This window comes from Myotis nattereri, assembly GCF_964212035.1.
Source record: "Myotis nattereri genome assembly, chromosome: 2".
NCBI lineage: Eukaryota > Metazoa > Chordata > Mammalia > Chiroptera > Vespertilionidae > Myotis > Myotis nattereri.
The window spans coordinates 80,767,841-80,839,929 of record NC_138076.1 but is presented as its reverse complement, the minus strand read 5'-3'; positions in this window follow the sequence as shown (position 1 = coordinate 80,839,929).

Sequence of the window (72,089 nt, the reverse complement as noted above, 5' to 3'; positions counted from 1 at the left end):
GGCACCAGCTTCCCTCTGGCACCCAGGACCCGGGTTTCCCTCTGGCCACTGGCAAGCACCCAGGACCTCTAAGCCCCTGCTTCGTCTGGAAGGTTGTCTGAAAGGACGTTGGTTTAATTAGCATATTACACTTTTATTATTATAGATAGTATTGGAAGTCCCAGCCACAGCCATCAGACAAGAAAAATAAATAAAAGGCACCCAAATTAGAAAGAACTAACACTGTAATTATTTGAAGATGACATTACGCTATATATAAAGAATCCTAAAGATTCTACGAAAAATGACTAGAACAAATAAATTCAATGAAGCAGCAGGATATAAAATAAATATCCAGAAATAAGTTACATTTTTATACACCAATTATGAACTATCAGAAAGAGAAACTAAGAAGCAATCACAATCACAATTGCTTCAAAAAATAAAATAAAATACCTAGGAATAAATATAACCAAGGATGTAAAACACTCATATTCAGAAAATAATAAGACACTGAATAAAGTAATTGAAGATACAAATAAGTGGAAGCCTATTAACATATTCATGAATAAGAAGAATTAGCATCATTAGAAATGCCCATGTTACCAAAATCAAGCTAGAAATTCCAGGTAATTCCTATCAAGATACCAAGACCATATTTCATAGAATTAGAACAAATATCCCAAAATTTCATATGGAAGCACAAAGGAATCTGAATAGCCACTGCAAACTTGAGAAAGAAGAATGAAGCTGGAGGCACTGTCCTACCTGATATCAAACTATACTACAAGACCATAGTAATAAAAGGGTTGGCGAGCATGAGACTGGCATAAAAATGGACATGCAGATCAATGGAATAGAGATACCAGAAATAAACCCATACATCTATATTTAATTAATATTTTACAAAGGAGGCAAGAACATAAAATGAGCTAATGATAGTCTATTCAATAAGTGGTGTTGGGAAAATTGGACACCATGTTAAAAAATGAAATTAGACTGCCTTCCGACACCATACACAAATATAAACTAAAAATTGATTAAATACTTAAACACTTGAAACCATAAAAATCCTAGAAGACAATATAGGCAGTTAAATCTCAGACACTACCCAAAGCAATATTTTTTCTATGTCTCTTCTGGCAAGGGAAACAAAATAAAAAACAAACTAATGGGACTATATCATACTAAAAAGTTTTTGCAGAGCAAAGAAAACTATCAACAAAATCAAAAGTCAACCCACTGAAAAGAAGAACATATTCACCAATGGTACATTTGATAAGGGGTTAATATACAAAATTTATAAAGAACCTACACAACTCAACACCAAGCAAACAAACAGTCCAATTAAAAAATAAACAATGGATCTAATAGACCCTTCTCCAAAGAGGACATACAGGTGGACAATAGATACATGAAAAGAGGCTTAATGTCATTAAGCTTAATCATCAAAGAAATGAAAATTAAAACCACAATGAGATATCACTTCACAGCCTATCAAAATGACTATCATCAATAAATCAACAAACAGCAAGTGTTGGCGAGGATGTGGAGAAAAGGGAATCCTCCTGTATTGTTGGTGGGAATGCAGATTGGTGAAGTCACTCTCAAAAACTGTATGGCGTTTTCTGAAAAAATTAAAGGAGAGACTACCTTATGACCCAGCAATTCTACTTTTGGGAATATATCTGAAGAAACTGAAAACATTAATTCAAAAGAATATATGCACCACTATGTTCGTTGCAGTGTTATTTACAATAGCCAATATTTGGAAGCAACCCAAGTACTCATTAGAGATTAGTGGATAAAAAAGCTGTGTTATGTTTATAGAATAAAATAATCATCCATTAAAAAGAAGGGTATCTTACCTTTTGGGACAGCATGGATGAACCTGGAGAGTATTTTATTGTAGTAAGTGAAGTATGCCAGTCAGAGAAAGACAAATATCATGTGATTTCATTTATGTGTGGAATCTAATGAACAAAATAAGCAAACGAAATAGAAACAGACTCATCTATCTATATAAAAACCTAATATGTAAATAGACTGAATGGTGGGACAACTGAACAACCGGTTGCTATGACGTGTGCCGGCCACCAGGGGGCACGTGCAGAACATGATGGACATTGGCAGCAGGCAGCAGAGTGTGGAACATGATGGGCATCAGCCGTGGTGGTATGGTGGAGCAGGTGAGCGGGGGCGTCAGACCAAGGCGGGGTGCCAGTCACTGTCATTGGGGTAAGCCTCTGAAGGTACTGAAAATTCTTTGCTCCTGCATGCCACAGTCTGCCCACCACTTGCACCTGCTGCCAGCCCCAATCACTTGGCACCATCAGCAGGTGTGAGTGGTGGCTGCTGGCCCCGATCGCCCCTCAGGGCTTCTCCACCTCTCCCTGCTCCTGAGGGGCAGTCTGGGAAGCAGTCGCTGTTCATACCCACTGCTGGCACCAGCTCTGCTCACACCCACTGCCAATACCAGCCCCAATTGCTCTGAGCCATCAGCGGATGCAAGCAGGGCCAGAGCCATCAGCATGTGGGAGGGGAGGTGGCGGGAGTGGGACTGCCAGCAGACAGGGGACTGGGGGCTGTGGCAGGAGGGGCCAGGCAGGGCGTAGTGGATGAGCCGAGACCTCCCCTCCCCCATGCCCACTGCAGCCTCACGGTACACAATTCCTTACAAAGTGCATGAATTCATGCACTGGGCCCCTAGTAGATACAGAAAACAAACTGACAGCTGTTAGACGGAAGGAGTGTTGGGGGCTGGGTGGAAAAGGTAAAGTGATTAAGTAAATAAAATACCAAAAACAGCTCAAGGACAGTCAACAGTATGGTGATTACCAGAGGGAAAGGGGGTGGGGAAGAGGTAGAAGAGGGGATAAATGGTAACAGAAGATGCCTTGATTTTGGGTAGTGAGCACACAATACAATATACAGACAATGTATACAGAATTGTACACCTGAAACCTGTATAATTGTCTCAACTAAGATCACTCTGTATAGTCAATAAATTTTTTTAAAGATACATTTTCATAGAATCAATAGATGATGTTATCTCAGTCATTCATGGCCCTGACCAGCTCTCCTAAAGAAGTGATGATTGAGAAAAGAGCTAATGATGTAGCCTCTAAAGGGAAGATGATATACCCTGTCACATGTACAAAGATTTCCACAGCTAGAGCACCAAGACAGTAGTATAATTTACATACGTTTATGTACAAATTAGAAAGAAATTACATTGTAGCATTATTTGCTAATATGGGGACACATGGACAGCCTAAATTGATCTCTGGGTGAGACTTAGGCCACATTCGGGACTGAGGGAAGGAAAATGTATGTTCTCTGCTGAGAGGCTGACAATGGTGGGTCCATTTTTCTTTTTGCTCTTGGTATATTGAAACAGAGCAAAAGTATATTGCCCAAGTCATATCATGTAGTATGATATTGTCAACTAAATTGGACAAAATGAAGAGATGGCTTCAATTATGATCCGTTTGTAGAGTGTATAGATGACTTTGAGAAATTAGCTGATATTAAGAAGCGTAAGAACTCAGAATAGGAGGACAAAGTTTTATAATGGTTTCGATTATGTTTAGCATTTTGTAATACCCAATCCAGTACTCTATGTCTTCATAAGCATAAGGACATGTTTATTGGTAAAAACCTCTATTGAGATTCCTGTTTATTAACAGACTTCAAAATGCCACTGGTTTGCATGACATAATAAAAACGGCTGAAACCAGACATAGAGAATGCTAAAACACAAACGTTGGCAGTAAATACTGGCACAGAAAATACTGTTTATTATTTGAAGAAACAAGTATTAAAACAAATTCACAATGTGAAGGTTGGCTATGCAGTTTAATGAAGGAGCAGATGTTTCTAACATGCCTGAGCTTGTGGCATTTGCAAGATTCTGTTTTAAAATGAAATTTAAAAGTTGAAATACTTGGCTAAAGGGAAGAAGTACTGGACTTTTGACTTTAATCAAAACATTTTATAAACAAACTACGTTTATACCTACATATTGTGATAGCTTGTCTGAAATTTATAGGAATAATTATAAGCAATGATACAGTTAGCATCATACTTAAAATATTTTCATGTCATGATAATTCACAGCAAAGTAGATAAGTTGAGGTCTGAAACATGCAAAATGCTATTGTATATCTCTGAGTTTATAAATATAATAATATTAGCTGGATTAATAAAGCACTTCCTCCAGGCCAGTCTTTGTTCTTAGTGATTTACACATATTCACTCATTTAGTCATCAAAACGCTGTGGAGGTGATACAATTATCATGACATTTTTCATATGAGTAAACTGAGGCTATGAAAAGTTAGTAAACCTCCCAGAGATGACACAACTAGAACATGGTTAATCCAGATATTTGCTCAATCCGACTCCAGACCCAATTACTGAACTCTACTGCCTTTCTGACTATGTACCTTTGTGAGTTTTTCTTTTTTTTACAGCATGGTGGCTATGACATAGAAATAACTGAAGTGTCCTTTGATACATGATTGCATAAAGAAAATCTGGCCCAAGTATACAATGGAATATTGTCATTTGCAGCTACATGGATAGATCCTGAGACTATCATGCTAAGTGAAATAAGTCAGACAGAATAAGTGACAAACCTTATAATTTCACTCATATGTGGGATATATGTGTCACCTCAATAAATCTAATAAAACATGTTTTTAACCCAAAATGAAAAGAATTTAGAAGCATCAGACTTTCAAATTACTGCATATCTAGATACATTTCTCACAAAAATATTATTGAAAATATTTTAGCAACAAAAGGAGCTTCTTAATCATTAATAAGTACAACTAAAATATAATATTTATATTTTACTCTTAGAATATTCTTTAAATGTTCTATTTTTCTGTATATTTTATCACATTCATAGCATATTTATAGCTGCATTTAATGTATATGTCATGCATGTGTGTGCACATATTTTCATTAGGCTATGAGTGCCAAAATATTACTGATGTGGGTAAAATAAAAATTGGGGGGAATTAGAAAGCTAAAGAAAGAATTGGTACTAAATAACAAAAGCAGTTAGAAAAAAGAATGAGAGCTAGTTAGAAGAGAATTGTGAAGGCTCAGTATTGGAAGCAACCATGGGCAGTTGGTGAAAATGTGGGGAAGAGAGTATGGGTGAAGCCTGGATAGCAAGAAAATTGATGGACATAATATTAGATGAGGCTGGGAAGGGTGTTGTGGAAAACAGATTGGAGATGGATCTGCTCTGAAGCTATGTCAAAAAGAGGTCAGTGGGCCCAGTTTCTGTGGCTCAGTGTTTGAGCATTGACCTATGAACCAGGAGGTTGCTGTTCAATTCCAGGTCATGGCATATGCCAGGGTTGAGGGCTTGATCCCCTGTGTGGTGCATGCAGGAGGCAACCGATCGATGATTCTCTCTCATCATTGATGTTTCTTTCTCTCCATCTCCTTCTTCTCTGAAATCAATAAAAAATATTTTTTTTTAAAAAAAAGGAGATCAGTGGGAAATAAGGACCTTGAACTAGGCATATAAATGAAGAAAATTATATGGGGATCTGTCATCTATATCTATCTATCTATCTATCTATCTATCTATCTATCTATCGATCTATCTATCTATCTATCTATCATCATCATCTATTTATCCATTCATTTATCCATCCATCTATCCATTCATTTTTTTAAAGAACAAATAATTATCATAGTGATGAAGGACAAGGCCATGGAAGGAAAAGGAAAAACCCAGCATTTTGAACAAGCAGGTTTTTAATTGTCTAGTAAATTAAAAACTAAAACTAAAAATGGATATATAAATAACATTTTAATATTATGATTTTTAATTTTTCTCATCATAATTTCTGATACTTAAGAGCATTTTGCAATACTTGGCATTGAGTTTTTCACTGTATGCAGTTTTTAATAACCTGTAAACAAACAAAATGAACTATAATATTTTATGAAATAAAGAATTGTTTTGTACCCTTATCCTCTAATTTATGGGTTTGGAAGAGCTGTAAACTGTTCTTTTGAATCACATAAAAGTCTATCTCATCCAGAGATAAATCTCAAGAGAAATGCAGCAGATAAAAATCTTACAACTTCTTCTGTTTGATTTTTTTTTTTTTTTAGAATACTTTTTCCTTTGCACTTTTGAGATTTGGGCCTTAATTACTACATCCATACTGTGACACAAAAGTGGATGAAAAAGCTCTCTCTTTGAAGGGGAGAGAAAGATATTAGGGCTGTGGGGTGGCTTGTCAAGGTCATCATGGATGCTAATGAGTGAATCTGAAGTTTCTGAGCCTTTTGACTAGTGGCAAGGCTGAAGAAACAGTCCTGTGGATGGTGGAGTTTTGTCTCTCAACATTTTGGAAGAACCTCAAAGTTATGCTTTCAAAATACCCATGTTACTCTGAATCCCTCAGGAGAAATTAACAGAAAGTCTTCAGTTAATAATTTTCTAAATAAGTAAATAAATGAGTAATCCAGGAAATTATAGTGAGAAGGAGTTTAATAAGTTTTGAAATATTGGAAGAAAGTAAAATTAGGTTCTGCAATAGCAGATATTTAGCTTGAAGCTTAAAATGACTTGGATTCTGTGAATTTTGTGAGCATTATATACTTTAACCAAGAATTTATTTTGTAAACTTCTTATATTCAATGTGAATTTTAAAAATGTTTGAGTATTCATTTGAAAATGAGTATTAGCACAGTCTAAGGAAACATAAGGTACAGAATCCATTAGTACAAATCTATCAGATTCCTTTGACTTGATGTATTAATACAAAAGACATTAGAATTAATATCTGCTTTTCCAGATTTGGCAGATTTGGGTGTTAAGAGCCCTTAAAGAGCCTCTGTCTCTATAATGGGACAATAAGACAATAGGGCATAAGGAGTGAAAAGATGGCAGAGTCATTATTATATCCTAAGAATCTTTGGAGTGTAATAGCATATAGCTAATTAGGACAAGAATTTTTCAGTTAGGTATTGGAAATTTTGAAGTGTCCACTGTCCTTTTTACTTTTTATTTTTTTTTTTTTTACTTTATATCTAGAGATTTTCATGTTAAACTTATATTAAGGGCATAGCAAAGTGAAAATGGAAAGTTATTATCTTCAAACAAAATTTTTGTTCATTCTGCAATTGTGAATTACCTACATTATAAGTTTCAAGATTTTCCCCCTTCCCACTTAGAACTCTCATTAGAGATTCATGAATGAAGTTCTTACTCATTGTGAATGTGCTTTTTTATGTTTGGGTGAGGTGATTTGATACACTTTACCAAGGTCGAGAAAAAAAAGCATCCATTTGGGCAAGAAAGGGTAAGCAGTAACTTCAGTCACTAAAATGTTATTGAAATCATTCTTTGTTCTTGGTGCTCAAACATATCAAACAAAAATGGAGCACTAACTGCGCTTAAATCACTATAGAGTTTCAGGGTGGATAGTACACATTAGAGATGACAAATAGATGAAAATGTGTTCAACCCACTACTCTCTCCTAAAGAAATGGCAGTCATTGTTAATAAGATCCAACTTTCTTTCCTGATGAGCTTCAGATTCCCTAACACAGACACCCCCAATAAATTGAGACTTGTTATGTGACTTAAAACACATCAGCCATTGCATATTTCCAGTAGGAAGACTATAGTCTAAAACTTGTGTAAGAAAGATAAAATGCTATGAATATACAGAAACATTAGTTGGTGGCACCTGCAACATAGCAAGCCCAGGGGGAGTGCACAGTGGTAGGACTGTGGAGCCCTTTGCCTATTAGATCTGCCAATCCAGTTATCCCTCTCATCAAACTGCTTTTACCTCTTCATTTCTTATCATATCTCTATTGGAGAAGAAAAAAGGTTCCTAAGGAAACCTGATTTAGAGTCATCTAGAAAGGCATTTTGAGGGAGGATATTCCAGTTGAGGATCACCAGTGGTATTTGGAGAACATGAGTTGCTTTAATATTCTAGAAATTTGTCCTAATTGGTTTGGCTCAGTGGATAGAACATCGGCCTGTGGACTGAAGGGTCCCAGGTTCATTCTGGTCAAGGGCACGGACACATCCCCAGTAGGGGGTGTTCAGGAGGCAGCTGAGCGATGTTTCACTCTCATCGATGTTTCTAACTTTCTATCCCTCTCCCTTCCTCTCTGTAAAAAATTAATAAAATATATTTAAAAATATTCTAGAAATTTTGATTTACTTATTGATTTAAATCATTGATATCATTTTTCCTCCAAAACTTCCCATGCATTGTTAAAACATCATTTAATTAGAAGAAAGGTCTGATAGTTAAAACAAATGAAATTAAAACCATCGCCAAAGTATATTAACAATCATTAAAATGGTTTATTTTAAAAAAATACATGAGAACAGAAGTAGTTTGGAAACATCAGCTTTTAAAATCACATAAAGGACAATAACATGGTGAATTTCCAAGATCATGAATAAAATATTCATGCTTTGAGGAAATTTCTACAGATTCAGAAAGAAAGTAGACTGTTAGAGACACGTAAATAATTGTGATAAGTGCCAGTGTGGATTCCCTGGGAAATCCCGACATGTGGGCCTCCACGGGCTTCCACCACTAGGACTCCATAATCGAAGCAGAGCAAGGACATTCCCCCTTCCTCACTGTTCTGTTATCACTCAGATTTTAAGTTCCCCTTCTACTGTTCCTCCATTTCTTTAGAAATCCTTGAATATGACTGTAGTCTAGTATTTTTCTACTAAGGATATAAAATATACTTTATGACAGACTCCAAAACTACCTAAGAATGAACCAGAATCGGGAAACATTTTTAGATGATGTATTAGTTATCTATTGCTGCGTAAAATTTATCCCAAAATGTAGTGCCTTAAAATGACATTTATTATGTCACAGTTCCTATGGGTCAAGCCAAGGTGCATCTTTTCTGGGTGCTTATGGTTCAGGGTTCCTCACAGGTGGTGTCTGGGCTGCAGTCATCTCAAGGCTCCATTGGGGGGAAGATCTGCTTCCAGGTTCACTTCATGGCTGTTGAGAGGCTTTAGTCACCATTGGCTGTTGCCCAGTTCTTTGCCATGTGAACCTCTTCATGAAGCAGTGACAATGGGCTTCCCTCAGAACAAGCCAGCAAGACAGTGAGGGAGGGTAAAAAGACAGAAGCCATGGACTTTTTGAAATATAATCTCTGAAGTGTCTCCTATCAAATGAAAGTTACTAGGTCCAGTCCACACTCAAAGGAAAAGGATTACATGGGACATGAAAGAATCAGAGGGGGCCATCTTAGAAGTTGTCTACCACAGATAATCCTATATAATAAAAGCCTAATATGCAAATTGTCCCCTTGGGTGGTTGTTCCACAGGAAGTTTGACCGCTCGCTATGACATGCTCTGACCACCAGGGGTCAGGGTGGACCATGGCGGATGTCGGCAATGCGGCACTGGCAGCAGGCAGCAGTGGACGCGCTGCCAGCCCTAATAGGACCCAACCGGAGTGGGAGCTTGGCGGGATGGTGGAACGAGTGAACAGGTGGCACCAGGCCAAGGCGGGTGCGAGCAGGGGCCCAATTGCCCTGCTGATCACCCTGCAGACAGTGACCAGCAGTGGTGGTGGGGGGCAGGGCTGCTGCCTGGCTCCAGGTGTTGAGGAAGCTGGCAGAGGGCCCAGCCCCAATCAATCACCCCGTAAGCAGGATGGTGGAGCAGGTGAGGGGGCAGCGCCAGGAAAAAGTGGAGTGCCAGATGTGGCTGCAGGGCTGCGGGATGCTAGCTGGGGCTGCAAGGCTGGGACCGCAAGCTGGGACCCGATCCCTACAGGTCACCCCAGGGGCCCCACCCATGCAAGAATTCGTGCACCAGGCCTCTAGTATGTAATACATTTTTTTTAAAAAAAATATATATATATATTATTGATTTTTTTTGCAGAGAAGAAGGGAGAGAGATAGAGAGTTAGAAACATCAATCAGTTGCCTCCTGCACACCTCCTACTGAGGATGTGCCTGCAACCAATGTACATGCCCTTGACTGTAATCGAACCTGGGACCGTTCAGTTCGCAGGCCGATGCTCTACCCACTGAGCCAAACTGGTTAGGGCATATAATACATTTTAAAGCATCATTTTTTTTTGCCTTTTATTGTAGTAGATTATTTTTCAACATTATCAAAAAATTAGTGATTTTTTAATTATTTTGTTTATCAAAGCTAATTGAAGGCTTTGGGAAGTAGATTACCTAAGTCAAGAATGAATTTTGGATATTTATTTATTTATTTATTTATTTATTTATTTATTATTTTTTACTCTTTATTTATTTTTATTGTTTAAAGTATTACAAATAGTAGTAAATATGTCTCTCTTTTTTTCCCCCAATTGACCTTCTCCCAGCCTTCCCTACCCCCGTCACATGCCCTCACCCCCCTCCCAGTGTCTTGCGTCCTCAAAAAATTAAAAATGGAACTGCCATTTGACCCAGTAATACCACTTTTAGGACTATATCCCAAGAAAACAGAAACACTAATCAGAAAGGATCTATGCACCCGTATGTTCATAGCAGCACAATTTACAATAGCTAAGATTTGGAAACAGCCTAAACGCCCATCAGCAGATGAGTGGATTAGAAAACTGTGGTACATCTACACAATGGAATACTACGCTGCTGTAAAAAAGAAGGAATTCTTACCATTTGCAACAGCATGGATGAAACTAGAGAGCGTTTTGCTAAGTGAAATAAGCCAGTCAGTGAATGAAAAATACCACATGATCTCACTCATTTATGGACAATAAAGAACATTATAAACTGATGAACAAAATCAGATACAGAGGCAGAGAAGCATAGAACAGACTGTCAAACGACAAACGACAGTGGGAAGGCCAGGGAGGATTGGGAGGGAGAAAGGTAAGAGATCAACCGAAGGACTTGTATGCATGCATATAAGAATTTTGGATATTTAGAAGACATTTTTGTCAAGTACAATCAAGAGAAAAAAATTCCATAATTTTTCTTAAAATGGTGTTAAATGGGTTTTACTAGTAGAAAAATTCAAGTTTATTAATTCTCAAATTTTTATTAAAAATAAAATATAAATAATCACTTAGGATTTTGATATTTTAAAACATATTATCTAAAGAAATATGAAATTGTTTGTCACTTTAAATATGTAATTTTATTTTATATCCTCTTTTAATCAGTTTTTCCTTTTCTCTTCCTGTTTATTAAGTCCCTGGAAAAGAGATTTTCTGCATTTTCTACTCTTAAATAATTTCTTAATTTAGAATAAAATTGCTCAAGGAAAAATATTCTTTGTATTTCTACATAAGAAACTAACTAACTATAGTCATTCTGAAAGAACAGACAATGATGAATAAATGTTTGACAGTCAAATGCCTATATTTTGAAGATGGATTATTCTTCCACAGAGCAATCAGCATAATGCAATAGGATAAGAGTGTTTACACTGCATTACAAACAAGGCCTACTTTGTCAGTCATTATTTAGTATGACATCCAAAGTGTATCTAAAATTTTGTTCAACAACTTTCCTAGACTTTTGGTAGTGGGAATCTGCAGCCTTCCAGTGTTTAAGATTTTTTTATGTTATATATGCTGTCTTTATTATATTCAAACATATTTCATTCGATAAGTGTAAGTAACTTCCTCTTGAGATGTATGCTATAATTATTTTATAATTATCCTTTGTTTCAGTAAGGTCACATTAATGGCCAGGCATATTTTGGTTATATTATTTTCATTTAGCATAAATACCTGTTTTTTGTTTGTTTTTGTGGGTTGTTTTTTTTAACATGGACTAAGAAACTATTGGTATATTCCTAACTATAAGTCAACTTATATTTTCTATATCATTTTCTTAGTAGTTCTCAAATTAGTAGAAGCTATATGCAGAAATGAATTCCTTCAGACCCCTATAATTATTGGTTAGGGTTGACTCTAAGTTTTGAATTCTGTTTTTAAATTATTCAGCATTTAATTCATTCCTAATTTGTTTTATTCTATATTCTACTTATTGCTTTGAAAATATTTTTATTAGGAGAATATAAGGGGTTGAGTCTATTTAAACCTAGACATATATTTCATGTGTAATTTGGATTTAACTTTGTAAAAGCAAATTATAATTATCATTCCTATCTACCTAGTGTTCTGTCTTTGGACACTTGGTTCATGTGATCCCCATGCATCTAGAAACTGGATTACTAAATTGGTTAATTGATTTTGACATAAAACAATATTAACCCAAAAACTTTGCAAAAAATGAAAGTTATTCTTCAAGATTTTTATTAATATTTAATTTAAGGCAGAGCATTAGTCCCAGAGAAATGAAGCTAGGGAAGGAGGAATCTCCTATTCAACTAATTTTTAAAAAGCACAAGATCTTTAATGTTTTGATGAAACAGAATTTTTAAAAACCAAAAATATGGTAGGTTTTTATACAAATAAAATGTCATGAAAACTTGAATTTAGTAGTTTCTAATGTCTAAATTTGCCATGACATTATACCTATACTAGAAGCCCAGTGCACAAATTCATGCACCAGTGGGGTCCCTCAGCATGGCCTGTGGGACCGGGCCAAAACCAGCTCTCTGACATCCCCCAAGGGGTCCTGAATTGTGAGATGGCACAGGCCAGAATGAGGGACCTCACCAATGCACAATTGAAACCAAGGAGGGATGCTGGAGGTTGGCCAGTCAGGGAGAGACTGTGGGAGGGCTCCAGAGCGCATCTGAACCCCAGTGACAAGCTAAACCACTGGTCAGAGCGTCTGCCCCCTGGTGGTCAGTGCACATCATAGCGACTGGTCCACCTGTCAACTATGTGCCACCTGGTGGTCAGTGTACATCATTGCGAGCAGTTGAGCGGCCTCAGCATATCATTTGCATATTATGCTTTGATTGGTTGAATGGCTGAGCAGACGATCGGACACTTAGCATATTAGGCTTTTATTATACAGGATTAAGGTCTTATTTACCTAAAACATAACCAAATAACCTGAGGGACAGGGGCATACCTATCCACACTACACAGTGTAAGTTAGTGTTTCTCAGGATTGTTAGAGTTGGGGAGGGAAATGTGAGAATCATTACTAGCTGGATACCAAGCAATGAGAGGCCACACTCAGGGAGAATTCTGAGTCCTGATGGGGCAGCAGCCCTGTCAGCCTCTCAGTATCCCCCTCCACCCTTCTGAAACCCAAGACCAGAAGAAAGACACAGCTGTCTCAGATATGCTTTTGTGTGCTTTTATGTAACTTCATGAATTTCCAAATATGTTGGGTTCAAACCAAACAGAAAATATTTCTAATTTACAATTTCTGTTCTGTGAGATGAAATAAAATGGTATATCAAGATTTGTAGGCAGTTCTCATTGTGAACATAATGCTTTGGGAACACTATAAATAATACCATTAAAGAATCATTCCACAACCCTCACTAGAGTTTCAGACAGATACATGGCATTACATTTAATACAGATGTAGAATATATATTTTATTTCATGTTATCACTTAAATATGCCTGATTTGTTTAGTAACCATTTCTATGTTAACCTTTCAAGATGGAACACTCCTGTTTAGGTTTCTTCCTAGCTATTTCTCCAGACTCTCATTAAAAGAAATGCTTGTGTTTCCTTAAAAGTAAATGTAGCTCATCTTGTTTGTTTGTGACCTTCTCAGCGACTGACACCTACCACTGAGCTAAGCCTAGCTTTTCTCTCTCAAACCATTCCTGGATCAAGAACATTTATTAATGTTTGTATTTAACAAGACTTTTGGTTGGAATATAGAGTCATGTGTGAAAAAGGAAGAAAGGGTTAAAATTCAATAATATTAATGAAGTTTGTTAAAAATAAGGGACTGCCTTCAGGCATATATAATTTGTCTACTATTTTAGGTGCTGTAAAATATACCAGAAAAGTAGATTTCAAGTTCAGTCTTCAGGGTCTTTGAAACCTTCAGTTTTTAAAATTAGTGTCATATTGTAATTATAAACATTATGTCATCCAGTATAAAATATTCATTAGCTTCTCTCTCGATTTTATGTTTAAAAATTCTATCAATCATCTGTGGGTCACAGATCCTCATGATTATTTGATTAATCCATTTGTTCAACTAATTTTTTAAATGTGTATGTCAGAGACCTTGAAAAAAGAAAGCTGGGTTTCTTCTCCCAATAAAAGCTAACTTGCACACAATAGTACATATACACAATCTTTGTCTAAAATTTTTGGGATTTATGTTCAGACTATATAGGCATTTTTCAAATTAACAAAACCTGTTCAATTTCTGCATTCTCTTTAGCATGTAAATATTTTCTGAAGTGACTCTTTCCTAGTTAAAATAAACAAACACAAATATATATCTTAACTTTAATATATTAGATTATTCCATAGTTAAAATATGCATTCCTCTTGGAATATTCATTATCTTCTAGCTAGTCTATTTCTTTTTTTTCTTTCTACAGCAAGCATGTCAAACTTGTGGCCTGCAGGCCGCATGCGGTCCACAACGAATATATATATATTTTAAATATGTATTTTATTGATTTTTTACAGAGAGAAAGGGAGGGGGATAGAGAGTTAGAAACATCGATGAGAGAGAGACATCGATTAGCTGCCTCCTGCAAACCCCCTACTGGGGATGTGTCCACAACCAAGGTACATGTCCTTGACTGGAATCAAACCTGGGACCCTTCAGTCCACAGGCCAACGCTCTATCCATTGAGCCAAACCGCTTAGGGCAACACAATGAATATTTTTGCGGCCCAACCAATATAATGGTATGTAAGAAATATTTTAATAAAAATTCCATAATTTAATTTTTACAATATCCTGTTATACGTAATTATTAATAATGAACTTCAGTGTTCACTAATGACTGATTACTATAATTGTGTTGCATTCATTTCCCTTACATGCCTTATGCACTGGTGCGCCATTTCTCTCCTCTAATACTAGCAGTGAATATTTTAGTAGCCGATTGCCACGTCATTTGTCTTGGACTGACTCGTTTGGTGTGCACAAGAGGAAATATTTCACTTTCGGAGAACAAGAAAAATAGGTTTATTTTTGTTACACTTATTAATTTGTGCAGTTATTCAGTGTCTGGTAAGTTAATGTGCAAGAAAAAATATTAATTTTTATTAAAATGTTCTATTATTTTATGTTAACGATTACTCATTTATTTCAGCCCTTTGTATGCAGCATGTCTCTATCAAAATAAACCTACCTTTCTATGAAAATTTAAGTTTTTGTTTTTTTGCAGCCCACATAAACTTAAACCTTGTTATTTGGCCTGTGTTAGCCTTTGAGTTTTCAATGCTTGTTCTACAGCATAAACTTCTCCAGTTTCCCACATCTCATCAATTCTTCAGTCTACTGCCTTCTGTTCCATTGAATGTGCTCTTTGTCAGGTCACCAAAGAACTTCCTAGTTTTTGACACTAGTGGATTTTTTTGTTTCGTTTTGTTAAAATCATAGACTTTTAATAAATATTTTTCACAGGAGCATCTAAGAGTGATTTCACTTACATCACTATTAAGATTTATACATACTTTAAATTATTTAAGTAGTCATTAATTATAGGAAATGCATGCATACATTCACCATGTAAAAAATGGAAACATTACATATAAGGCCCAACCATATCTTGCAGGGAGAGCCATAGTTATCACTTTGATTTGGATTTTTCTAGATCATTTTCTAAGCTTTTATATAATACTAGAGGCCTGGTCATGGATTCGTGCACTGGTCTTCAGGGATCAGGCCAAAATCAGCAGTCTGACATCCCCCAAGGAGTCCCACAGTGCAAGAGAGCACCCTGAAAAGTTGCTCTCGCTTGGCAGCTCCTGTGTTGAGTGCCTTCCCCCTGGTGGTCAGTGCACGCCATAGCTACCAGCTGGTCGGCCAGTCACTTAGGCTTTTATATATTAGGACTAGAGCAGGATTGGGAAAACTTTTTGACTCGAGGGCCACAATGGGTTCCGGAGGGCCGGAACAAAAGCATGGATGGAGTGTTTGTGTGTACTAATATAAATTCAAAGTAAACATTATTACATAAAAGGGTACGGTCTTTATTTTTTTAGTTTTATTCATTTCAAACAGGCTGGATCCGGCCCGCGGGCCATAGTTTACCCACGGCTGGACTAGAGGCACTCGGGGGCAGGAGGTACCTCAGCCTGGCCTGTGTCCTCTCACAGTCTGGGACCCTTCGGGAGATGACCATCTGGTGGCTGAGGCCTGCTCCCCAGGGGATTGGTCCTAAGCTGGCAATCAGACATCCCTCTGGCAGCCCGGCAGCCCTCGGGTGAAGTCCACTTGCCAGCAGGGAGCAGACCTAAGTTGCAGTAGGACATCCTTTGAGCTGTTGAGGAGGCAGGAGAGGCTCCCACCACCACCGCTGTACTGGCAGCCATCAGCCTGGCTTGTGGCTGAGCAGAGCTCCTCCATGTGGGAGCTCACTGACCACAAGAGGGCAGCTCCTGCATTGAGCGTCTGCTCCCTGGTGGTCAGTGCGTGTCATAGTGACCAGTCATTCCCAATCTTTCTGCTGTTAAGGCCAGTTTGCATATTACCCTTTTACTATATAGGATAGAGGCCTGGAGCATGGGTGGGGGCTGGCTGGTTTGCCCTGAATGGTGTCCCGGATCAGGGTGGGGGTCCTGCTTGGGTGCCTGGCCAGCCTGGGTGAGGGGCTGATGGCTGTTTGCAGCTGGTCACAGCCCCTTCAGTGTGGGGATCCCCACTGGGGTGCCTGACCAGCCTGGATGAGGGGCTGATGGTTGTTTTCAGGCTGCCTGCACCCCCTTTAGGGCGGGGTCCCCACTGGGGTGCCTGGTCAGCCTGGATGAGGGGCTGATGGCTGTTTTCAGCCTGCCTGCACCCCTTTTAGGGTGGGAGTCCCCACTGGGGTGCCTGGCCAGCCTGGATCAGGGGCTGATGGCTGTTTTCAGCCTGCCTGCACCCCCTTTAGGGTGGGTGTCCCCACTGGGTTCCTGGCCAGCCTGGATGAGGGGATGATGGATGTTTTCAGGCTGCCTGAACCCCCTTTATGTTGGGGGTCTCCACTGGGGTGCCTGGCCAGCCTGGATCAGGGACTGATGGCTGTTTTCAGGCTGGCCACACCCCCTTTAGGGTGGGCATCCCAACTGGGGTGCCTGGCCAGTCTGGATGAGGGGCTGAGGGCTGTTTTCAGGCGGGCTAAGCCTGCAACTGAAGCTCCCAGTCTCTCATTATTTTTCTTTTCTTTTTTCTTTAGTCTGGGATTTATTTACCTTCTGTAATTGAAACTTTGTTGTGGCTCCAGCTCCAAGGCCGGCTGGCTGAAAGCAGGTATCTGAGGTTTGTTTAGCTTCTATAATTGCAACATTGTTGCTTAGAGTGCAGCTCAGAGCTGTGCTGTGGCAGGCGGGGAACCTTGGCTTCCTCTATCGCCGGGGCAACCAAGCCTCCTGTTCACTTCAGCTACCTGGCTGCCGGCCGCTATCTTTGTTGGCAGTTAATTTGCATATCACCCTGATTAGCCAATGGGAAGTGTAGCGGAGATATGGTTAATTACCATGTTTGTCTATTATTAGATAGGATAGGTACATTCATAAAGGTATATTCTATTGTTTGTATATATGTATTTTATATAATTGATATAATGCTATTCTTCCTCTATAAATTTCTGCCAACTCAGTGATTATGTTGGATATCATCTTATAGATATACCAATGGACAATTCATTTTTTTTTCTTACTATTTTAATAAACACTTCAGTGAATAGCTGAATTACCCCAAATGCAGATCTTGAAACAATAAGTGGATTGTAAATAGTTTACTTGAAGGAATTGATCTCAGAAAGCACCAGTAAGTGAGTGGGGAAATGAGACATGAAAGGGAAGGAATTCAATGCATGTTTCTTCTTTGAGTAAACTGTTGCTTGGGACAACTGGGACTCAATCCCACTGTGGCCTTCTGGGGGACTGTGTAGAACATGCCTCTGCATCACTGTGGGTGGCAGGAAGAGTCCTGTGTACTCAGGAGTGCAGGGTCACAGGGGACAGAGTAGATTCCAGGAACTTGTGGGCCGGAAGGGAGCAGACAGGGAATTTGGTGGGTGCCTCAGAGAAGTCCTGCTGGAAGGGTGAATGAAAAGGTATGAACCCATCAACTCCAGTGTATGTATCATTGGCTGTGGGCTACTCCCAGGGGCATTGACTCCTTGGCACTTTTGACCTGGCCTGGAAGTGTGTTGAATATGCCCCTGCATTCATGGCCATAGAAAGTTCTTACTCAGATGCTTACAGTAGGAAGCCACTGGTGTGTAGGAATGAGACTGCCAAAACACTGCACGCAGGACATCCAGAACTTATGCTGCTACATCCTTAGGTGCCTTCTTATGTGTTTGTGTCCATCCTATATAATAAAAGGTTAATATGCAAATAGACTGAATGGTGGAAAAACTGATCAGCTGGTCGCTATGACATGTGCTGACCACCAGGGGGCGCAAGTGGAAAATGGCCGGAATCTGCAGGATACAACAGAGCACAGAACAGGGTGGGCATCTGCTGCGGTGACATGGTGGAGCAGGTGAGCAGGAGCGCCAGACCAAGGTGGGGCACCGGTTGCTGTCATCAGGGCAAGCCTCTGGTGGTTACTGAAAATTCTTTGCATCTGCACACCACGGCCCTGCCTGGCACTTGCACCGGCTGCTGGCACAGACCCCAATCTCTCTGCACCATCAGTGGGTGTGAGCAGGGCCTGCCATCAGCACGTGGGAGCAGTGGCGGAAGCAGGGCTCCTGCCAGAAATAGGACTGGGGGCTGTGGCGGGAAGGGCCGGGCGGGGGCACAGAGGATGGGCCGAACCCGCCCCTGTGCCCACCTCAGCCTCGCAGCCCACAGTTCCTTTCAAGGTGCACAAATCCGTGCACTGGGCTCCTAGTATTTTAATAAGTATTTTGGGGGGGGGGGAAATGAAATAATTCTTTTAACATTTTTAACTTGACCCTGTGATTTGGCTTGTTTTGTTTTCCTGTGAAAACACTATTCCCAGGCAATCTTACTCACTTGCTTCATTGTTCAGTTTCACACAGAACTATTTCTATTCCTGTTTAGCTACATCGCCTTTATCTTAAAATACTCCCTGACTGCTGACAAAAAATCTGACTCTGTAACATTCTTCCAGGTGGGTTTCAAATAAATAAAGGAACCCACTCACTGCTTTAAAGATGTTGAAGTTGAATGCAACCTGTGTGTCCAAGAATATGTCTTTGTTAGTACTGATTAAGTAGAAGTAATTGTTGTTGTGCTCCAATGGTGGATTAATTATTTACCCACAGCCACCAGAACTTAATTTTGAAAAGGATGTTATGGTTTACTCTAGCCCAGTAGCTCAGAAAGTGTGGTCATCATGCCAGCAGCATTAGTATTACCTGGAAATTTGTTCAAGGTCCACATTCTTAGGCCTCCTTTCTCCACACCTACTGAGTCAGGACCTCTGAGTCAGCAGTCTGTTTTAACAAGCCCTCCAAAAGGTTTTTTTTTTCTACTTTGAAATGCACTTTTTCTTTTGTTTCTTAATACCTTCATCTTTTTCACCCAGCCCCCCAACCTCCCTACCTTCTAATAGTTGTCTCAGTAGCTATGAGCCTATTTCTATTCTTCTTGTTTGTTTATTTTGGTTATTTTTTTTAGAATCAATTATCGATAGATATGTAGTTATTGCTATTTTATTATTCATATTTCTTCTTCTTCCTCCTCTTCTTCTTATCCCTTTTACATTTCCTGTAATACTGGTTTGGTGACAATGAACTCCTTTAGATTTTTTTCTTGTCTGAAAAGTTCTTTGTCGAGTAAGACTCCCTCCACTTTCTGCGTGGAGTAGGGTTCGGTATCTGAAAGAGGAGCCACACAACAAATGAGAGAAAAAGACACGAGATAATTTTGCAATATTGGGGGACCAGGCGGCAAATCCCGAAGGACTTTCAAGGGCTACTAGCTTTTGGGGGGTCTCTGTCTAAACTCAGCTACTGAAGACAATGAATGGACTCTGGCATCTCCCCCTTATTTTTTCTTTTAAAAATAATCAATTCCCAATTTCAATGTCCAAAAGTTCTGAGTACATGTTTCAATGTCCAAAAGTTCATGTGTACATGCCAGCAATGAAATGTTGGTTCTGGATGGTGGAAAATGCAGGTCCGGTCCTTTCTGGTCTGGTCATGGGCACCCTGCAGTGACGCACAGCTGCTGACTGCTAGCATGGCAAGGCATCTTCACCATCTCCATCTTCTGTCTTTGTGGCTGGCTTTCTGGGATCCATTGTTACAGGAATCCACATGGTCTTATAGCTGTTCTCTGAAAGTATACAAACATATTCTCGACCAAAGGTTAAAGAAAAAAAAACCTTACTTGGGGTCTTTTCTCTAAAATGATCTTCCCTGGCTTACCCTGGCATAATGTGTGTTTTTTCTGGGTGTCTCACTAATGAAAAAATTTTAATTTAGTTATAAGATCTATTTTCTTACATGGCATTTTTCCACTATATTTTTTCCACTATCCCCCTTTTTTTTTTATTTAATTAGAAGGCTTCTTAGAAATTCTCCTTCCATGTTCTGCGTGGAGTAGGGTTCGGTATCTGAAGGAGGAGCCGCACAACAAATGAGAGAAAAAGACACGAGATAATTTTGCAATATTGGGGGACCAGGCGGCAAGTCCCGAAGGACTTCCTAGGGCTACTAGCTTTTGGGGGGTCTCTGTCTAAACTCAGCTAGTGAAGACAATGAATGGACTCTGGCAGTTCTTTATCTCTCATTTAATTCTAAATAATAGCTTTGCTAGATAGAGTAATGCAGTTGTAAGTACTTGCTTTTCATCACTTTGAATATTTTGTACCAATCCTTTCTGACCTGCAAAGTTTCTGTTGGTAAATCAGCTGACCGTCTTATGGGTGCTCCCAAAAGGAGGTAACTAACTGCTTTTCTCTTGCTGCTTTTTAGATTCTCTTTTTGTCTTTAACATTGGCATTTTAATTATGATGTGTCTATGTGTGGGCCTCTTTGGGCTCATCTTGTTGTGTTGTCTTTGCTTCCTTATATTCCAAATCTCTGATTTCATACTCTGCTTTATCTACTCCATTATTGATTCCCTGAATGTATTCTTCATTTCAGTTAGTGGATTCTTAATTTCGAACTGGCTCTTTTTTTATGTTTTCTATCTCCATTTTTATGTTTTCTATCTCTTTTTTGAAGTTATCACTAAATTTACTGAACAGCCTTATAACAAGTGTTTCCATTTTGTTTAGTTCTTTTTCTGGAGTTTTGTTCTGTTTTTTTCCTTTGAAATACATTTCTTTGTCTCCTATTTTAGCTGCCTCCCTGTGTTTCTTTTTATGTATTAGGTAGAGCTACTATGTCTCTTAGGTTTCATAGGGTGGCCTTATATAGTAGGTGTTCTGTAGAGTCTAGTGGCACAACCTCCCCATTCACCCAACCTGGTACTCCAGGTGCACCCCCAACTCCTTGTGGGCTGTGTATACCCTCCTGTTGTAGTTGATGCCTTGATTGCTGTTGGCACACCAATGGGAGGGATTGATCTGCTGTAAGGACTGGCTGCAACCACCAGCCTCTGAGGAGGATCAGCTGTACAGGGGCCCACACAAGAGAATAGGACTTATATCAGTGGGACTCTGGTGCCTGCTGAGTTACCCATTGAGTGTGTTGTTTGTTGAGGTGGATGGGTGATGCCTTGACATAGTCTGAAACGGTCCACCAGGGGCACTAGCTCTGGTGCCTCCCAAAGGTGCAGGCCAAAGTCAATGTACCCTGTGTTCTGTTAGGGCCACCCAGTTTGAACTACAAAGGTATCTGCAGATGGCTGCTACTTGTTCTGTACTTAAAGGTGCCCTGGCGAGGCCAAACTGCAAACCAAGTCTAGCCACTGCTAGTGCTGTGTCTGGGGCCACTTAGTGAGAGATACTTGGCAAGCTATGTCCAGATGCTACTTGTTTGAGAAATTTTAGAAAAGTCTGGAGCCTGAGCCAAGACAGGCCATTTGTATGGAAAAAACATTGGAAACAGTTTTGATTGGTCCAAAAGTTGGGTGGCATAGTGTCTCAGGGAATCAGAATAACCAGGGTGGGGTGAAAAGTATGATACAGGTTAATGGAAACTTAGATAGGCCACCTGTCTGCCAGCTCAGTGTGGTGGGAGGTGGGATCTCAGAAAGGAACAGTAGCCTCTGTCAACACTTTTGTCTGGTAGAAAGCTGACCCTCCAGCTATTGCCTTGATGTCAGACAATTCAGTTCCTCCCCATACATCCCTTGTTCCTTTCAACTTGCTGCCCTAGCATTAGAACTCAGAGGGAACAAGTTTGAGTAAATCCATACACAAGCCCCTTAAGAATGGCACTCCAGCAGCCCTCTGTGACACTAAGTCTAATCCATGCTGGATTTTACAGCCAGAACTTATGGGGAATTCTCTTTCTGGCCCTGGAACCCTGAACTGAGGGCCCTTGCTCTTCAGAGGGGACCTCTGCAGCCAAGAAACAGTCCCTCCCCCCAATTATTATCCACCACACATGGGTGTGGGACCAGCCTGTTCTACATATCCGCCCCTCCTACCAATATCAATGTGGCTTCTTTAAATCCTTAGTTGTAGGACTCCCATTCAGCTAGATTTCAGGCAGTTCTGAATGATAGTTTTTTTGTTCTGTAATTTAGTTGTAATTCCGATGAAGCTGTGGCAGAATTCAAGTATTGCATTTACCTATGATGCCATCTTCACCAAAAGTCCCTAATGGGTTTTTGTTTTTGTCTTTCATTTTATGTTTCTTTTTCTTTCTTCAACATTGGTCATTTCTGTGTGAAGAAAAAAAATAATACTTTCTAGGTTGTTTGGACTGCTCCTTCTTAATTTCCTTTAGGTCTTCTGACCATCTTGACACCATGTTTCATGGTGTCTCATCATCATTTTTTGCCTTTAGTATTTTCTGGTTGAATTCATATAGGCTGATGACTTATATATCTCTATTTCTAATTAAGAATGATTTAAGCCAAAACCAGTTTGGCTCAGTGGATAGAGCGTCGGCCTGCGGAATGAAAGGTCCCAGGTTCGATTCCGGTCAAGGGCATGTACCTGGGTTGCGGGCACATCCCCGGTAGGAGATGTGCTGGAGGCAGCTGATCGATGTTTCTCTCTCATCGATGTTTCTAACTCTCTATCTCTCTCCCTTCCTCTCGGTGAAAAATCAATAAAATATATTAAAAAAAAAAAGAATGATTTAAGTACTAAAAGTTTAAGTCCTGTATTACTACTCTAAATTTTCTCTTTTCAGTCTCACAGATATCTGAGAATCAAAATTTCAAAATTAAACTCATCTTCTCTGAAAAACATATTCTCCTTGTATTCTGTGTCTCAATCAGAAGCATTCTTGCAAACTCAGTTATGTTATACAAAATCCTGGGAGTCCTCTTATGCTCCTCATTCAACATATCTAATTGGTAACAAATCTTATGGACTGAACCTCTTTTATATCTTTCCAATTTCCACTCTTCTCTTACCCTCATTTCAGAAATATTCATGAAATAAAGCTGATTGGAAGAAAGATTTTCAAAATTATATATTTTTACATTGATACTGCAATCTTTTTTTTTTTTTTAAATATATTTTATTGGTTTTTACAGAGAGGAAGGGAGAGAGATAGAGAGTTAGAAACATCGATGAGAGAGAAACATCGATCAGCTGCCTCCTGCACACTCCCTACTGGGTATGTGCCAGCAACCAAGGTACATGCCCTTGACCGGAATCGAACCTGGGACCCTTGAGTCCACAGGCCGACGCTCTATCCGCTGAGCCAAACCGGTTAGGGCTGATACTGCAATCTTGAGACAGAATTTTCTTTTCTGTGAAATGTAAATTTTTTTCTCATAAGGCCTTCCAACTAATTGGATGCTGCTCACCTACATTATGGAGTACAATCTCCTTTACAGAAAGTCAACTGATTATATGATTAGATAGATAGATAGATAGATAGATGATAGATAGATAGATAGATAGAGATATAGATTACATCAGCGGCACCTTCATAGAAATACCTAGATTAGTGTTTAAGTAGCTGAGTACAATAGCTTACCTAAGTTGACATATAAACTAATCATCACAAGTGAGAATAGTTCACCAGCTTTCAGTACAGATTTGAGCCACCTGTAGTTATGTTATTATTTCTAATATATTCTTATTAGTTGTTCTGAAGGGTGACGGGAGAAGAGAGAGGACTGGGATTGAAGGTACAATCCCTACAAATGGACTGTGATGTTTTCTGTGTTTTTTTTGTTTGTTTTGTTTGTTTGTTTGTTTTTTCCATTACAATCACAAAGAAAAGCAACCTGATTAGTTAATCCACATGCAATTACTTGTGCCAGCATGGGTTACTCCCTACTCAAGAATGTTTGCAAAGTGAGAGACGTTCTGAGAGCAAAGAGGAATTCTGAAAACAGGAATGAATTTAACACTTTAATAATAGGTTTCTCTGTTTACATCATAGCATGTGACTATCTACTCTGCCTATACATGGGGCTAGACTGGTGGGGCACACTCATATCCCCTCTAGACCCTGCAAAGCTCATAGCAGGGGTCCGGTGGCCTAGGGAAGGAAAGTGAGCCAAAAGCATTGTCACTGATAATCACATGGTTATTAAAACCTAGAGGTAAATAGTTGGTCATCAGCATACCGTAAGTAAAGAAAAAAGTTGAAAACAGCGTCCAATGAAAGACATGTACACTTGTAGGATGTGGTGATGATTATATTCAGCCCACGATTTTTTTATCAATTTGTTTGACTTTTCTTTTCCCCCCTGGCAAATGAATTGTCTGGGTTTTCTTCTTTAAAACTGTTAAGGCTCGAGTAAGAAAACAAGGTAGGCATTTTAATTAACTTAAATGCCATGTTTGCTTGAAAAGCAGTAACTCTGAAATAACGTGGTCCCCTCTGCATTGGCAGCAGCACTTTCAAAGGTTCTACTGGAAGAATAAGAGAGGCTTAAGTTTAAACTAAAAGTAACACGACAGTTACAAGCTCTGTATTCATGCCGTGTTCAAAAACTTCCTCTCTTTCAATTTCCCTTCCTTTTAGAATAAGTAGGGAGGAAGAAAATAAATAATATCTGGCAGAAGCTTCCTCCTGTGGAACTCCATCTTTATGCAGTGAGCTAGTGAGCGGTCCCTTGTCAAGGGACATAAATGCAGACCTCCAGGGGAATTTTAAAGAAAAAGATCACAAGAAGGTGACACTTCTAGAAATAGTATCATGGTGTTCGCTCATTAGCCTTGGCTGGTGCTGAGCTATTTCTCTTGAAGAATTCCTCTTAAAATTCTGCACTTTTAAACTTGGTATCATAAAAGACAGTGGAAACTTCACTTGAAAACAATTTACATTCTCTTGCTATCTGACAGGCATTCAGAGTAAAGGACACAAAAAGCACAGAACCTAATTTACCTTACTTACCCAGTATTTAAATTGTACTTCCCTACTCATTTTCTATTAATCTATGTGCTAGGCCCCTTAGATGGTCCCATATATCCTGTCTCCTGGTATAAACATTGATGGGTATTCCCTACCTTTGTGTGTAGATTCGATCTTGTGAATACTTTCCAGTGAAAGACATGTGGCATGTCTTTCCTAAGATTAGGTTACCAAAGTGCTGTGGTTTCCATCTTCAGCACCTTCTCTCCTGTTACTGGCTTACTTTGAAGTGATTCAGCTGCTGAATCCTGTGCTGTCTTATGGAGAGGCTGATATAGCAAGGAAATGGTATCTCTAGCCAACAGTCTGCAAAGACTCAAGACCTGTTAACAGCCTTATGAGTGAGGTCAAGTGTGTATCCCACTCCCCATTAGCCTTAAGATGACTGCAGCTCAGTCAACATCTGGATTGTAGCCTCGTGCAGTATCCTGAGCTAGAGGACTGAGCTAATGAACTAAGCTCTGCCTAAACTCTTAACCAATGACAACTGTGAAATGAATAAATATTTATTAACTGCTAAAGGGGGGGAAATACTTTTAGTCAACAGCAAGATAAGTCGTACATGTTTTATAATACAAGAAATATGTTATTTTTCTAAGAGACTCCATATGTTTTCTTATACCTGGCTCCAAAAGGAAGAAAGAAAAGGCAGATATCCAGATAATTTTATCAATTTAAATAGTGTAGATTATTTAGCTTTGAAGCAGTTGCTCTTTTAATATTACTCAGTTTCACTGTCTTCATTGATTAACTTAATTTAATGAGAGCCAAATTCCCTGGTTCACTTTTGTATGTCTTATATACAGAGGCTTATAATCTAGGACACATTTTTTCCCTTTAGTTTACTTATTTATTTTTTTAAAAAGTTTATCAGCAACACCAGCAAAGACTATTTAACGGGGTGTTAAAGATATCTTAATGTCAACATTTTTTTGTATAAAACATTTGAATATTAAAACACACAATAAAGGTAAAGACTTTGAGTAGTTTTCAGGAGTCATGTGTGTACACATATTTATGTGTTGGTTAGCTTAAGCCCAAGATAGGACACATAATTGTAGAAAGGAGAATTGCACTATTCAAAATTATTACCAGTATGGTGGCATGAGTATTGAATCTGGTGATGAAATTGGTATTAATTACATAATACAGTTAATAATAATAGATACTATTTTTTGAACATTTATTGTTTCCTACTTGTTGTCATAGTTAATCTTTAAAATAAACTTTGATACCGGCTGTATCACTATCTTAATTTTATAGATGAGGAAATGGGGACTAGGAGAGGTGAAGTGACTCGTGCAAAGTCACAGAGCAAGTCACAGAGCAAGTGCTTAAATCTTTTCTTTCCTGATCTCTTAACATATACCAAAGCTAAAATACATATTGATCAAATTCATAATAGCTGAAATCTTTGGTAATTACTTAGGACATGTCTATAATCCTTTTTTACTTCCACATTTCATTTTCTAGGTGAAATGAATCCATTAAATGAGATTTCTATTGATCAGTCATATCTTTATATCTGAAATAGAGCTGATCTAACATAGATGATAAAAGAAACTGAGAATTATATTCTTTGAGGCCAGGGAGTATATGCCATGTAAAATTACATCCATCATTTAAGACAAAAGTTTAAAAATTAAATCATTCTTTTAAATAAAATTGTATACTTCTAAAAAAACAAAACAATAAAAAGCAAGTAATTTCAGCAAGATGGAGGAGTAGGAAGCCCCAGAGGTCATTCCTCTAGAGAGACACTGGCTACACAACAATAGGTGGTCCCAAAAGCCCTTTTTAGAGTTCCAAGAATTGGTTATGAAGTTCTAATACCCCAAGCAAGCTCAAAGCAAAGAGCAGCTGTATTGAAACTGGTAAGAAAAATGTTTCATTTCAACCACATCAGCACTTCCCTCAACCTGGCACAGCTCAGTGAAATTAGGAGGGAAAGCCCAACTTGCAGCTTCTCTCAAGAGAGGAAAGAGAAGATTGGAATGTTTGTCCAATGTTTCAGCTTTTCAGGCATCTGCACAATGGAATGGTTTCTGTCTCACCTGACTCAGAACACTGACAGAAAGACAATCTACTTTGGCTGGCTGTGGGCAGACGGCAAGAAGAGAGCTCAGTGTCTTGTTGCAGCAACAGAGTACTTCACACTATTTTAATATAGAAGCCAGCACAGCTAGATGTGATCAGGGGAAAGCACCCAGTTTGTGGTTTCTACTTTGGGAGGGAAAGAGAGGATTCGAATGTATGTCTAACATTCCAGATTTTTACAGGCCTTTTTGAAGGATTTATTTCTGTCTCACCTCAGAGTGTTGATAGAACTAGCAAACGTTGGATGCCTGGGAGTCACCAAGAACAAGAGAGCTCAGTGGTTCCTTGTAGCCCCAGAGAACATTCATAACAAAAGAGAGTCACTAAAGACCGAAAGAGATTATGAGGTTCTGAAAAAGAAAATTAGGAATATTACACCCACAAGCCCTGAAGGATAAATCCACATAAAAGGTATGAAAGGCTCCAGGAATCTCCTGCCAGCATAATTGATGAATTATGTACAATGCCATTCTGCACAGATGAGACAGGTGGCTTATTTTTCAAATGCATAAATTACAACACAACATCAAAGATGCAAGGAAACATGGCTCAATTGAAGGAATAAAATAAAGCCCAATAGATTATTCTGAAGAAATAAAGATCTAGAAATTAACTGATAAAGAATTCAAAATAATCGCTTTAAAAATCTCAATGCACTACAAAATAACACAGACAGATAACTAAATGAACTCAAGAATATCAATTTAAAAATGAGAATGTCAACAAACAGATATAAAGTATGAGAAAGAGCAAATGTTTTCTGGAGTTGAAGAGTATAAGAACTGAATTGAAAAAATTTACCAGAAAGGTTCAATCTTAGAATTGATCAAGTAGAGATAGAATCAGTGAACTCAAAGACAAGTTACCTTGAATGATTGAGTCAGAGAAAAATGAAGAAAAACGAATAAGGAAAAGTGAAGAAAATCCAAGGGACTCATCATCCTGTCAGTTCAAAGAAGGAGTGACATGTACAAGATGGCAGTGTAGAAGTTTTCAGCATGTATCCCCTGATAGAAGCATAAATTTGGACAACTATCTATCCACATATGACAACATGTTCACAATAGTCAAAGATTCTAGGTAAGAGATTACAGTATAAAAATAAGAAAAGATGCATTTAAGAGAGTAAGAAGGGTAGTTTCACATTATCCCTTTCACCCCTCCCACAAGCCCAGGCAGCCTAATATGGAGAGACATTCTACTATGAGGGAAGAGGAGTAAAGTGTGTCCCCTGTTTATTTCACCACTAACCCCAGCACTAGGTTAGCTCCATTGAACACCAGGGCCGGGCATCCATGGACACAGGCCCAACCCAGCAAGAGACTACCCCTCTGGGACCCCAAGCTTCAGGCTTGTCACAATCCAGTCATGTCCCTCCTAACTCATGTCCCAGGCCAATTGCTAGCATTATGGACCCAAGTTGAGAGTCTTCCCCAACACTAGTGTGGCCCACATCATCCCAAGCCAACATTTTTGGACCAAGGCTCTCAGCCTTCTGCAATGCCAGTCTGGTCACTGTGGCCCAGACTCCAGGCCCTAGATCTGCTATTTCATTCCTAAGCTCCAGGCCTATTCCAACTCAAATCTGGCTCCTGAGGCCTCAGGCTCTAGGCTCACCCTCGTGCTAGACTGGCCCCTGAAACACCATACTTCAGCAGAACCAGGGTTCAGGCCTGCTGTAGTGGATCAGGTCCTTCTCCATGGCCCAGGTGCTGGGCTCACCTAGTGTAAGCTGTAGGCAGTAGGCTGGCTACTGTGTACCCATGCCCCAGGCCTGCCCACCTGCTGACCCAGGCAACACCAGAGGACTCCAGGAGTAACCTACCCATAGACACCACCAGGAGGCCTGCCTGGAATCTCTGGATAGGCTGATTGGTGAAGGACTTTCTCTGCCAAAACCAATCTGTTTGGAATGCTACTTCGTCAAATAGGCAGGCATATAATGAAGGCTACATCAATCACAAATAAGCAAGAAACATGACATCACCAAAGAAATAAAATGAACCACAAATAACCATCCTTAAAGAAATGGAGATCTATGAACTGTCTGACAAATAATTCAAAATAATTGTCTAAAAGAAAATAAGATCCAAGAAAACACAGACAACTAAACAAAACCAGGAAAATAATACAGAAGCAATATGAGAAGTTCAACCATGAGAACCTGTAAAAAAATATTAGGCCACAAAATAAATCTTAACAAATTTAAGAAGATTGGGAATAGAGATTTTTTTTATCTGAATGATATGAAATTAGAAATATCGGAAAAATTTATTGATATATGAAGATTAAATAACACATTTCTGAACAACCAATGGGTAAAAAAAAACACAAAGAAATAAAAAAAAAATATTTTGAGACAAATCAAAATAGATAAAACAACATATAAAACTTTCCATTTGACCAGTAATCCCACTTCTAGGAATATATCCCAAGAAAACAGAAACACCGCTGAGAAAGGATATATGTACCCCTATGTTCATAGCAGCAACATTTACAACAGCTAAGACTTGGAAACAGCCTAAGTGCCCATCAGCAGATGAGTGGATTAGAAAACTGTGGTACATCTACACAATGGAAAACTATGCTGCTGTAAAAAAAAAAATGAAGGAGTTCTTACCATTTGCAACAGCATGAATGGAACTGGAGAGCACTATGCTAAGTGAAATAAGCCAGTCGGAGAAAGATAAATATCACATTATCTCACTCATTTGTGGAATATAATGAACAACATAAACTGATGAACAAAAATAGAGCCAGAGTCATAGAAGCATCAAACTGACTCCCCAACCTATGAGGGAAGACAGAGGGTGAAGGGGTAAGAGATCAATCAAAGGACTTGTATGCATGCATATGAGCATAACCAATGGACACAGACAGGTGGGGAGGAGGGGAAGGCATGTGCTAGGGTTTGGTGGTGGCCGGGGGGAGGTCAATGGGGGAAAAAAAATTTTTGTAATACATTAAGTAATAAAGAATTTAAATTAAAAAAAATAAAACTTATGGATGCAACAAAAGCACTTCTAAAAGGGAACTTTATAGTGATAAATACCTACATTAAGAAAAAAAAATCTAAAATTAACTGTCCTCCATTTCATTTATTTCTCTTCTGGTCTTTATTATTTCCTTTCTTTTTCTAATTTTGGGTTTAGTTTGTTCTTTATTTACTATTTCCTTTCTTATTTAAGTTAAATAGAAATATAATACAACACATACTAATGAAACTAAGAGTTGTATTTTGAAAGATAAACAAAATTGACAAATCTTTAGCTAGACTAAATAAAAAGAGGTTGGACATAAATGAATAAAATCATAAATGAAAGGTAAGATATACCTAACACAATAGAAATAAAAATAACATAAAAGATAATTAGAGATCTGAAATATAGGCAGCAATATTAAAATATTTCTTCTAATTAATTTCCTTTCAATGTGCATGAATCCATGCACTGGGTCACTAGTAATAATAATAAAAGAATATTGCGAAAACAACAACAACAACAAAACTGAAGAGAGTTTGTTACCACTATACCTGCATTAAAAGAATTGATAAAGGGACTCCTTCAAGTTGAAACAAAAGGACAGCATCATGAAAGGATACAAAAATATAAAACTTTCTGGTAAAAGTAAATATATAGTCAAATATAAATTTGTGTAATACTGTTATAGTTGTCTGTAAATCACCTTTAATTCAGATATAGAATATAAAAGATAAAAGCATAAAACATTAGTAACTATGAAATTATGTAGATAGATATGAAATGTAAGAGATTTAATTTGTTACATTGATTACAAAAAGGTGGAGATGTATAGGTGTAGTATGTTTGTATGTAATTAAATTTAATTATTTATCAGTTTAAAGTAGATATTTATAACTATAAGATGTTTTATGTAGTCCTCATGATAATCATAAAAAAATGCATATAGAAGATGCACAAAAGAAAATTAGAGTAAGTTAAAGCACAACACCATGAAAAAAAGAACAACAAAACAAAACAAAACAAAAACACAAAGGAAGGCCACAAGAGAGGAAGATAGGGACAAAATAACTACAACACATACATAAGTCAGTGAACAGATGGCAATAGTAATTCTTTATCAGTAATTACTTTAAATATAAATTGATTATTTAAATAAAATGTGTTAAACTCCTCAATCAAATGATAGAGTAGATGAATGGAATTTAAAAACAAAATATAGCTATGTGTTGTCTACTAAATTCACTTTAGGTATTGGCACATACATATCCTAAAAGTAAAGGATAATAACAGATATTCAGGCAATCGATAATCAAAAGAGAGCAGGGGTGGGCATACTTATATCTGATAAAATAGATTTTAAGTCAAAAACTGTCACAAGTGACAAAGAAATAATGATAAAGGGGTCAATTCTCCACTAAGATATAACAACTATATATACACGTGATAGCAGAGCATGCAAATATTGACAGATAGAAGGAACAGTCAGTATCACAATAATGGTAAGAAATGTTAATACTCTTCTTTCAATACTAGATCCACCAGATGGAAGGTCAATAGGTTACAGAGAACTAGAAGGACACTATAGCTAATTAAACCTTACCGACTTATATAAAACACTCCACTCATAGGTAAAACACACATTCTTCTCAAGTGCACACATACATCCCCAGTTAGATTATGTTAGGCCACAAAGCAAGTCTTAACAAACTTAAGAAGATTGAAATACTAAGTATCTTTTCTGAACACAGTGCAATGAAATAGAAATCTATAACAAAGGAAAATGAAGAAGTTCTCAAATATGTGGAAATTAAACAACACATTTGAATAGGTTGAAGAAGAAATCACAAGAGAAATAATACTCTTGAAAAAACTGAAAACAAAAATACCACATACCAAAATTATGTTGTAGCAAAAGCAGTATTAAGAAAGAAGTTTATAGCAGTAAATATCCACATTAAAAAGGAATTGAAAGACATAAAAACCTAACTTTTTACCTTAAGGATCCAGAAAAAGGAAAACTAAACCTAAACTTAGAAAAAGAAAGGAAATAATAACTACTAAAAAAGGAATTAAATGGAACAGAGAATTTTTAAAAATCAATGAAACTAACTATTTTTTTTAAAAAAAGCTAATAGAATTGACAAACCCTTAGCTAGACTATGGAAAAAAGGAAAAGATTTAAGTAAGTAAATCAGAAATATAATACAATGAATTACAATTGATGCCATAGAAGTAAAAAGGATCATAACAGACTACTCTGAATAATTTACACATCAATAAATTAGATTACTTGAAAAATGGATAAATTTTAGAAATATGCGATACACCAAGAGTTAATCAAAAAACAAATAAAGAACCTGAAAATAAGTATAACTAGTAAGAGGATTGAATCAGAAAAAAAAAAAAAGAAGGAAAAAACAAACAAACAAACAAAAATCTCCCAAAAAAGAAAACCCAGGACCAGATGGCTTCACAGGAAAATTCTACTAAATGTTTTAGGACAAATTAACATTGATCCTTCTCAAGCTCTTTAAAAATATTGAAGAGGGAGAATTCTTCCAAGACTATTCCATGAGACTAGAATTACCCCAATACCAAAAGGAGACAAAAATACCACAAGAAAACTACAGATAATGTCACTGATGAATATTGGTGGAAAAATCCTCAACTAATATTAGGGACTGAGCTAAGCAGCACATTTAGAGAGTCATACACCCTGACCAAGTGGGACTTATACCTGGAATGAAAGGATGGTTCAACATATTAAACTCAATCAAGGTGATATACTATGTTAATAGAATGCAGAATAAAAAGCAAATGATATGTATCTCAACTGGTATAGAAAGAGCATTTGACACAATTCAACAAGATTTCATAATAAAAACACTCAAGAAACTAGGAGTAAAAGAAAATTATCTGAGCAAAATAAAACCCATACATCAAAATCCCACAACTAACATTGTACTGAACTGTGAAAACTTGAAAGCATTCCTTTTGAGATCAGAAACAAGACAAGGATGCACTCTTGCTTCTTCTATTCAAATGGTGTTGGAAGTGTTAGCCAGAGCAATTAGGCATGGAAAAGAAATAAAAGACATCCAAATTGGAAATAATGAAGTAAAATTATCTCTGTTAGAAGACAACATGATATTATATATAGGAAACCCTGCAGATTCCACATAAAAACTTGCTAGAACTAATAAACAAATTCAACAAAATTGCAGGATAAAAATCAACACACAATATCAGTTATGTTTTATACACTAACAATGAACAATCTAAAACAAATTTAAGAAAACAATTCCATTTGCAAAAATCAACACACAATATCAGTTATGTTGTATACACTAATAATGAAAATCTAAAATGAAATTAAGAAACAATACCACTTGCAATAGCATCAGAAAGAAAAAAAAAATACTTAAAGGATAAACTTAACTAATAAGGAAAAAGACTTGTGTAATATAAACTATATAACATTTCTTCAATATGTTAAAAACACAAATGAATAGAAATATGTCTCATATTTATGGATTAGAAAACCTAATATTGTTAAAATGTCCATACTACTCAAAGTGATCTACAGAGTCAATGAAATCCTTATCAAAATCTCAATTTTCTTTTAAATAGAAAAAATCCTCAATAGCTAAAACAACTTGAAGAAGAAAATAAAAACTGGAGGTATTGCATGTCCTGATTTCAAGACATATTACAAAGCTACAGTAATCAAAACAGTATGGTGTGAAGACAGACACATATACTAATCCTATATAATAAAAGCCCAGCTACCGAACAACAGAATGACCAGAATGACCGGTCACTATGGCATGCACTGACGACCAGGGGGCAGACAATCAACATAGGAGCTGTCTCCTGGTGGTCAGTGCACTACCACAGTGGGAGCACCACTTGGCTGACCGGGATAAGCGGCTGCTCCAGCTGTGAACCCCGGGCTGACAGGCAGGGACCTGGATTGCAATCGTCACCTCCTCCCCCCAGGCTCCTCCTCCTTGCTCCCTGCTGCCTACTCTGGATGCCCGCAGGCCACGCAGCACTGATGCTGGGCTCTCAGAGCTGACTCCGGAAGCTGGAAGGCAGGTTTGTGGCTGCCGCGAGACTGAGGCCTACTCCACCACCTCTCAGTGCTATTGTCCATAGGCCCGGCCCTGACTGGGTCTCCTGGAGAGCCAAGTGCTCCGGCTACACGAAAGATGCTGGACCAGGCAACAGTCGCTCAGAGGGTGGGTGCACAGCTGCTCAGCAGACTGGGATGAGCAGCGCTCCCACAGCGGGCCAATCCCTGCAGGCCATGCCCCACACCAGTGTACCAATCCCATGCACAAGGCCTCTAGTCCTATATAATAAAAGGCTAATATGCAAATTGACTGAACAGTGGAACGACCAGTCGCTGTGATGCACACTGACCACCAGGGGGCAGATGCTCAATGCAGGAGCTGGGGGAGCTCTCACAGGGGGAGCACCGCTCAGCCAGAAACCTGATTCACGGCTGGTGAGCACAGTGGCAGTGGTGGGAGCCTATCCTGCCTCCACAGCAGCACTAAAGATGTCTGACCAACGGCTTAGGCCTGCAGCCATCAGTCGGACATCCCCCGAGGACTCCCTGACTGTGAGAAGGTGCAAGCCAGGCTGAGAGTCCCTCCCCCTGAGTGCACAAATTTTGTGCACCCGGATCCTAGTTAAATATAATGGGCCAGAAATAAACTCATATATGTGGCCCAATGATTTTTTAAAAGGTTCTAAGGTTACATAATGGGGAAGGATTGCTCTTCAGTACATGGTGTTTATTATAAGAAAACTGAATATCAACATACAAATGAATGAAGTTGAATCTTTACCTTAAACCATATATAAAAATTAACTCAAGAAACTAGTAGATTATAGGTCTAAATGTGAGATCTGAAAATGTAAAACTTATAGAAGAAAAGATAACGGAAAAATTTTATAACATTGGATTTGGCATTAATTTTTTGGATATGACAACAAAAGATAACATCTAACTCAAAAATTTCTTCACAACATACAAAACAATCAATGGAGTGACAACGCAATGTACAGAATGGAACAAAATGTTTGTAAACTATGGATCTGATAAAGGATTAAATTCCAGAATATAAAAAAACTCCAACAATACAACAATATCCCCAAATATTCTAATTTAAAGTGAGCAATGCCTGAAAAAAAAATGTCTCCAAAGAAGATATAGAAATGGCCAACAAGCATATGAAAAGATATTCAATATCACTAACCATCAGGGAAATGGTTTGGTTAGCTACAATCAAAAAACAAACAAATAAAATCCCCAGGAAATAAAGTACTAGAACGGATGTGAATTAATCATAGCCTTTGTGTAATCCTGTTGTCTGCTACATCATGGAGAAAGCTTAAGAACATCGTGCTAAGTGAAACAAGTCAAGCAATCACAAGTAGACAAATGCTTTATGATTCAACTTACATGAGGTATTTAAAGTAGTCAAACTCTTAAAAACTGAAAGTAGAATTTTCTTTGTCAAGGGGAGGAGATGGAGAGAACTGGTTTTCCACAAATATAGAGTTTCACTTGCAAGATAAGAAAGTTCTAGAAATCTATTGCACAACAATGTGCATATACTTAAATCTATTTTACTGTATAATAAAACAACAAAGATGCTAAGTTTTGATCTTTTTTTTTTTTTTTTAAGACAATTTAAAAGAAACCAGCAAATCTATCCAACTTGGTACATTAATTCAGGTATGCCAACCTTGCTCTTTCTCTGAACTTTCTCATGCTAGTGATGAGAGCATTTCTTTGGTGCTTAAAGATTCATTCGCAGAGCACCAAGTATTCTGATGGAAAATGCTAGATTTTAAAGTCATAAGACATGAGTTTAATTTCTGGCATATCCGGAATTATTTTAATGCTCTTAGACAAGTTCACTTAGACTCTTCTACCAAATAGAAATAATGTTTAGAGTATATGGTCAATCAGTGAAATAGAGCAAGACAGAGTCCATTAAAAATTGTCCTCTAGAGGAAGAAAATGGCGGAGGTTTAGACAGACGTGTCGGTGCCTTGTCCCGGAGCAGATAAGGGCGGGCAGCTGAAACGGGTAGCATACAGCCCGAATAAGCAGAGGAGATTCAGCTGAGACAGTCTGCAGCCAGGAAAGACAGAGAAATCCTAGATAAAGGGAACGGTTAGAGGCTGAGGCTGAAACCTCTCCAGGTGCGCCGGCACAGCCGTGGAGACCGTGCCATCTTGGGTGACTGTCACCGGCATCCAGAGACCAGCTACTAACCCAGCAACAACGGCTCTCAAGCAGCGTGACTACGTGAACTCAGAAGAACTCTGCAGATCCAAGCAACAGCAGCCTCCTGATCTCCACACGCTCTGTCTGAGGAACAGCTGCTGTGGGTGAAGCCTCCCTCCACCAGCCAGAAGAGCCACAACAGCTGTGAACAGCACCCATCAGAAGACCCGCTAACAACAGAGGAGCAGCTGCTACCACAACCGCCCAAGGAGCAACCACAGCCCGAGGAGACACTGCAACCTAGGGAGCAGCCACTGAACGACTCAATATCTAAATACGTCAGTGAGATCAAACATGGGTAGACAAAGAAATCCCCAATGGAAAGAAAAGGAGGACTCACCAGAAAAGCAGCTAAGTGATACAGAGGCATACAACATGACAGAAAAAGAATTCAGAATAAGGGTCCTAGAGTGCATACACCGGATGGAGGAAAAAATCGACAACTTATCCAAGAAGCAAGAAGAAACAGATGAAAAAATCAACAACTTAAGTAAGACCCAAGAAGAAATGAAGTGCGATATAGCTGCAATAAAGAACACCATTGAAAGCATCAACAGTAGACTAGGAGAAGCGGAAGACCGAATTAGTGAATTAGAAGACAGGGAAGCAAAACACACCCAAACTGTACTTCAGTTGGAGAAAAAAATTAAAAGACAGGAGGAGAGCCTAAGGGAGATTTGGGACAACATGAAACGAAACAACATACGAATAATAGGGGTGCCAGAACAACAGAAAGAGGAACAAGGATTAGAAAACCTATTGGAAGAAATAATATCAGAAAACTTCCCTGAGGTGGGGAAGAAAAAAGTCACACAAGCCCAGAGAGTCCCAAGCAAGGTGAACCCGAAAAGACCCACACCAAGACACATCATAATTACCATGGCAAATATTCAGGACAAAGAGAGAATCTTACAAGCTGCAAGAGAGAGACGGAAAGTTACATACAAGGGATCTCCCATTAGATTATCAAATGATTTCTCAACAGAAACACATCAGGCCAGAAAAGAATGGACGGAAATTTACAAAGTGATGCAAAGCAAAGGACTGAATCCAAGAATACTCTATCCAGCAAGGCTATCATTCAAAATTGAAGGGGAAATAAGAAGCTTCACAGACAAAAAAAGGCTAAGGGAGTTTATCACCACCAAGCCAGCAATGCAAAAAATGCTAAAGGGACTGGTGTAAAAGAAGAAATAAAAATCCCAGAAAGAAAACAGCCACACACAAAAAAAGAAATGGCTACAAACAAGTACCTTTCAATAATAACTTTAAATGTAAATGGGCTAAATGCTCCAACCAAAAGATATCGAGTGGCTGAATGGATAAAAAATCATGACCCATACATTTGCTGTCTACAAGAGACCCACCTCATTAGAAAGGACTCACACAGACTGAAAGTGAAGGGATGGAAAAATATCTTTCAGGCTAATGGAAAAGAAAAGAAAGCTGGGGTAGCAATACTTAAATCGGACAAAATAAACCTCAAAGTGAAGGCCATAACAAGAGATATGGAAGGCCACTTCATAATACTAAAAGGATCAATACAACAAGAAGATATAACCCTGATAAACATATATGCACCCAATGCAGGAGCACCCAAATACATAAAAAATCTTCTGGAAGATATCAAAGGAGAGATCGACAACAATACAATCATAGTAGGGGACTTTAATACACCACTGTCATCACTGGATAAGTCCTCTAGACAAACAATCAGCAAAGATACAGTAATACTAAATGACTCACTAGATCAGATGGACTTAACAGACATCTTCAGAACACTTCACCCCAGTGCCACGGAATATACATTCTACTCAAGTGCTCATGACACATATTCAAAAATAGACCATATATTGGGTCACAAACAAAGTATCCCCAAATTCAAGAAGATTGAAATCATAAAAAGCGTCTTCGCAGACCACGATGGCATAATATTAGAAATAAACTACAATAAAAACAACCCAAAATACTCAAACACCTGGAAGCTGAATAGCATGCTATTAAATATTGATTGGGTTACCAATGAAATCAAAGAAGAAATTCAAAACATCCTGGAAACTAATGACAATGAAAACACAACAATCCAAAACCTATGGGACACAATGAAAACAGTCCTGAGAGGGAAGTTTATAGCTCTACAGGCCTATCTCAAAAAACAAGAAAAAATGGTAGTAAATCAGCTAACTCTACAACTCAAAGAATTAGAAAGAGAGCAACAAGAAAACCCCAGAGTGAGCAGAAGGAAGGACATAATAAAGATTAGAGCAGAAATAAATAACATAGAGACCAAAAAAATAATACAGAAAATCAATGAAACCAAGAGCTGGTTCTTCGTAAGGATAAACAAGATTGACAAACCTCTAGCCAGACTCACCAAGAAGCAAAGAGAGAGGACCCAAATAAACAAAATCAGAAACGATAGAGGCGAAATAACAACAGACCCCACAGAAATACAAATGATTGTTAAAAAATACTATGGACAGCTCTACTCCAGCAAACTAGACAACCTGGAGGAAATGGACAAATTCCTAGAAAAATACAACATTCCAAAACTCAATCAGGAAGAATCTAAAAATCTCAACAGGCCAATAACTATGGAAGAAATTGAAGCTGTCATCAAAAAGCTTCCAGCAAACAAAAGCCCAGGACCAGACAGCTTCACAGGGGAGTTTTACCAAACATTCAAGGAAGAACTAAAACCTATCTCCTCAGGCTCCTACCAAAAATTCAAGAGGAAGGAACACTTCCAAGCTCATTCTATGAAGCCAGCATCACCCTAATACCAAAACCAGGTAAAGACAACACAATGAAAGAGAATTACAGGAAAATATCCCTCATGAACATAGATGCCAAAATCCTCCACAAAATCTTAGCAAATCGGATTCAGCAGTACATCATAAAGATCATACACCATGACCAAGTAGGATTTATCCCAGGGATGCAAGGATGGTACAATATCCGCAAATCAATAAACGTGATACATCACATAAACAAATTGAAAGAAAAAAACCACATGGTCATATCAATTGATGCAGAAAAAGCATTTGACAAAATTCAACACCCATTTTTGATAAAAACTCTCAGCAAGGTGGGAGTAGAAGGATCATACCTCAACATAATAAAAGCCATATATGACAGGCCCACAGCCAACATCATACTCAATGGACGAAAACTTACACCATTTCCCCTAAGAACAGGAACAAGACAGGGGTGCCCCCTCTCACCACTCCTGTTCAACATAGTACTGGAAGTGTGAGCCATTGCAATTCGGCAAGAAGAAGAAATAAAAGGCATCCAAATTGGAAAAGAGGAAGTAAAACTGTCCTTATTTGCAGACGACATGATATTATACATACAAAACCCTAGAGACTCCATCAAAAAGCTACTAGACTTAATACATGAATTTGGCAATGTAGCAGGATACAAAATTAACCCTAAGAAATCTGAGGCATTTCTATACACCAATAGTGAACTTTCAGAAAGAGAGATTATAAAAACAATCCCGTTTACCATCGCACCAAAAAAACTAAGCTACCTAGGAATAATCTTAACTAAAGAGGTAAAAGACCTCTACTCAGAAAACTACAGGACGTTAAAAAAAGATATAGAGGAAGACATAAACAGATGGAAGAACATACCGTGTTCATGGATTGGTAGAATCAACATCATTAAAATGTCCATACTACCCAAAGCAAACTATAAATTCAACGCACTTCCCATTAAAATACCAACGGCATACTTCAGAGATCTAGAACGAACTCTCCAAAAATTCATCTGGAATAAAAAAAGACCCCGAATAGCTGCAGCAATCCTGAAAAAGAACAAAGTAGGTGGGATCTCAATACCAGATATCAAGTTGTATTACAAAGCCACTGTTCTCAAAACTGCCTGGTACTGGCACAAGAATAGGCATATAGATCAATGGAATAGAATAGAGAGCCCAGAAATCGGCCCGAACCAATATGCTCAATTAATATTTGACAAAGGAGGCAAGAACATACAATGGAGCCAAGATAGTCTCTTCAATAAATGGTGTTGGGAAAATTGGACAGATATATGCAAGAAAATGAAACTAGACCACCAACTTACACCATACACAAAAATAAACTCAAAATGGATAAAGGGCTTAAATGTACGACAGGAAACCATAAAAATTCTAGAAGAATTCAAAGGCAACAAAATCTCAGACATATGCCAAAGCAATTTCTTCACTGATACAGCTCCTAGGGCACTTGAAACTAAAGAGAAAATGAACAAATGGGACTACATCGAAATAAAAAGCTTCTGCACAGCAAAAGAAACCATCAACAAAACAACAAGAAAACCCACTGTGTGGGAAAACATATTTGCCAATGTCATATCTGATAAGGGCCTAATCTCCAAAATTTATAGGGAACTCATACAACTCAACAAAAGGAAGATAAACAATCCAATCAAAAAATGGGCAAAGGACCTAAATAGACACCTTTGAAAAGAGGACATTCAGAAAGCCAAGAGACATATGAAAACATGCTCAAAGTCACTAATCATCCGAGAGATGCAAATCAAAACAACAATGAGGTACCATCTCACACCTGTCAGACTGGCTATCATCAACAAATCAACAAACGACAAGTGCTGGAGAGGATGTGGAGAAAAAGGAACACTTGTGCACTTCTGGTGGGAATGCAGACTGGTGCAGCCACTATGGAAGACAGTATGGAGTTTCCTTAAAAAACTGAAAATGGAACTCCCATTTGACCCTGTGATCCCACTTCTAGGAATATATCCCAAGAAACCAGAAACACCAATCAGAAAGGATATATGCACCCCTATGTTCATAGCAGCACAATTCACTATAGCTAAGATCTGGAAACAGCCTAAGTGTCCATCAGTAGATGAATGGATTAGAAAACTGTGGTACATCTACACGATGGAATACTATGCTGCTGTAAAAAGGAAGGAACTCTTACCATTTGCAACTTCATGGATGGAACTGGAGAGCATTATGCTAAGTGAAATAAGCCAGTCAATGAAGGAAACATACCACATGATCTCACTCATTCATGGATAATAGAGACCATTATAAACTTTTGAACAATAATAGATACAGAGGCAGAGCTGCCTCAAACAGATTGTCAAACTGCAGCGGGAAGGCCGGGGAGGGTTGGGGGGCAGGAGGTAGGGGGGTAAGAGATCAACTAAAGGACTTGTATGCATGCATATAAGCATAACCAATGGACATAAGACACTGGGGGATAGAGGAGGCTGGGGGACTGTCTAGGGCGGGGGGATAAAATGGACACATATGTAATACCCTTTGTAATACTTTAAGCAATAAAAAAAATAAAAATAAAAAAAAATAAAAAAAAATAAAAGAAATGATTTAAAAAAAAAATTGTCCTCTAGTATAAACTAGAGGCCCGGTGCATGAAATTCATGCACGGGTAGGGTCCCTAGGCCTGGCTGGCAACCAGGAACAATCTGGGCCTGCCAGCTTCCAGCTGGGGTCTTTCTTTGCTCCGTGCAAAGAATTATTCATATATGAATAATTCTTCCTATAATTTGTTAGAACAATTAATAATCCCCTAAAATGCCTAAAATTTCAAAAATTTTTGGAATCAGAACATGTAAGCAGGGGCTTTGCTGATTTGGCTGACTCTAATATCTAAATCTGAAAATTAAGAATTAAATTAAAATACAGTTTTTTGTTGGTTGGTTGGTTTTTTTACACTTTGATAATTTTTAACCCTGTAGAACACATTTTTAAAAAATGTATTATTAAAAATATTTAAGAGCTATGCATCCATGCAGATATATATATATATATATATATATATATATATATATATATATATATCTTTATATATATATATAAATTCGTGCACTGGGTTAGGGGAGGGGAAAAGGGTCCCTCAGTCTGGCCTTCACCCTCTCCAATCTGAGACCCCTCAGGAATGTCCAACTACCTGTTTGTGCCCACACTTTTAACAGATAACAGCTCCATTGTTGTTTCTTTCTTATGCTTAAAACCATGGGAATTAGTAGGTATTCAAAGTGTGTATACATTTGGGGGGGGGGCACCCTGTATATCTCTAGTCAGTGGTGAAAGAAACCAACAACAGATTTGGAACCCCCAGACAGGGAACCTCACTCACTCCCCACATGTCTCTCCACTTCACTTTCCACCTTCATGGGCAGCAGGAGAATCAACGTTTTCTCTCATTAATTTGGAAAAGCACATCCTGTCACCCTCTGCCTGGCAGGAGTGTGCTAGGCCCCAAGCAAGCCAGGCTCAGTCAGGGCAGCCTTCGCTCATGGGTGCTGGCACCCAAAGTGCACATTCCTCCTCTATAGTTGCCCCAACTATCCTACTGTTTCACTGAGAGGACGGAATTTCTCTCCACTCTGGGCTCTTGATCTTGAACACTGACCGAAGGCACCTCAGTGAGGGGCGCCCGCACCCACCAGGTGTGTCTGTCTGCATCTGCTCCTGCCTCAGCACCTGCATTAACCCCCTAGAGGTGATCTCGTAGCTGCACTGGCCTCCATGGGAACAGGGCATCACCACTCTGCCCTCTCACTGTCATCTCACAGGCGCCCACTCTCAGCACCCAGAACACCCAGACACTCTCCAAAGGAAGTGAGTGCATCAGAGGGGATGTGTGCACATCCTGTGGGGGTGTTAGGCATGCCAGGTTGATGGAAGTGCGGAGGAGAGGCGGGGGAACTTGTGCACGCCTTGGTTTGCAACTGTTGCAGGCACGGGAGGGTGACAGTGTGCTGGGGGGTGTTTGCACACCAGGGGGGGATGTGCACACTGGAGGCCTTTGGCTTTGCAGATCTGCAAACCCCTGTGGTGCAGCCAGGAGGACGTCAGTCTGGCCCACCATGGTGGCTGTCCCTGCCATCCTGCACCTTCTGGGCCAGTAGGCGGATCTTGCATAGCCACTCCTGGGCACTGATGGCCTGCAGGCGCTACTTCAGCTCAGCCTGCAGGCTCTGCTTCGCGTGCTCACAGCTGTCACCAACGCTATGTGGGGAGTACAGGCCACCCTCTGCTGGCCTGCCTCCCCTGTCCAGAGGCTCTCTGTGCTTCTCACCTGCCCAGAGTGACTGGGGCTGGGTGGAAGCCAGGCATCCTGCCCTGCCCAACCCTGGCCGATCCACCCCTGTGTGAGCTGCCGCCCCGCTGGGAAGGGTCACGGAACCGGGACCCGGGACCACGGACAGCCTCAAGCACTGCCCCCCACCAGTAGGGTCACAGATTCGTGTCTTGGTCCTGTGGACACCCTCAAGTGCTTCCCCCCACCTGCCAGGTCACAGATCCGGGTCCCAGACCGCGGACAGCCTCAAGTGCTGCCCCCTGCCCGGCAGGGTCACAGATCCAGATCCCAGACCGTGGACAGCCTTGCCTGCTGCCGACCGCCTTCAGTATGCAAATTAGCCGCCATCTTGTTGCTTCAGGGTGGGGGTCCCCACTGGGGTGCCTGGCCAGTCTGGGTGAGGGGCTGAGGGCCGTTTTCATGCTGGCGGGTGACTGAAGCTCCCAACTTCTTTTTTTCTTTTTTCTTTTTTATTCTGGGATTTATTTACCTTCTGTGTCTGTCACTTGAGCTGAGAGCTGGCTTTAGCTCTGAGGCCCGGCTGCGACCTGGGCTGCTGAAAGCAGGGATCTGTGTTTGTTTGGGTTCTATAATTGTAACACTGTTGCGGTCCTGCTGGCTGAAAGCAAGTTTCTGGGGTTTGTTTATCTTCTATAATTGCAACATTATTTCTTAGAGTTGCAGCTCAGAGGCTGGCAGCGGCAGGCGGGGAACCTTGGCTTCCTCCATCACTGGAGCAAGCAAGCCTCCTGTTCGCTTCAGCTGCCTGGCTGCCGGTCGCCATCTTGGTTGGCAGTTAATTTGCATATTGCCCTGATTAGCCAATGGGAAGCGTGTTGGAGCTAAAGTTAATTACTATGTTTGTCTATTATTAGATAGGATATATATATATATATATATATATATATATATATATTATTACTGAGTAAAATGATAGGAAATTCAGTGGCATGTACTTTGCTGGTTTAGGCCAGTGGTTCTCAACTGGAGGTGATTTTGCCTCCCAGGGAACCTTTGGTATTGTCTGGAGACACTTTTGATAGCCACAAATGGAATGGCAAATGTTACTGACATTTAGTGGTAGAGATCAGGGATGTGCTAAAAGTCCTACAGTGCACAGGCCAACCCTACACAACAAATATTTATCCAGTCCAAAATGTCAACGTGCCACTGCTTAGAAACCGTGCTTTAGATGACACTGTGTAACATGCACTCTTTCAGATTAAGCTGCTATGGGATTCTAACTACTAATAGGCTAGAATGATTGCCATGTGACCCTATCCTTTGCTTCTTTACTTCCTTTCTCCATCTAACTTAAGTGCTTTATCTCCAGTATCCCTAAAGATTACTTCATCCTTTTATGTCTTAAGTCAAAATTTATGTGGCATTACTGTGGAAACTCATAAGACATGACAGACCGCAGAGGCATTAATATGCTACTGACAACAGCGATAAATCTTCATCTCATCTGCTGCTGACAGTGCTATCTCAAAGATTTTAAGGAGCCTGAAAGAAGTAAACTCCTGAGTTAAAAACAAAACAAGACAGCTGTTTTAGGGTCAACCTAGGTGATATACTAGTAGAGGTAGTGCTGCCCTGCCTGGGAAAGCATTTTGAGAGCTTTTTTGCTGACTTCACCTTCAGTTGACATCTATGCTGTTCTCCTTCCTCACGGATTTTCTTTACTTCTTTACTCGTAAACCTTACCACCACACATGATCTACTAGTGTATTGTACAGGTCAATCTAGAGTTACACTGATATTGTGCATGACAGCTTACTCTCTTAATGCTTCTGAGACTGGTTATTCCCTAGGTTATTCTAATGGATGACATGGGGGGATTTTTAACTGATGGCAATTAGAAGATGTCTGCAACACTGAAGTGGAATGCCAGTGATCTGCACTTTCCTGAGCTTCAGTTTTTATCCACATAGCCCGACTCTTGAATGAACTTGACTCAAAGAATGCCACAGTTAGGTACAGGAGAGATGCTGAATGAATGCAGAGCATGTTAAAACTGTTTCCCTCATGCACCTGCATTCATCACTGGGGAGCAATGTGGAAAAAAACTGTTTTAACTACATCTTCTGTAATTTGAAAACATGGGTTGTAAAGGATGCTTGAGTAAATGGGAATAAATGATAGTTTATTTAACTTTAAGAAGTTAAATTGGTTATTGTATGCCTAATTGAGGTCAATAATAAATAAGGGTCCTCATGGCTAAAGAAAAGTCTAGGTATATAACTCAATTTCCATCCTTCACCCTTTAAAACAAATTGTTCTAAAGAGATAGTGATTAATTTTCTGATTATGTTCTTTTGGTAAGGTTGCCACTCAAAGCATTTACTAAACCACCTGACAAGTCCTATGTTAGTTCTCTGAATGTCAAAAAGACCTGAGGAAGAGGCATTTGTATTGTTTAAAAAAGAACACTTTAATCATTTAAATCAAAAAGAGATTTTGGCAACTGTATCTACTTCTGAAATTTGCCTTGAAAGGGTTTACCGTTTAATTCTAACAAGGAGTCAACATCATTCTCCCAGTGAAAAGACAACTTTTTAAAATTTGTTTGCTGAAGCTGAACAGCCTTGAAAGAAAATAAAAAAGTAGCCAATAAATTCAGTGTCTTACTGAGAGACTCAGCAAACACCAAATATAACTATCCTAACAAATCTTAATGAAAAGCTAAATCTACCCGTGAACAGAGAGAATTGATTGGGAATACATTTACTTCATAAAGAGTACAATCAAGTGGACATACAGAACTGTTTTGTCAAGTTTAGGAAAGCTTTTTCATTAAAAAGAAGAGAATTCAGTTGTACTTTATCTTCACTGTTGCATGAAGGTCCTAAAAAGATTTTGTTACCAGCAGTATGACCTGATGTGGGCAACTAGAGAAAAGGCAGGAGTAATTGAGACTTGAAATTAAACACATCTCACCTTTCAAACAAAGACTAGTGGTGTAAGTAAAAATGGTCCCAGTGTGTTCTCAGAAGCATATTAGTGTTTAAAATGGCATGTGGAGAACTTTGTACTGCTCCATTTTAGAAAAAGTGTGTGCACTGGCTTGTAAAAAATTCTTAAATAAATAATTTACCATCTTCTTTAGGCTAAAGAGTAAATTGTTGTTCCAAAGGTTACAGCTAATTCACCTGAAGTCCAGATTTGTGGATTAAGATTACTAACATTTAGCATACTTTGGATTGGAGATGTCCAAGGAATGGGCTAGCAAACTGTATATCCATCTTCCATCCAGTTTATGAGCAAGTTGAGAATGATAAGTAAATAAGGATAAACAACACATTCACTGCTGCCAAGCTTGAGGACAGGGTTCTGAATCAATTAGGAAAGTGGGCTTTCTAATATCACACCCCAGAATTAGGCATACCCTTCCTCACTCCTAGATAGCTGGACCAAATGCTTAGACAAGGCTGCTCCTGAAAGGATGAAAGATAACACTGAACTAAGTTGCTTAAGTAGTTATTCTTTGAAAAGTTACCACTCAAAACAGGTCACTTCCCTAGGAATAGAATGTCAAAGACATAGAGCCATCAGAAATGTGCTTAGAGAAATGTCCATAAAACAAAATAGATTCATTTTACAATTCCATTTTTGAATTATTGTTTATATGCCAAACATTTGTGTGTGTATGTGTGTGTGTGTGTGTGTGTGTGTGTGTAAATTTTTTTCTTATGAAAAAAAGCATTTCTATGATATGACTAATATTTTTAGCCTAAATTTGTATACTAGTATACATATATGGCATCTTTTCCAAAATTCAAATGATATTTTTTTCCATGAATTTACAAAAGGAAGATTATATTTATGGACCTAAATAATAAATAAATATTTGTCAGATCGAAGTAGACAAATACAAACTTGCCATAAGGAGACAATTATAATTTGAATTGAATGATTTAATACAATTAAATAAAGAATATGTCTATTGGGGGTGGGGAGGAAGGGAGAGGCAGGACTATTTTTTTATTTTATTTTATTTTTAAGCTGGGTTTATTAAAGCTCTGTTCATCCAAGAGGAAGCCTTAGTCAGCCAACTCAGAAATTCAGGATCCATCTGTAAGGCATTTCCTCTGGTCCTGTTAACCATTTGATTTATCTGAATTCCATTGTTGTGATACCTGGTTTATTGAGTCACCTCTAACTGCAATGTTGCTGCCCATGTCATTCTTCTAATGGAGATAATGTTCTGTTCTTAAAACTTCAATTTTGTCTAGTACCTGTGAAAATTTCTTCAATGCACCTGATTTTCACTTCTGTACATACAGTGTCAATTAGAGAACATAATGGTCATGGGATAGTTATACTTTTCTTAGAAATTAGTAAATTTTCACTCCAGGTTTATAGATCAGTTTTTGTGAGCCTGGCAGGGGTGAAGTTTAGGAAAGTTTTAGTATGCTGACCAAATAAAGTTTCTGTGCATGAAAGTGGTTGCAAAATAGGTCACGGAATGAAGCAATGATTGGACTATGGGAAAAGAGGTATAAAAGATCAACATATGCAATGATTATAGGAATATAGCTGCATAATTACATGGAAACAATTTCATAACATTTACTAAAACTTCTAAACCATTCACCAAATGTTTTTGTTACTATAAATTAAAGGAACATAAAGAACCATGATCTGGCCATGTAAATTAGAGGAACATAAGGACATCGATTAGAAATGAGAAGACTTAAAAATCATTTCCACTTGCCTCAGAATTACTGGGAAGGATAAACAGACATGGTACCTCTATATTAATGGAAGTATAATGCACAATAGTACTTGCTAATGAGATCTATTTACAAATAGTCTAAATTGAATATAGAATGCTTCCTTTTTTCTAACTGAAAACTTATTTATTAACAGAAATCTACATATAGCAAAAAGAAGATATTATCATGATAAATGGCATGGGATTATAGAATATAAAAAAATGAGAAGAAAGGAAAAATAGAGATTAAAAGCTACAAATAGAAACATCTAGTTGTGCTGGCACTTTGTTGTCTAAATTTAAAGTGCATACCAATAATAATGACTAATACCATCTGACTAATATTTATTGAACTTTTATTTAAGACAGGTACTATAGTAATTGTTTTAAATTATATATATTATTTAATCTTCAGAACCTTATGAGTCAAGTGTGTTACTATGAGCTCCATTTTACAGAAAAGGAAATGGAGGTTTAGAAGTTATGTCATTTGATCAAAGATACCCTAAATAAATGGAGCTATTATTTGAACCAGTTCTCTAACTCAAGATCTTAACATGACAGTTATTACCAAAAATAGTAATAAAGTATAGAGATCAATATACCAGTGTTTGTGTTTTATGGGGAAATATATCAAATTCATTTTCATGCAAGAATCTTAACTTAGAAGACAGGTTGGATTTTGAAAATACTTTGAAAGATGGAAACTATGCATTTTGTAGATAAAAGAAAACAGTATTTTCTTTGTCTTGTAAAATATAGGCAATCTATCAGAGTCTTTCCAAGGAAAGCAACGATACTTAGGTATGTTGTACTATTCAGACGTTGTTCCACATGACTTAAAGGGCCCAAATCATGCCAGGAAAACATGCACCAAACCATAACACTGCCCCCACCAGCTTGAAGGGTTATACTCATGCATGTGGGGTGCATGCTTTCATGCTGTTACCGCCAAATTCTCACTCTGCCATCTGCATGATGCAACTGGAAATGTGATTCATTGGACCACATGACTTTTTTCCAATGCTCAACTGTCCAATCCCTGTGTTCCTGTGCGAATTGGAGACGTTTTGTCTTGGTAACTGCAGACAGCAAAGGTGTTCCAACAGGCCTTCGGCTTCCATATCCCATACGATGCAGTGTACGGCTAATTTGCCTACAAATGTCAGGTGGTCATAATAATCTGGCCACTCAGTGCGTGTGATTTCTTATAATTCTACTAGAGGCCCGGTGCACAAAAATTTGTGCACTCGAGGGGAAGGGGGGTCCCTCAGGCTGGCCTGTGCCCTCTCGCAGTCTGGGACCCCTCGGGAGATAACGACCTGCTGGCGGAGGCCTCCCCCCAGGTGACAGAGGGCAGGCCCAATCCCTAGGTGCAGCCCCTGGTCGGGCTCAGAGCAGGGCTGATTGGGGAGTTGGGGCACCACACCTGTCATGCACAGAGCAGGGCTGATTGGGAGGATGCGATTCCATGCTCTGTCATGCTCAGGGTAGGACTGATTGGGGGGTTGGGGCACCGCCCTCTGTCACACCCAAGGCAGGGTCAATGGGGAGGTTGCGGCGCCACCCCTTGTCATGCACAGAGCAGGGCCAATCAGGGGGTTGGGGCGCTGCCCCCTGTCACTCACAGAGCAGGGCCCATAAGGGGGTTGGGGAGCTCCCCCCTGTCATTCACAGAGAAGGGCCTATAGGGGAGTTGGAGCACTGCTCCCTGTCACACACAGAGCAGGTCGTATCAGGAGTTGGGGTGCTGAACCCTGTCACACTCAGGGCAGGGCCGATAGAGAGGTTATGGCTCTATCCAGTCACACACAGAGCAGGGCCCATGGAGGGGAGGGGCTGGGGAGTCGCACCCTGTCACACTCAGAGCTGAAGGGTGATCAGGGGGTTAGGGCGCCTTCCCCAGTCACAAACAGAGCAGGGACAATAGGCAGGTTGTGGCTCCACCCCCAGTCACACACAGAGCCTCAGGGCGATAAGGGAGTTTGGGCGCTGCCCCCTGTCATGCTGATCCTGGTGCTGGGAGGCATATTACCCTTTTACTATATAGGATAGAGGGCTGGTGCATGGGTGGGGGCCACTGATTTGCCCTGAAGGGTGTCCTGGATCAGGGTGGGGTTCCCCACTGGGGAGCCTGGCCAGCCTGGGTGAGGGGCTGAGGGCTGTTTTCAGGCTGGCGGGTGACGGAAGCTCGAAACTGCTCCATTTTCACTTTTTTTTTTTATTCTGGGCCAGCTTTAGCTCTGAGGCTCCAGCTCTTAGGTATCTGGTTTGTTTGTGCTCTATAATGGAAACAATGTATAACTCCTGCTCTGAGATCCCAGGCTCGCTGAAAGCAGGTTTATGGGGTTTGGTTTAGCTTCTATATTTGTTACAATGATTCAAACTGCAGGCTCAGAGTCTGGGAAGGCAGGCGGGGAAAGTTGGTTTCCTACATCGCAGAAGCAAGCAAGCCTAATGTTAGCTTCAAGCTGCCTGGCTGCCCACTGGTGGCAGGTAATATGCATATCGAACTGATTAGCCAATGAGGAGGTTAGGGGTCATATGCTAATTACCATGTTTCCCCTGTATTAGAAAGGATGAGGGTATTATTAACATTATGAATGAAAACAAAAGGATGAAAAAAATAAAATTATGTTTTGAAATATGTAAATCATGTCTGTGACTTCATAACATTTTAGTTGCATGATTATTGACTTTGATAATTATAGCAAGAGATATGAGATATAAATAAATTAAAAACTATGCAACAATACATATAAGGACCTGATCAGCATGCTCAGTTGATTGGGCATCGTCCATGAACCTAAAGTTTGCCAGTTTGAATCCTCATCAGGGCACATGTCTGGCATGCAGGCTCAATTCCTAGTAGGGGGTGTGAAGGAGGGAGCCAATTGATGACCAGCTTTCACATTGATATTTCCCTATCGGCCTCTTCCTCTGTCTGTCTGTCTCTCTCTCTCAAAAAAAAAATCTTTAAAAAGGTACATATAAAAATGTCAACACAACAGTGATTATGAATTGACTATGAATTATAAAAAAAAATCAATCTTTAATCTTCTAAAAAATTTCCAAATGTTTTAGAATGGGTATATGTTACCTTAGACATTAGAAATGAAACATTATATATTCCATTCGGAATGGAGTTTCAAGATTTTCTGAGGAGAGTGTACATAGAGAGATAGATAGATACATGATCGATAGATAGATACATAGATGCTATATTTTTTCTTTCTTTCTTGACATACTCCCTAGAAAATCTGCTAACCACTCTGCTACCTCACTATGTCCCCAGGACTGGTCGCCACTAGACAAGAAGCCTGTCAGCCTAATGGTAACAGTGCTCTCTCCCCAGAGTTCACAGTGTACAGCTCCAATTTGGGGACATAGGGCATCTCTGAGATGTGCTGGTAGGGGCCCTGCCTCTACAAGGAGAGTGGTGATGCTTGATCAGCATCGTGACTGTATTTCATGATCAGGAATGACACCGGTTCCAATAAAAAACAATAATTTTATTATTTAGAAGGGATTATACCAAGGAATGATGAAGGCCAACACCAGACAGAAGAAAAGAATGAACGCCAAACTCGCCCCAAAGCCTAAAGTAAGAAAAAGATCAAAAAAGAAAGTACGCCATGGAGAACAGACAAACAAAAGGAGAACAGAAAAGAAAACGGAGAGATCAAGCAGTGTGGGGGAAATGATTTTCCGCCTTGGATCAGCCTGGGCCGTTTCCGCAGAAGGCCCTGGAGTTGGTCCCTTCACAGGAGGCTCCTCTTCTGAAGCAGGACCCTGCAGGGGTCCCCCGGAGGGCTCTTCCTCCTCTGCTGGTGGCTCCTCAGTTCTGTCCGTGGCCGGCCCTGGCTCTGCTGCCGCTACAGCTGGACAGGCGGCTGGAGCTGACCAGGGCTCTGAAGGTTCACGCGCCGCCAGCTCTGCCTCTGGCTCCTCAGGTTGGACTCTCGGTGTAACAAGCGGAGCCTCACCCAACCCCTGGGCTGGTGCTGGAGTTGTGAGAGGAGAAAAAGTCACCCACATGCCAGGATTCCCTTGTGCCCCCCAGACACAGCACCCAGCTAGAGCCCAGGATCCACCGCAGGGCGTCCTCCCCGCCCTGCCCAAAGTCCAGCAGCTGGGTGGCCTGAGGCCAGTCTTTGCTCCCGGCCAGGCTCCGGGGTGCTCCCTGTGTGTCTGGCAACAATCCCTCCCCATTAGCTCACGTGGACCTCCCCACCCATCCCACCCCACCATCCCACCTTCTCACCCTTCGGCGCGGCCTCCTGAGGCTCCCGGTCTTGGCGCCTGCTGCGATGACCATAGCCCCAGCACTGCAGGGCCAGGCTGGCAATGGCCATCCACCTGAGGGGATGGAGCTGCTTCGAGGTTGGAGGCCTGTGGACGCTAGATGGCTCTGGTGGAGGAGGCCTTCTCCACACCTCCATGGGCACTGGTTCCCCTGACGCCCAGGTGGCCACACTCACTCCAGGCCTGCTTTGGCCTGAAGTGGTGTGGCTCACCGGCCCCTCCCTGCTGGGCGTGGGGCGGGGGTCTTCACGGACCTGCCGCTGCTCCTCTTTGACCAGCTGAGACCTCTTCTTGGCCCGGCTGGAGGTCTGCAATGACAGTGACCGGCAGCTGACTGGGAGGACTCAAGCCCGGCCCTAGTCACTGCTGCTTCTGCCCACTGGACCTTCTGCTCCTGGATTGGGTCCAGCCCTGTGTCTACACAGACATCCACCGAGAGGAAAGGAGACTCACCTCCAGGGCTCAGGACAGACCTCGGGCAGAGGGTGCCACCCACACTCCACGTCCACCCAGCTAGCCTTGACCTGGGGTGTGAACATGATTGGTCCTGACGCCCGAAACCAGCCTGTTCCTGTTCTGGACAGACACTCCCCACGTGAACACCCCCTTCACACCCCCATCCCCCAAACACACGGGGAGGGGACATAGGGCCGCTCAGTTGGGATCAGACGGGTGGCCTGGCCCAAACCAAACCTCCCTGTGTTACCTCTGGATCCCGCCGGGAGAAGGGCCACAGGCGTCCTCTCCTCTGAGTGCGGACCCAGCGGCGACCACGACTAAACACACTCTCATCGCTGCCTCTCTTGAGGCATCGGCCTCGGGACAAGGGGAGACAACAGGAAAACATGCTGTCTTCTCCAATGTCTCTATCCGAGTGAGATGGGAGGGGCAGGTACAGAATGTGGCTGCCTGGTTACCTGGGTTCCAGGCTCAGTTGGGCTCCATTGTCAGCATGTGAGGTGTGAGTTGACCCTGCAGTCCTTTGGTGCACAGGATGATGCTCCAACCCACTGAGCCATATCAGCCAGGGGGAGAGGAGGATATTTTATCCATGTTTGAACATATGATAAATAAAACAAATATCCACACCCATAACATCATTGTCAATACTGCTCAAAGAGCAGTATAACAAAAAATAACATTTAATAAAGCACATATGATACAAACGTGTGTGTTTCTGCAAGAGTTCCATTGGGGCATCCATATTTTTACTAATGAGATAAATGGCCAGCAGATTGCTTTCGACTGTCTAAACCAGTGATAGCGTGTCAGACGTGACACGGGAACTCATTTTTTGGCTGGATTTTTTCTTGTTACATGGCATTTACATATATAAAATAAATATCGAAAATATAAGTCTTTGTCTTTTACTATGGTTGAAATACCAAAAAAAAAATTTTTTTGAATATTTCTCTATGTGACAGGGCACCAGATTTAAGTGAGGATTTTTCAAAAGTACGCCACGCCGAGCTCCAAAGGCTCGCCATCACTGTCGTAGTGACGGGTTGAGCAGTCATTCTGGTCGTTCCATTGTTAGGGTCAATTTGAGTCTAAGCCTTTTATTATACGTGATGACATCGGCCCGGTACACGGGTGGGGGCTGGCTGGCCTGCCCTGATGGGGGCCCGGGATCGGTGTGGGAGTCCCTGCTGGAGGGGCCAGAGGCAGTTTTCTGGCGGCCCCACCCCTGACCAGGTTGGGGCACATCCCACTGGGATGCGGGGTTGGCCGGGGAGAGGGGCAGCGGTTGTTCTGGTCTCTGGTCGTTCCGGTCATTTCGCCATTTCGGTCGCTGGGCTTGTATTATATAGGATGAGCGTATTATTAACATTATGAATGTTTGCAAAAGCATGGACAAAATAAGACTATGTTTTCAAATATGTAAATCATGTCTGTGACTTAGTAACATTTTAGTTGCATCCTTATTGCTTTTGATAATTATATCAAGAGATATGAGACATAAATTCATTAAAACTATGCAACAATACATATAAGGACCTGGCCAGTATGCTCAGTTGATTGGGCATCGTCCATGAACCTAAAGTTCGCCAATTTGAATCCTCATCAGGGCACATGTCTGGCATGCAGGCTCAATCCCCAGTAGGGGGTGTGCAGGAGGCAGCCAATGGATGACCCGCTTTCACATTGATATTTCCCTACCTCCCTCTCCCTCTGACTCTCTCTCTCTCTCTCTCTCTCTCTCTCTCTCTCTCTCTCTCTCTCTCTCTGTCTCTCTCACCCTCTATCAAAAAACAAAAAGTCTTTTAAAAGGCACATATAAAAATTTCTATTAAACAGTGATTATGAATAGACTATGGATTATAAAAAACAAAAGATCATTCTTTAAGCTTCTAAACAATTTCCAAATGTTTTAAAATGGGTATATGTCACCTTAGCCATTAGAAATGAAACATTCTATATTCCTCTCGGAATGGAGTTCCAAGATTTTCTGAGGAGAGTGTACATAGATAGATCGATCGATCGATCGATCGATAGATCGAGAGATGCTATTTTCTTTTCTTTCTTTCTTGACATGCTCCCTAGTCAATCTGCTAACCCCTCTGCTGCCTCACTTTGTCCCCAGGACTGGTCCCCACTAGACAACAAGCCTGTCAGTCTAATGGTAACAGTGCTCTCTCCCCAGAGTTCACAGTGTACAGCTCCACTTTGGGCACATAGGGCATCTCTGAGATGTGCTGGTATGGGCCCTGCCTCTACAAGGAGAGTGGTGATGCTTGATCAGCATCGTGACTGTATTTCATGATCAGGAATGACACCGGTTCCAATAAAAAACAATAATTTTATTATTTAGAAGGGATTATACCAAGGAATGATGAAGGCCAACACCAGACAAAAGAAAAGAATGAACGCCAAACTCGCCCCAAAGCCTAAAGTAAGAAAAAGATCAAAAAAGAAAGTACGCCATGGAGAACAGACAAACAAAATGAGAACAGAAAAGAAAACGGAGATATCAAGCAGTGTGGGGGAAATGATTTTCCGCCTTGGGACAGCCTGGGCCGTTTCCCCAGAAGGCCCTGGAGTTGGTCCCTTCACAGGAGGCTCCTCTTCTGAAGCAGGACCCTGCAGGGGTCCCCCGGAGGGCTCTTCCTCCTCTGCTGGTGGCTCCTCAGTTCTGTCCGCGGCCGGCCCTGGCTCTGCTGCCGCTACAGCTGGACAGGCGGCTGGAGCTGACCAGGGCTCTGAAGGTTCACGCGCCGCCAGCTCTGCCTCTGGCTCCTCAGGTTGGACTCTCGGTGTAACAAGCGGAGCCTCACCCAACCCCTGGGCTGGTGCTGGAGTTGTGAGAGGAGAAAAAGTCACCCACATGCCAGGATTCCCTTGTGCCCCCCAGACACAGCACACAGCTAGAGCCCAGGATGCACCGCAGGGCGTCCTCCCCGCCCTGCCCAAAGTCCAGCAGCTGGGTGGCCTGAGGCCAGTCTTTGCTCCCGGCCAGGCTCTGGGGTGCTCCCTGTGTGTCTGGCAACAATCCCTCCCCATAAGCTCACGTGGACCTCCCCACCCATCCCACCCCACCATCCCACCTTCTCACCCTTCGGCGCGGCCTCCTGAGGCTCCCGGTCTTGGCGCCTGCTGCGATGACCATAGCCCCAGCACTGCAGGGCCAGGCTGGCAATGGCCATCCGCCTGAGGGGATGGAGCTGCTTCGAGGTTGCAGGCCTGTGGGGCCTGGGTGGCTCTGATGGAGGAGGCCTTCTCCCTGCCCCTTTGGGCACTGGTTCCCCTGACGCCCAGGTGGCCACACTCACTCCAGGCCTGCTTTGGCCTGAAGTGGTGTGGCTCACCGGCCCCTCCCTGCTGGGCGTGGGGCGGGGGTCTTCACGGACCTGCCGCTGCTCCTCTTTGACCAGCTGAGACCTCTTCTTGGCCCGGCTGGAGGTCTGCAATGACAGTGACCGGCAGCTGACTGGGAGGACTCAAGCCCGGCCCTAGTCACTGCTGCTTCTGCCCACTGGACCTTCTGCTCCTGGATTGGGTCCAGCCCTGTGTCTACACAGACATCCACCGAGAGGAAAGGAGACTCACCTCCAGGGCTCAGGACAGACCTCGGGCAGAGGGTGCCACCCACACTCCACGTCCACCCAGCTAGCCTTGACCTGGGGTGTGAACATGATTGGTCCTGACGCCCGAAACCAGCCTGTTCCTGTTCTGGACAGACACTCCCCACGTGAACACCCCCTTCACACCCCCATCCCCCAAACACACGGGGAGGGGACATAGGGCTGCTCAGTTGGGATCAGACGGGTGGCCTGGCCCAAACCAAACCTCCCTGTGTTACCTCTGGATCCCGCCGGGAGAAGGGCCACAGGCGTCCTCTCCTCTGAGTGCGGACCCAGCGGCGACCACGACTAAACACACTCTCATCGCTGCCTCTCTTGAGGCATCGGCCTCGGGACAAGGGGAGACAACAGGAAAACATGCTGTCTTCTCCAATGTCTCTATCCGAGTGAGATGGGAGGGGCAGGTACAGAATGTGGCTGCCTGGTTACCTGGGTTCCAGGCTCAGTTGGGCTCCATTGTCAGCATGTGAGGTGTGAGTTGACCCTGCAGTCCTTTGGTGCACAGGATGATGCTCCAACCCACTGAGCCATATCAGCCAGGGGGAGAGGAGGATATTTTATCCATGTTTGAACATATGATAAATAAAACAAATATCCACACCCATAACATCATTGTCAATACTGCTCAAAGAGCAGTATAACAAAAAATAACATTTAATAAAGCACATATGATACAAACGTGTGTGTTTCTGCAAGAGTTCCATTGGGGCATCCATATTTTTACTAATGAGATAAATGGCCAGCAGATTGCTTTCGACTGTCTAAACCAGTGATGGCGTGTCAGACGTGACACGGGAACTCATTTTTTGGCTGGATTTTTTCTTGTTACATGGCATTTACATATATAAAATAAATATCGAAAATATAAGTCTTTGTCTTTTACTATGGTTGAAATACCAAAAAAAAATTTTTTTTGAATATTTCTCTGTGTGACAGGGCACCAGATTTAAGTGAGGATTTTTCAAAAGTACGCCACGCCGAGCTCCAAAGGCTCGCCATCACTGTCGTAGTGACGGGTTGAGCAGTCATTCTGGTCGTTCCATTGTTAGGGTCAATTTGAGTCTAAGCCTTTTATTATACGTGATGACATCGGCCCGGTACACGGGTGGGGGCTGGCTGGCCTGCCCTGATGGGGGCCTGGGATCGGTGTGGGAGTCCCTGCTGGAGGGGCCAGAGGCAGTTTTCTGGCGGCCCCACCCCTGACCAGGTTGGGGCACATCCCACTGGGATGCGGGGTTGGCCGGGGAGAGGGGCAGCGGTTGTTCTGGTCTCTGGTCGTTCCGGTCATTTCGCCATTTCGGTCGCTGGGCTTGTATTATATAGGATGAGCGTACTATTAACATTATGAATGTTTGCAAAAGCATGGACAAAATAAGACTATGTTTTCAAATATGTAAATCATGTCTGTGCCTTAGTAACATTTTAGTTGCATACTTATTGCTTTTGATAATTATATCAAGAGATATGAGACATAAATTCATTAAAACTATGCAACAATACATATAAGGACCTGGCCAGTATGCTCAGTTGATTGGGCATCGTCCATGAACCTAAAGTTCGCCAGTTTGAATCCTCATCAGGGCACATGTCTGGCATGCAGGCTCAATCCCCAGTAGGGGGTGTGCAGGAGGCAGCCAATGGATGACCCGCTTTCACATTGATATTTCCCAACCTCCCTCTCCCTCTGACTGTCTCTCTCTCTCTCTCTCTCTCTCTCTCTCTCTCTCTCTCTCTCTCTCTCCCTCTATCAAAAAACAAAAAGTCTTTTAAAAGGCACATATAAAAATTTCTATTCAACAGTGATTATGAATAGACTATGGATTATAAAAAACAAAAGATCATTCTTTAAGCTTCTAAACAATTTCCAAATGTTTTAAAATGGGTATATGTCACCTTAGCCATTAGAAATGAAACATTCTATATTCCTCTCGGAATGGAGTTCCAAGATTTTCTGAGGAGAGTGTACATAGATAGATCGATCGATCGATAGATCGATAGATGCTATTTTCTTTTCTTTCTTTCTTGACATGCTCCCTAGTAAATCTGCTAACCCCTCTGCTGCCTCACTTTGTCCCCAGGACTGGTCCCCACTAGACAACAAGCCTGTCAGTCTAATGGTAACAGTGCTCTCTCCCCAGAGTTCACAGTGTATAGCTCCACTTTGGGCACATAGGGCATCTCTGAGATGTGCTGGTATGGGCACTGCCTCTACAAGGAGAGTGGTGATGCTTGATCAGCATCGTGACTGTATTTCATGATCAGGAATGACACCGGTTCCAAAAAAAAACAATAATTTTATTATTTAGAAGGGATTATACCAAGGAATGATGAAGGCCAACACCAGACAAAAGAAAAGAATGAACGCCAAACTCGCCCCAAAGCCTAAAGTAAGAAAAAGATCAAAAAAGAAAGTACGCCATGGAGAACAGACAAACAAAATGAGAACAGAAAAGAAAACGGAGATATCAAGCAGTGTGGGGGAAATGATTTTCCGCCTTGGGACAGTCTGGGCCGTTTCCCCAGAAGGCCCTGGAGTTGGTCCCTTCACAGGAGGCTCCTCTTCTGAAGCAGGACCCTGCAGGGGTCCCCCGGAGGGCTCTTCCTCCTCTGCTGGTGGCTCCTCAGTTCTGTCCGCGGCCGGCCCTGGCTCTGCTGCCGCTACAGCTGGACAGGCGGCTGGAGCTGACCAGGGCTCTGAAGGTTCACGCGCCGCCAGCTCTGCCTCTGGCTCCTCAGGTTGGACTCTCGGTGTAACAAGCGGAGCCTCACCCAACCCCTGGGCTGGTGCTGGAGTTGTGAGAGGAGAAAAAGTCACCCACATGCCAGGATTCCCTTGTGCCCCCCAGACACAGCACACAGCTAGAGCCCAGGATGCACCGCAGGGCGTCCTCCCCGCCCTGCCCAAAGTCCAGCAGCTGGGTGGCCTGAGGCCAGTCTTTGCTCCCGGCCAGGCTCTGGGGTGCTCCCTGTGTGTCTGGCAACAATCCCTCCCCATAAGCTCACGTGGACCTCCCCACCCATCCCACCCCACCATCCCACCTTCTCACCCTTCGGCGCGGCCTCCTGAGGCTCCCGGTCTTGGCGCCTGCTGCGATGACCATAGCCCCAGCACTGCAGGGCCAGGCTGGCAATGGCCATCCGCCTGAGGGGATGGAGCTGCTTCGAGGTTGCAGGCCTGTGGGGCCTGGGTGGCTCTGATGGAGGAGGCCTTCTCCCTGCCCCTTTGGGCACTGGTTCCCCTGACGCCCAGGTGGCCACACTCACTCCAGGCCTGCTTTGGCCTGAAGTGGTGTGGCTCACCGGCCCCTCCCTGCTGGGCGTGGGGCGGGGGTCTTCACGGACCTGCCGCTGCTCCTCTTGACCAGCTGAGACCTCTTCTTGGCCCGGCTGGAGGTCTGCAATGACAGTGACCGGCAGCTGACTGGGAGGACTCAAGCCCGGCCCTAGTCACTGCTGCTTCTGCCCACTGGACCTTCTGCTCCTGGATTGGGTCCAGCCCTGTGTCTACACAGACATCCACCGAGAGGAAAGGAGACTCACCTCCAGGGCTCAGGACAGACCTCGGGCAGAGGGTGCCACCCACACTCCACGTCCACCCAGCTAGCCTTGACCTGGGGTGTGAACATGATTGGTCCTGACGCCCGAAACCAGCCTGTTCCTGTTCTGGACAGACACTCCCCACGTGAACACCCCCTTCACACCCCCATCCCCCAAACACACGGGGAGGGGACATAGGGCTGCTCAGTTGGGATCAGACGGGTGGCCTGGCCCAAACCAAACCTCCCTGTGTTACCTCTGGATCCCGCCGGGAGAAGGGCCACAGGCGTCCTCTCCTCTGAGTGCGGACCCAGCGGCGACCACGACTAAACACACTCTCATCGCTGCCTCTCTTGAGGCATCGGCCTCGGGACAAGGGGAGACAACAGGAAAACATGCTGTCTTCTCCAATGTCTCTATCCGAGTGAGATGGGAGGGGCAGGTACAGAATGTGGCTGCCTGGTTACCTGGGTTCCAGGCTCAGTTGGGCTCCATTGTCAGCATGTGAGGTGTGAGTTGACCCTGCAGTCCTTTGGTGCACAGGATGATGCTCCAACCCACTGAGCCATATCAGCCAGGGGGAGAGGAGGATATTTTATCCATGTTTGAACATATGATAAATAAAACAAATATCCACACCCATAACATCATTGTCAATACTGCTCAAAGAGCAGTATAACAAAAAATAACATTTAATAAAGCACATATGATACAAACGTGTGTGTTTCTGCAAGAGTTCCATTGGGGCATCCATATTTTTACTAATGAGATAAATGGCCAGCAGATTGCTTTCGACTGTCTAAACCAGTGATGGCGTGTCAGACGTGACACGGGAACTCATTTTTTGGCTGGATTTTTTCTTGTTACATGGCATTTACATATATAAAATAAATATCGAAAATATAAGTCTTTGTCTTTTACTATGGTTGAAATACCAAAAAAAAATTTTTTTTGAATATTTCTCTGTGTGACAGGGCACCAGATTTAAGTGAGGATTTTTCAAAAGTACGCCACGCCGAGCTCCAAAGGCTCGCCATCACTGTCGTAGTGACGGGTTGAGCAGTCATTCTGGTCGTTCCATTGTTAGGGTCAATTTGAGTCTAAGCCTTTTATTATACGTGATGACATCGGCCCGGTACACGGGTGGGGGCTGGCTGGCCTGCCCTGATGGGGGCCTGGGATCGGTGTGGGAGTCCCTGCTGGAGGGGCCAGAGGCAGTTTTCTGGCGGCCCCACCCCTGACCAGGTTGGGGCACATCCCACTGGGATGCGGGGTTGGCCGGGGAGAGGGGCAGCGGTTGTTCTGGTCTCTGGTCGTTCCGGTCATTTCGCCATTTCGGTCGCTGGGCTTGTATTATATAGGATGAGCGTACTATTAACATTATGAATGTTTGCAAAAGCATGGACAAAATAAGACTATGTTTTCAAATATGTAAATCATGTCTGTGCCTTAGTAACATTTTAGTTGCATACTTATTGCTTTTGATAATTATATCAAGAGATATGAGACATAAATTCATTAAAACTATGCAACAATACATATAAGGACCTGGCCAGTATGCTCAGTTGATTGGGCATCGTCCATGAACCTAAAGTTCGCCAGTTTGAATCCTCATCAGGGCACATGTCTGGCATGCAGGCTCAATCCCCAGTAGGGGGTGTGCAGGAGGCAGCCAATGGATGACCCGCTTTCACATTGATATTTCCCAACCTCCCTCTCCCTCTGACTGTCTCTCTCTCTCTCTCTCTCTCTCTCTCTCTCTCTCTCTCTGTCTCTCTCTCCCTCTATCAAAAAACAAAAAGTCTTTTAAAAGGCACATATAAAAATTTCTATTCAACAGTGATTATGAATAGACTATGGATTATAAAAAACAAAAGATCATTCTTTAAGCTTCTAAACAATTTCCAAATGTTTTAAAATGGGTATATGTCACCTTAGCCATTAGAAATGAAACATTCTATATTCCTCTCGGAATGGAGTTCCAAGATTTTCTGAGGAGAGTGTACATAGATAGATCGATCGATCGATAGATCGATAGATGCTATTTTCTTTTCTTTCTTTCTTGACATGCTCCCTAGTAAATCTGCTAACCCCTCTGCTGCCTCACTTTGTCCCCAGGACTGGTCCCCACTAGACAACAAGCCTGTCAGTCTAATGGTAACAGTGCTCTCTCCCCAGAGTTCACAGTGTATAGCTCCACTTTGGGCACATAGGGCATCTCTGAGATGTGCTGGTATGGGCACTGCCTCTACAAGGAGAGTGGTGATGCTTGATCAGCATCGTGACTGTATTTCATGATCAGGAATGACACCGGTTCCAAAAAAAAACAATAATTTTATTATTTAGAAGGGATTATACCAAGGAATGATGAAGGCCAACACCAGACAAAAGAAAAGAATGAACGCCAAACTCGCCCCAAAGCCTAAAGTCAGAAAAAGATCAAAAAAGAAAGTACGCCATGGAGAACAGACAAACAAAATGAGAACAGAAAAGAAAACGGAGATATCAAGCAGTGTGGGGGAAATGATTTTCCGCCTTGGGACAGTCTGGGCCGTTTCCCCAGAAGGCCCTGGAGTTGGTCCCTTCACAGGAGGCTCCTCTTCTGAAGCAGGACCCTGCAGGGGTCCCCCGGAGGGCTCTTCCTCCTCTGCTGGTGGCTCCTCAGTTCTGTCCGCGGCCGGCCCTGGCTCTGCTGCCGCTACAGCTGGACAGGCGGCTGGAGCTGACCAGGGCTCTGAAGGTTCACGCGCCGCCAGCTCTGCCTCTGGCTCCTCAGGTTGGACTCTCGGTGTAACAAGCGGAGCCTCACCCAACCCCTGGGCTGGTGCTGGAGTTGTGAGAGGAGAAAAAGTCACCCACATGCCAGGATTCCCTTGTGCCCCCCAGACACAGCACACAGCTAGAGCCCAGGATGCACCGCAGGGCGTCCTCCCCGCCCTGCCCAAAGTCCAGCAGCTGGGTGGCCTGAGGCCAGTCTTTGCTCCCGGCCAGGCTCTGGGGTGCTCCCTGTGTGTCTGGCAACAATCCCTCCCCATAAGCTCACGTGGACCTCCCCACCCATCCCACCCCACCATCCCACCTTCTCACCCTTCGGCGCGGCCTCCTGAGGCTCCCGGTCTTGGCGCCTGCTGCGATGACCATAGCCCCAGCACTGCAGGGCCAGGCTGGCAATGGCCATCCGCCTGAGGGGATGGAGCTGCTTCGAGGTTGCAGGCCTGTGGGGCCTGGGTGGCTCTGATGGAGGAGGCCTTCTCCCTGCCCCTTTGGGCACTGGTTCCCCTGACGCCCAGGTGGCCACACTCACTCCAGGCCTGCTTTGGCCTGAAGTGGTGTGGCTCACCGGCCCCTCCCTGCTGGGCGTGGGGCGGGGGTCTTCACGGACCTGCCGCTGCTCCTCTTTGACCAGCTGAGACCTCTTCTTGGCCCGGCTGGAGGTCTGCAATGACAGTGACCGGCAGCTGACTGGGAGGACTCAAGCCCGGCCCTAGTCACTGCTGCTTCTGCCCACTGGACCTTCTGCTCCTGGATTGGGTCCAGCCCTGTGTCTACACAGACATCCACCGAGAGGAAAGGAGACTCACCTCCAGGGCTCAGGACAGACCTCGGGCAGAGGGTGCCACCCACACTCCACGTCCACCCAGCTAGCCTTGACCTGGGGTGTGAACATGATTGGTCCTGACGCCCGAAACCAGCCTGTTCCTGTTCTGGACAGACACTCCCCACGTGAACACCCCCTTCACACCCCCATCCCCCAAACACACGGGGAGGGGACATAGGGCTGCTCAGTTGGGATCAGACGGGTGGCCTGGCCCAAACCAAACCTCCCTGTGTTACCTCTGGATCCCGCCGGGAGAAGGGCCACAGGCGTCCTCTCCTCTGAGTGCGGACCCAGCGGCGACCACGACTAAACACACTCTCATCGCTGCCTCTCTTGAGGCATCGGCCTCGGGACAAGGGGAGACAACAGGAAAACATGCTGTCTTCTCCAATGTCTCTATCCGAGTGAGATGGGAGGGGCAGGTACAGAATGTGGCTGCCTGGTTACCTGGGTTCCAGGCTCAGTTGGGCTCCATTGTCAGCATGTGAGGTGTGAGTTGACCCTGCAGTCCTTTGGTGCACAGGATGATGCTCCAACCCACTGAGCCATATCAGCCAGGGGGAGAGGAGGATATTTTATCCATGTTTGAACATATGATAAATAAAACAAATATCCACACCCATAACATCATTGTCAATACTGCTCAAAGAGCAGTATAACAAAAAATAACATTTAATAAAGCACATATGATACAAACGTGTGTGTTTCTGCAAGAGTTCCATTGGGGCATCCATATTTTTACTAATGAGATAAATGGCCAGCAGATTGCTTTCGACTGTCTAAACCAGTGATGGCGTGTCAGACGTGACACGGGAACTCATTTTTTGGCTGGATTTTTTCTTGTTACATGGCATTTACATATATAAAATAAATATCGAAAATATAAGTCTTTGTCTTTTACTATGGTTGAAATACCAAAAAAAAATTTTTTTTGAATATTTCTCTGTGTGACAGGGCACCAGATTTAAGTGAGGATTTTTCAAAAGTACGCCACGCCGAGCTCCAAAGGCTCGCCATCACTGTCGTAGTGACGGGTTGAGCAGTCATTCTGGTCGTTCCATTGTTAGGGTCAATTTGAGTCTAAGCCTTTTATTATACGTGATGACATCGGCCCGGTACACGGGTGGGGGCTGGCTGGCCTGCCCTGATGGGGGCCTGGGATCGGTGTGGGAGTCCCTGCTGGAGGGGCCAGAGGCAGTTTTCTGGCGGCCCCACCCCTGACCAGGTTGGGGCACATCCCACTGGGATGCGGGGTTGGCCGGGGAGAGGGGCAGCGGTTGTTCTGGTCTCTGGTCGTTCCGGTCATTTCGCCATTTCGGTCGCTGGGCTTGTATTATATAGGATGAGCGTATTATTAACATTATGAATGTTTGCAAAAGCATGGACAAAATAAGACTATGTTTTCAAATATGTAAATCATGTCTGTGACTTAGTAACATTTTAGTTGCATCCTTATTGCTTTTGATAATTATATCAAGAGATATGAGACATAAATTCATTAAAACTATGCAACAATACATATAAGGACCTGGCCAGTATGCTCAGTTGATTGGGCATCGTCCATGAACCGAAAGTTCGCCAGTTTGAATCCTCATCAGGGCACATGTCTGGCATGCAGGCTCAATCCCCAGTAGGGGGTGTGCAGGAGGCAGCCAATGGATGACCCGCTTTCACATTGATATTTCCCTACCTCCCTCTCCCTCTGACTCTCTCTCTCTCTCTCTCTCTCTCTCTCTCTCTCTCTCTCTCTCTCTCTCTCTCTGTCTCTCTCACCCTCTATCAAAAAACAAAAAGTCTTTTAAAAGGCACATATAAAAATTTCTATTCAACAGTGATTATGAATAGACTATGGATTATAAAAAACAAAAGATCATTCTTTAAGCTTCTAAACAATTTCCAAATGTTTTAAAATGGGTATATGTCACCTTAGCCATTAGAAATGAAACATTCTATATTCCTCTCGGAATGGAGTTCCAAGATTTTCTGAGGAGAGTGTACATAGATAGATCGATCGATCGATAGATCGATAGATGCTATTTTCTTTTCTTTCTTTCTTGACATGCTCCCTAGTAAATCTGCTAACCCCTCTGCTGCCTCACTTTGTCCCCAGGACTGGTCCCCACTAGACAACAAGCCTGTCAGTCTAATGGTAACAGTGCTCTCTCCCCAGAGTTCACAGTGTATAGCTCCACTTTGGGCACATAGGGCATCTCTGAGATGTGCTGGTATGGGCACTGCCTCTACAAGGAGAGTGGTGATGCTTGATCAGCATCGTGACTGTATTTCATGATCAGGAATGACACCGGTTCCAATAAAAAACAATAATTTTATTATTTAGAAGGGATTATACCAAGGAACGATGAAGGCCAACACCAGACAAAAGAAAAGAATGAACGCCAAACTCGCCCCAAAGCCTAAAGTAAGAAAAAGATCAAAAAAGAAAGTACGCCATGGAGAACAGACAAACAAAATGAGAACAGAAAAGAAAACGGAGATATCAAGCAGTGTGGGGGAAATGATTTTCCGCCTTGGGACAGCCTGGGCCGTTTCCCCAGAAGGCCCTGGAGTTGGTCCCTTCACAGGAGGCTCCTCTTCTGAAGCAGGACCCTGCAGGGGTCCCCCGGAGGGCTCTTCCTCCTCTGCTGGTGGCGCCTCAGTTCTGTCCGCGGCCGGCCCTGGCTCTGCTGCCGCTACAGCTGGACAGGCGGCTGGAGCTGACCAGGGCTCTGAAGGTTCACGCGCCGCCAGCTCTGCCTCTGGCTCCTCAGGTTGGACTCTCGGTGTAACAAGCGGAGCCTCACCCAACCCCTGGGCTGGTGCTGGAGTTGTGAGAGGAGAAAAAGTCACCCACATGCCAGGATTCCCTTGTGCCCCCCAGACACAGCACACAGCTAGAGCCCAGGATGCACCGCAGGGCGTCCTCCCCGCCCTGCCCAAAGTCCAGCAGCTGGGTGGCCTGAGGCCAGTCTTTGCTCCCGGCCAGGCTCTGGGGTGCTCCCTGTGTGTCTGGCAACAATCCCTCCCCATAAGCTCACGTGGACCTCCCCACCCATCCCACCCCACCATCCCACCTTCTCACCCTTCGGCGCGGCCTCCTGAGGCTCCCGGTCTTGGCGCCTGCTGCGATGACCATAGCCCCAGCACTGCAGGGCCAGGCTGGCAATGGCCATCCGCCTGAGGGGATGGAGCTGCTTCGAGGTTGCAGGCCTGTGGGGCCTGGGTGGCTCTGATGGAGGAGGCCTTCTCCCTGCCCCTTTGGGCACTGGTTCCCCTGACGCCCAGGTGGCCACACTCACTCCAGGCCTGCTTTGGCCTGAAGTGGTGTGGCTCACCGGCCCCTCCCTGCTGGGCGTGGGGCGGGGGTCTTCACGGACCTGCCGCTGCTCCTCTTTGACCAGCTGAGACCTCTTCTTGGCCCGGCTGGAGGTCTGCAATGACAGTGACCGGCAGCTGACTGGGAGGACTCAAGCCCGGCCCTAGTCACTGCTGCTTCTGCCCACTGGACCTTCTGCTCCTGGATTGGGTCCAGCCCTGTGTCTACACAGACATCCACCGAGAGGAAAGGAGACTCACCTCCAGGGCTCAGGACAGACCTCGGGCAGAGGGTGCCACCCACACTCCACGTCCACCCAGCTAGCCTTGACCTGGGGTGTGAACATGATTGGTCCTGACGCCCGAAACCAGCCTGTTCCTGTTCTGGACAGACACTCCCCACGTGAACACCCCCTTCACACCCCCATCCCCCAAACACACGGGGAGGGGACATAGGGCCGCTCAGTTGGGATCAGACGGGTGGCCTGGCCCAAACCAAACCTCCCTGTGTTACCTCTGGATCCCGCCGGGAGAAGGGCCACAGGCGTCCTCTCCTCTGAGTGCGGACCCAGCGGCGACCACGACTAAACACACTCTCATCGCTGCCTCTCTTGAGGCATCGGCCTCGGGACAAGGGGAGACAACAGGAAAACATGCTGTCTTCTCCAATGTCTCTATCCGAGTGAGATGGGAGGGGCAGGTACAGAATGTGGCTGCCTGGTTACCTGGGTTCCAGGCTCAGTTGGGCTCCATTGTCAGCATGTGAGGTGTGAGTTGACCCTGCAGTCCTTTGGTGCACAGGATGATGCTCCAACCCACTGAGCCATATCAGCCAGGGGGAGAGGAGGATATTTTATCCATGTTTGAACATATGATAAATAAAACAAATATCCACACCCATAACATCATTGTCAATACTGCTCAAAGAGCAGTATAACAAAAAATAACATTTAATAAAGCACATATGATACAAACGTGTGTGTTTCTGCAAGAGTTCCATTGGGGCATCCATATTTTTACTAATGAGATAAATGGCCAGCAGATTGCTTTCGACTGTCTAAACCAGTGATGGCGTGTCAGACGTGACACGGGAACTCATTTTTTGGCTGGATTTTTTCTTGTTACATGGCATTTACATATATAAAATAAATATCGAAAATATAAGTCTTTGTCTTTTACTATGGTTGAAATACCAAAAAAAAAATTTTTTTGAATATTTCTCTGTGTGACAGGGCACCAGATTTAAGTGAGGATTTTTCAAAAGTACGCCACGCCGAGCTCCAAAGGCTCGCCATCACTGTCGTAGTGACGGGTTGAGCAGTCATTCTGGTCGTTCCATTGTTAGGGTCAATTTGAGTCTAAGCCTTTTATTATACGTGATGACATCGGCCCGGTACACGGGTGGGGGCTGGCTGGCCTGCCCTGATGGGGGCCTGGGATCGGTGTGGGAGTCCCTGCTGGAGGGGCCAGAGGCAGTTTTCTGGCGGCCCCACCCCTACCAGGTTGGGGCACATCCCACTGGGATGCGGGGTTGGCCGGGGAGAGGGGCAGCGGTTGTTCTGGTCTCTGGTCGTTCCGGTCATTTTGCCATTTCGGTCGCTGGGCTTGTATTATATAGGATGAGCGTATTATTAACATTATGAATGTTTGCAAAAGCATGGACAAAATAAGACTATGTTTTCAAATATGTAAATCATGTCTGTGACTTAGTAACATTTTAGTTGCATCCTTATTGCTTTTGATAATTATATCAAGAGATATGAGACATAAATTCATTAAAACTATGCAACAATACATATAAGGACCTGGCCAGTATGCTCAGTTGATTGGGCATCGTCCATGAACCTAAAGTTCGCCAGTTTGAATCCTCATCAGGGCACATGTCTGGCATGCAGGCTCAATCCCCAGTAGGGGGTGTGCAGGAGGCAGCCAATGGATGACCCGCTTTCACATTGATATTTCCCTACCTCCCTCTCCCTCTGACTCTCTCTCTCTCTCTCTCTCTCTCTCTCTCTCTCTCTCTCTCTCTCTCTCTCTGTCTCTCTCTCCCTCTATCAAAAAACAAAAAGTCTTTTAAAAGGCACATATAAAAATTTCTATTCAACAGTGATTATGAATAGACTATGGATTATAAAAAACAAAAGATCATTCTTTAAGCTTCTAAACAATTTCCAAATGTTTTAAAATGGGTATGTGTCACCTTAGCCATTAGAAATGAAACCTTCTATATTCCTCTCGGAATGGAGTTCCAAGATTTTCTGAGGAGAGTGTACATAGATAGATCGATCGATCGATAGATCGATAGATGCTATTTTCTTTTCCTTCTTTCTTGACATGCTCCCTAGTAAATCTGCTAACCCCTCTGCTGCCTCACTTTGTCCCCAGGACTGGTCCCCACTAGACAACAAGCCTGTCAGTCTAATGGTAACAGTGCTCTCTCCCCAGAGTTCACAGTGTATAGCTCCACTTTGGGCACATAGGGCATCTCTGAGATGTGCTGGTATGGGCACTGCCTCTACAAGGAGAGTGGTGATGCTTGATCAGCATCGTGACTGTATTTCATGATCAGGAATGACACCGGTTCCAATAAAAAACAATAATTTTATTATTTAGAAGGGATTATACCAAGGAATGATGAAGGCCAACACCAGACAAAAGAAAAGAATGAACGCCAAACTCGCCCCAAAGCCTAAAGTAAGAAAAAGATCAAAAAAGAAAGTACGCCATGGAGAACAGACAAACAAAATGAGAACAGAAAAGAAAACGGAGATATCAAGCAGTGTGGGGGAAATGATTTTCCGCCTTGGGACAGCCTGGGCCGTTTCCCCAGAAGGCCCTGGAGTTGGTCCCTTCACAGGAGGCTCCTCTTCTGAAGCAGGACCCTGCAGTGGTCCCCCGGAGGGCTCTTCCTCCTCTGCTGGTGGCTCCTCAGTTCTGTCCGCGGCCGGCCCTGGCTCTGCTGCCGCTACAGCTGGACAGGCGGCTGGAGCTGACCAGGGCTCTGAAGGTTCACGCGCCGCCAGCTCTGCCTCTGGCTCCTCAGGTTGGACTCTCGGTGTAACAAGCGGAGCCTCACCCAACCCCTGGGCTGGTGCTGGAGTTGTGAGAGGAGAAAAAGTCACCCACATGCCAGGATTCCCTTGTGCCCCCCAGACACAGCACACAGCTAGAGCCCAGGATGCACCGCAGGGCGTCCTCCCCGCCCTGCCCAAAGTCCAGCAGCTGGGTGGCCTGAGGCCAGTCTTTGCTCCCGGCCAGGCTCTGGGGTGCTCCCTGTGTGTCTGGCAACAATCCCTCCCCATAAGCTCACGTGGACCTCCCCACCCATCCCTCCCCACCATCCCACCTTCTCACCCTTCGGCGCGGCCTCCTGAGGCTCCCGGTCTTGGCGCCTGCTGCGATGACCATAGCCCCAGCACTGCAGGGCCAGGCTGGCAATGGCCATCCGCCTGAGGGGATGGAGCTGCTTCGAGGTTGCAGGCCTGTGGGGCCTGGGTGGCTCTGATGGAGGAGGCCTTCTCCCTGCCCCTTTGGGCACTGGTTCCCCTGACGCCCAGGTGGCCACACTCACTCCAGGCCTGCTTTGGCCTGAAGTGGTGTGGCTCACCGGCCCCTCCCTGCTGGGCGTGGGGCGGGGGTCTTCACGGACCTGCCGCTGCTCCTCTTTGACCAGCTGAGACCTCTTCTTGGCCCGGCTGGAGGTCTGCAATGACAGTGACCGGCAGCTGACTGGGAGGACTCAAGCCCGGCCCTAGTCACTGCTGCTTCTGCCCACTGGACCTTCTGCTCCTGGATTGGGTCCAGCCCTGTGTCTACACAGACATCCACCGAGAGGAAAGGAGACTCACCTCCAGGGCTCAGGACAGACCTCGGGCAGAGGGTGCCACCCACACTCCACGTCCACCCAGCTAGCCTTGACCTGGGGTGTGAACATGATTGGTCCTGACGCCCGAAACCAGCCTGTTCCTGTTCTGGACAGACACTCCCCACGTGAACACCCCCTTCACACCCCCATCCCCCAAACACACGGGGAGGGGACATAGGGCCGCTCAGTTGGGATCAGACGGGTGGCCTGGCCCAAACCAAACCTCCCTGTGTTACCTCTGGATCCCGCCGGGAGAAGGGCCACAGGCGTCCTCTCCTCTGAGTGCGGACCCAGCGGCGACCACGACTAAACACACTCTCATCGCTGCCTCTCTTGAGGCATCGGCCTCGGGACAAGGGGAGACAACAGGAAAACATGCTGTCTTCTCCAATGTCTCTATCCGAGTGAGATGGGAGGGGCAGGTACAGAATGTGGCTGCCTGGTTACCTGGGTTCCAGGCTCAGTTGGGCTCCATTGTCAGCATGTGAGGTGTGAGTTGACCCTGCAGTCCTTTGGTGCACAGGATGATGCTCCAACCCACTGAGCCATATCAGCCAGGGGGAGAGGAGGATATTTTATCCATGTTTGAACATATGATAAATAAAACAAATATCCACACCCATAACATCATTGTCAATACTGCTCAAAGAGCAGTATAACAAAAAATAACATTTAATAAAGCACATATGATACAAACGTGTGTGTTTCTGCAAGAGTT